This window comes from Rutidosis leptorrhynchoides, chromosome 3, assembly GCF_046630445.1.
Source record: "Rutidosis leptorrhynchoides isolate AG116_Rl617_1_P2 chromosome 3, CSIRO_AGI_Rlap_v1, whole genome shotgun sequence".
NCBI lineage: Eukaryota > Viridiplantae > Streptophyta > Magnoliopsida > Asterales > Asteraceae > Rutidosis > Rutidosis leptorrhynchoides.
In genome coordinates this window covers 528,594,670-528,666,758 of record NC_092335.1, presented here as the reverse complement: position 1 = coordinate 528,666,758, position 72,089 = coordinate 528,594,670, and the positions used below count along the sequence as shown (strand labels likewise).

The 72,089-nt window shown below is 35.0% G+C and overlaps 1 protein-coding gene across 1 annotated transcript; it reads right to left on the bottom strand.

Moving 5' to 3' along the window:
- Positions 1 to 39,034: 39,034 nt before the first annotated feature.
- Positions 39,035 to 40,837, bottom strand: LOC139898366 (berberine bridge enzyme-like 24). The gene has a single exon (XM_071881097.1). It carries the CDS (start codon positions 40,835 to 40,837, stop codon positions 39,185 to 39,187), a length of 1,653 nt encoding a protein of 550 aa, XP_071737198.1. The 3' UTR covers positions 39,035 to 39,184.
- Positions 40,838 to 72,089: the final 31,252 nt, after the last annotated feature.

Here is a 72,089-nt window from a genome sequence, read left to right as displayed (position 1 = left end):
AAATAGTCCATTAAGGTTCACGGGAGGGGGGTCGCCGAATATGGCCCACATGGGGTTCCCGGGCTCTTGTTGTCCAATTCCGTGTACTCGTAGTCCATTTCAAGTGTCGTTTAAATGCACCGAAGTCCCGGAACGCTAAACCGATCGTTAAAACGCAACCAAGTAATCTAATTTATTAAAATAATTAATAAATTAAATATTTTAGAACGTTAATAATTATTAAAATAAACCCGAGTGTTTCGTTACTAAAAAAAATAGATTTTGCAGTTATTCAAACAGTTTCGTTTTCTATCGTATTTTCTTATCCGAAATATGTTTTTCAATTAATATTAACCCATATTAATTGAAGTAGCCCACCAAGGATCAAGTATGCATTTAATACACTTAAACACATATAAAGCCAAGTAATCACCATTAAAATAATTAACAGACAGTTAACGGAAGTGACAAAAAAAGTAGGGTTGTTACAGCTGTGGTGTTTCCGAAACTGTTTTCAACATATGAATACCATGTTCCGCACAATAGACTTTAAAGTCTTTGCTGTTGTATTCTCCTCCATTGTCAGATTTCAAGCACTTAACTTTCAAGTTAGTCTCGTTTTCAACAGCAGCTCTCCACACTTTAAAAGTAGCAAATACATCAGATTTAACCTTAAGAAAGTAAATCCATACTTTCCTTGTGGAGTCATCAATGAAAGTGACATAGTAGCGGGAACCACCTTGTGACTCGACCGTTATAGGTCCATAAACATCGAAATGAAGAAGTTCAAGCTTTCCCTTCTTTGGCGCAATTCCCGATTTGACGAATGACACCTTCTTTTGCTTCCCCAAAGTACATGTCTCGCAAAAACTGATATTCACTTTCTTTAAATCCGGAATCTTTCCATTAGAAACTAGCAACTTCATTCCCTTCTCACTTATATGCCCTAAACGACGGTGCCATAGAGTAGAATCGGCCCCTACATTACTCGTCACATTAACCTCATCATCATCATCGAATACCTCGATCATGTATAAAGTTCCCTTTTTATGTCCCGGTGCCATAATACGACCATCCCTTTTAACTTTCCACTTGCGATCACCAAAGGTAGTCTAAAATTCTTCATCCAATTGACCAACTGTGATAAGCTTCCGTTTTAAATATGGAATGTACCTCACATCTTTCAACGTCCAATTGGATCCTTGGGATGTCTTTAATATCACGTCTCCAATGCCTCTTATGTCTTGCCGTTTGTCATTCGCCAATCTTACTTTCCCCTGATACTGTGACGACCCGGAAATTTCTGACCAAATTTAAACTTAATCTTTATATGTTTTCGACACGATAAGCAAAGTTTGTAATATTGATTCTCAAAATTTTTGAATTAATGTTATATATTCAGTTAACCTTTGACTATTGACCGACGATTCACGAACATCTATTTGTAAATAGATATATATATATATATATATATATATATATATATATATATATATATATATATATATATATATACAATAAGTTGGAATATTAAGTATTCATAAATAACTTGCAATGCGTATTTAAAAACTGATTTATGTATATTAAATAAAAATATATACATATATATAATTTCAAGTTATTTATTAAACGATAGTAACATTCCTTTATTGATTCGATTGATATTTAGATAAGTTAACTAAAACGTTTAAGATAAATAAGTAAAACACTATTTGTTACAGTAAAACACTATTTGCTACAGTAAAAATGACTTTGCAACAGTAAAACACTATTTACTACATTAAAAATGACTTTGCTACAGTAAATACTATTTGCTACAATAAAATACTATTTGCTACAGTAAACACCATTTGCTACATGATGATGTAGCGTGAGGGTACGAAATAGTATTATTTTTAATACAAAATACTACAAAATATGACACAAGTTTTATTAATTTACGGATGGGATATACCTAAACCTTGCTACAACACTATAGGCAGTGTACCTAATCGTAGAGTAGTGTAGTTTTTAGTAAGTCCGGTTCGTTCCACAGGGAGCTGGTGAAGTTAACGCTATATTATTAAGTTTATTTGTAAATATATATATATAAATAAGTAGTAGTATTATTATAAAATGGGGGTTTTACCGTTTAATGACCGGTTTGTCGATTTTAAGCGTAAAAATAAATGACAAAAATTAAAGTGCGTAAAATAAATTGCGATAAATAAAATGACAGAAAATAAAATTGCGAGTAATAAAATGACAGTAAATAAAGATACGATGAGAAATATAATAAAAGAATTATGCTTATTTAAACTTCCGTAATCATGATGTTTGACGTGTTGATTTTAATTTATTACCATGGGTTAATTGTCCTTTGTCCTGGTTTATTTGATACGTCTATCTGGTTTTTGTCCATAATAGTCCATCGGTCATAAAAATAAAGTGCGAGTATCCTTGTCAAATTACCCTTATACCCGAAGTCAAATATTCCAACTGATTAAGGATTTAAACTGTGACGCAGTTATCACTTCTGTCAACAATTACACCAGTTATCACTGTATGTAATCCACCCCTGTTTTAATTAGTTTATGAATATTAATTCATCCACTTGATCAGAATGAATAATCAATTATCCAACCCAATTGATTAATTAAATGATTATAACAGATTCCATATGAACATCACTAAATAGGACAACCATAATCATTATTAATTATTAGGTTAATTAATTTGAAGATAGGTTCGACAGACTCCAATGAGTTGTCACTCAATTAGACAATACCCCCCATCTATTAATAGTCAATAGTTCAATTTCCACAAGTGTCGGTCTTTTGCCCAAACCTTAATTATGGTACAAAGTCCAATTACCCAATTTTAGTAATTAGCCCAACATCATGATTACTTCGTTTTAAATAAGCATAAAAACGATTTAGCTACTAGACATTAAATTAAAAAGGAAAGACATAGCTTACAGTGGTGATTAATTTGGTAGCGTTACACGGACAGAGTTCTGACTTAAAACCCGTAAATCATTTGTACAATAACTAAATTATTATTATTATTAAACTTAAAATTAATATTAATTATAAATATAATATAAATACATATAGAAAGAGATTGAGATTGAATTGAAAAGGGATAAAAAGGGGTACTTAAAACATCGAATATGCATCGCCTTTTATAGGCAAATATGAATTGAAATTTTCATTTACGACCCCTGAACTATGCTCAATTAACAACTTTTTATTATTTAATATTATTCTTATTATGAATTATTTAAATATTATATTTTATTCTTGTGCATAGTTGACTCGTAATTTTTACACCGTTGCGTCGAGCGTTGAGAGTTGACTCATGTACCGGTTCCGGATTTTCGAACGTCCTTTCGTACAATTTTATATCGTGTACTTTGCGTTTTGTAACTTGTACTCTTGTCATTTTTAGACGTTCCTCATCAATAATTTGAACCTTTTTAATTGTATCTTGTACATTTGAGCTTTTTGGACCTTTTTGTCTTCAAATCTTCGTTTTCGCCTTTTGTCTTCGCACTTATTAAATATAAACGAATATTACTTGAAAATGGAACAATTGCAACTAAAATCTTGTCTTTCTTGGGGGATAATGTTATGAAATATATGTTCCTTTTTAGCCTTATCAATATCCCCACACTTGAGCGTTGCTTGTCCTCAAGCAATACAGTCTTGAAAAACACTTGAATCACTTATTTATTCTTCACACTTTGTACATCAGTGACTTCAATACGGCGGTATAAACAATGATAGTAATGATAGAACTATGGTTAAAGGTGGGTGTGTCATCCACAGTTGCCTCGGGTTTAGGTCAACGACACTTGCAATCAAATAGCCGATTTACTTTCGGTTTCCAAAGCAAAGTGCACATTTGAAAGGCGGTTTACAGTCCCACATGACTATGAAAATGTAGATCCTTAAGGAAATTGGATCTTTATGAAAACATTTGATCTTTTGAAAATTCAAGCTAGATTTTACCCTAGACAAGTTTTCTGATTTGACCCATCATCGGTGTTTGCAAAATATATTTGTGGATCAATATTTTGGCTAAAAACTTTTAGGTTCGTGTAATCCACTGCTATCCCAAATATCGAATAGCACACATCCAGTTTACTTGTTCCGTATATTACCTTTTGGTAAACTACCGTCCGGTTGTAAAGGAAAGCGATGAACAAGAAACTGTTAAGGCAATGTCTAATGACATGCATATGATTATGGTTTTTTTAACGTGTCGGATGCTAGAACTATCCTTGGTAGGAGCGATAGTAAAGATCATCCTATAATTTTTCGGTCTGGCACAAGGTCCTGTCTCCGACCATGCTATGCAACCACCGTTCTTACGGTTGACACCCGATTTGGTTCAGGTGACCTAATGAATTCCAGGTGAATTCCTAGGATTTTACGTTCAATGGTAATGAACGCATTGAAAATGGGTTTTCAGAAAACAAATTGGTTTGTAATTTTGATCAAAAAATTTTCTCGTTCAAGCTCGAGTTTAGATATCATCGAATTCCATGAGTTTGAATTCTCAATCTTTAAGGTCAATCTCAAGGATTGAGTAATATCAGTCTTAAAAGCTGATTTTTAATCTTTAAGGAGATTATCCTATCTGGGGATCTGATTCATTAGTCTTATCAAGCTAATTTGCACGGTGCCTCCCCATTGTACGAGATAAATCCTTCTCATGGTTAGGATAAATCTGACCACTTGGCGACCCTGTTTGATGCTGAGGTCCGTGGATTTCCTGCTGATTTTAGAGATGACTTTTCTAGATTTTTCGTCAACCTACAGCTGGTCTGGACGACAACTTCATGACCTAAATCAAGAAGCGCGTGTCTTTTTCGGAAGACTTTACTTCCTTTTAAATGATGGAATTGATTCATCGTGTAGATCCATCTTTCATTCAAAAGTATTACAATAAATCGGGTAAAACTGATTAGTATCGTCCAAAACAAAAGTACCTGCAATAACTTTACAGAAACATGTGATATATAGTTTTTAATTGAATAACTTGGTACATTCTCCCCACACTTAGTTTCTTTCTTTGCCTTTTTATTCTCTTCTATTCCATTTTAAATGATTTCAAGCATTTTAAGTTGTTTCTCAATTTATGTCCTTTTTGAGGTAACGATAATTTCAGTATTAACACCTAATTTTCATCGTTCATAAATATGTATAAACATGATTTTGACTTCATTTAATTGAAAATTTTTTAAATTTTCACAAAATTTGGCAATTCAAACCAAGTGTAAACCCGAGAGAATTTATAACCCTTCCCCACACTTGAGATCATGCAATGCCCTCATTTGCATGAAATCAGACTATAATTATAAATTCATGAGGGTGATTAGCGTAGAAAAGTGATTAAAAATACCGAGTTTGTAATTACAAAGCTCGTCGAATGATAGATGGCGCGCCTCATCGTTCATTCCTTTTGTTTTTTTATCACACATGTTTTTCTTCAAAAATGGTTGCTTTTCTGAACTTAATGCCCGTCTTTGAAAGTGCGTTGTTTTACCCTGTTCTACACATAAGATAAACTACAAACATATATACATATTTTTAAAGTTGGGTATATCTCCCTACGTTCATATAATATTTTTTTGGCATACTTTAAATCAATAAAATTAAAAATAATGATAACAAAATTTGTCGCCCCTTCATTGGGTAAAGCAATTTCGGCTCAACGACCTAGTCTTTAACTCACGACGAATTTTAGAAATCATTTTTTTAAACTTAATGAATTAAAGTAAATTTTGTTTTTAAAATCACACAAAATTTAAATTTTTAAAAAGCATATTAATTTTTATATAAAACCTAAAAAAAAAAAATTCAGAATGGAGGGAGGAAACTAGTTCTTTAGTGTCTGCTAGCGGAAAAGACCAATCGGATTCCATTCTCGGAACTACACGAGAACAGAACAAATAACTTTAGACAGCATTATCTTTTTAGAACATTCGAATCTCCCCACACTTAGGTAGCTGTGGTGTTGAAATTGTGATTAACTTCATTGTCAATTTCTCTTGGTCCATAATCAACTTGCGTATCTGTGACTTTTTCTTTAAGCCATTGACCAGCTTTTCCAGTAATATCCACAATTTCAACTAGTTTCGCCTTTTCTTTAGGTGACAGATTGGATACTAACCGGTTACATAACTTAAAGTTCCCTTTATTTTTAGCATCAATAGCCCGTTTATAAAGTTTCTTCATTGAACTATTAATAACGGGGTTATTTAATTTCGTATCAACAACGGGGTTCTTTGTTATCAAGTCATCATTAGGTGTTACTTCATTTTCCCCACACTTAGGCGTTTCATTATTATTAAGCACTACCGTTGGAGTTGGTAAAACCACATGGTTATTACCAATCGTTTTTACTGGTTCAACGGTTTTGGTTGGTGGAGATTTAGACTTTCGAATCATAAAGGTGATTGATTTGTCACCACTTTTAAGTGTCATTCTTCCATTTCCTACATCAAATAACGCCCCAGTGGACGCTAAGAATGGTCGTCCTAAAATTAGAGGAATGTTTGGGTCCTCTTCTATGTCAATGACAATGAATTCGACTAGAAAGGTTAAATTGCCTACTTGAATGGGTAGGTTGTCAATAATTCCAACTGGGTGCTTAATGGTCTGATCAAAGAGTCGAACACTCATATCCGTTGGACTTAACTTACCTACACCTAATCTCTTATATAAGGACAGAGGCATAACACTCACACTTGCACCTAAATCTGCTAGTGCATCATACATGACACAATCACTAAGTAGACAAGGAACAATAAATTCACCCGGATCACCTACCCTAGGTTGAGGTTTTGGTGGAACTGTCTTTACCGGGTTTACTTCTACGGTTTTTGTTTCTTGTATTTTCTTTTTCTTCTTCTTCTTTTTCTTTCCAGAGGTATCACAATCTTTATTACCTATTACTTGCTCATACTCAACTCCTTTTCTTGGAAACGGGATGGGTGGTTTGTATGGTGCCACCATTGGCTTTACATACTCGGGTGGTGGTGATGGTGGTGTAACTTCTTCATTGTTACTCACATCTAAAACCTTCCCATCTTCTGGAGCTAGTTTTTCAGAATTTGTTGACACCATGTTAACATTCTCATTCCGAGGATTTACTTCAGTATCACTCGGTAGCTTTCCTTGTTCTCTTTCACTTATTAATCTAACAACAGTACCTACTTGTTTTTCTAGATTCAAAATGGAAGCTTGTTGAGTTCTAAGTGACTGATCAAACCTCTCATTCGTTTGGGTTTGAGATGTAATAAATTGTGTTTGAAATTCAACTAGCTTTGCTATCATTTCTTCTAGATTTGACTTTTTCTCTTCGGTTTGTTGTGGTGGTTTATACAAGCTAGGTCTTGGTTGATTGAAAGTGTTGTTTTGAATTGGTTGGTTATTCGGACCTTGTTGGTTATACGAATTATTTTCGGGTCCTTTTGGATTGTAAAGAATGTTTTGATTTCGATTGAAGTTTGGCCTTGGCGGTTGATAATTATTCTGATAACTATTTTCCAGCCTTTGGTTCATGTAGACAACATTCTCACGTTGTTCCATCGTTTGTTCAATGTGACAGTCTTTCATTAAGTGTGGTCCACCGCATTGCTCACAACTGATTCGTATTGCGTGAATATCTTTATTCATCTTTTCCATTCGTCTTTCGAAAGCATCTATTTTTGCGGAAACGGAATCAAAGTCATGGCTAGAATCGGCTCTAGCCGCTTTAGATGATCGAAAGATATCTTTTTCTTGGTGCCACTCATGCGAGTGGGAGGCTGTGTTATCAATAATTTTGTAAGCTTCAGTTGCGGTTTTCTTCATAATGGATCCACCAGCGGTTATGTCGATGTCTTTTCGTGTGGCGATGTCTACGCCTTTATAGAAGATTTGTACTATTTGAAAAGTATCTAATCCGTGTTGAGGACATCCTCTCAACATCCTTCCGAATCTTGTCCACGCCTCATATAATGTTTCATTTGGCTTTTGCGCGAACGTAACAATTTCTCCTTGAAGTCTCACGGCTTTAGATGCCGGAAAGAATTGTTTAAGAAATTTTTCAACTAAAACATCCCATGTGTCAATCGCCCCTTCAGGTAACGATTCTAACCAATCTTTGGCTTCTCCCTTTAAAGTCCAGGGAAACAACATGAGATAGATATGCTCATCTTCCACTTCTCGGATTTTGAATAGTGTACAAATTCTTTTAAACGTACGAAGGTGTTCGTTAGGATCTTCATTCGGTGCACCACTGAATTGGCATTGGTTAGTTACCATGTGTAGAATTTGTCCTTTGATTTCATAATCTGACGCATTAACTTCTGGCTTAATAATGGCGTGACCTTGGCCCGTGCGTGTGGCTCTCATTCGATCTTCCATACTTAGAGGTTCCGTTACTTCCATAATTGAATTTGTTGAATACGAATCACTAGAGGATTCTGATTTAACGGTTTGTGGTTCAGGAGGAATAATTAGTGGTTCAGGATCTTGGAATTGTCCTTGAATATGCTCCGGGTTCTTAATTGTGAAGTCGGGTTCAAAAGATGGATTATCGGAAATTTGAGTTGGAGTTCTTGTTCGACTAGATGACGATTCTAAAGAAAAATCAACGGCGACAATATTTGCTAGATGTCTTGATCGAGTTACAGGTGGTGAACGTATGAAAGGTGGTGAACGTTTTGCTCGGTGCATTCACTGAATATCCTATTAGTTTTTAAAAAGGAAAGAAAAATTATAATAAGTTATCCAATTAATAGACTTTTCTGATTTTGCCCACGTTTCGAATAGCCAAAAGATGCAGCAGAGGGGCAGGATTCGTTTGGTCTCAATATAATTGAGGACTGTTTGGCTCCAATAACCCGGTCCACGTACAAATCCAACTATTACTACGAACCAGAAAATTTTGATGTCTATCAATTTAACCACTTAAAATAAATTTTCGTAATTTTAAGAAATTTAGAGAAGAAGTAGAAAAAATTCTAAGTCCTAAAAACTAGAATGGCGAGAAATAAGAGAGAAAAAGATTGCGCGTCGAAAAGTGTCGAAAAATGAAAAAGATTGAAAAATAGGCGTCGAAAAATAAAAATAAGAAAGTAGCGCGAAAAATGGCGTCGCAAAATTCCAAAGCACCTAAATCTTAGTCTAAGGAATAAGCACTTAAGGGATTTTACGGCAAACCTAAAAATCTAGAAATAAAAATAAACTACGACAAAATACTAACTCAAAACTACGAACGACAAAAAAAAAAAAAAAAAAAAAAAAAAAACGATTTTAAATGATTAAAAAGGTACAAAAAAAAAATATAAAGTAAAAATGATAAAAATAAGATTCTTTTTTTTTTTTTTTTTACAATCAAATAATTCACTTTCTCTTCCCTTCTTTTCTTGGTTTGTCGCCTAATATCCCAAGATGGAGTCCCACGCTGAGCAAGCAACACAATCAATTTATTTTCATTCTTGTCTATTTGCTCTTGACTTGCCACTAACAAAAAGCAAAAGATGGCTAATTTATTTGTCCCAACTGTAACCCAAGGCCCACAGCTGTTTATTTTATTATTGATAAGGTTAGGTACACTGCAGGGACATGATTTAGCACATCAACCCCCTGTACGAACGATTATTTAATACGAACGATTCTAATAATAAGTGTAGCCAAAAACTTTTTTCAAACAAAAGAAATATAGGCACAAACACTTGAAGAAATATAGACACAAACACACCTAGGTACAAGAGTTTGGATGGCACGTTGACTAAAATGCTAAACTAATTATGAATGTACGAAATGGGGCCCAAGGGTTTTTAGAAGTCTAGTTGATGTTCACTGCAAGCATAACTCAAAAGATATTTAATGGAAAGATTTGAAGTTTAAATAGCTTAGACATAATCAGATAGACAGAACATTAATGAAAACAAGACAAAGATTAGATAGAACTTCCAACAAAACCAAATTGGATCATGCACAGCAACAGATATGCCATTGTAGAAATAAGTGCATTAGATGTCAATCCGATATCAATGTGATCATAACATTGAATATGCAAAAGTAAATAATCTGAAACCTACTTGTTCAACATTCAACATAAGACACCAAAAAATGTGTGTGCAGGGACCACATTTATAAAAGGGGGGTATTTTTCAAATAATTTAGACGTAGCTTATTAATTATTAGATAAAGGATGAAATTTTTTTTTTTTTTTTTTTTTTTTTATTTTAGAAAGAGATTAGGTGCATGAATTATTGATGGACCAAAAAAACTTTTAAATCAACGTGCAAATCAACTTTTCAAAAAGTTGATACAAATCAACTTTTGATTATGGAGAATTATATTATTATTATTATTATTATTATTATATTATATTAGTATTATGAAATATATATATATATATATATATATATATATATATATATATATATATATATATATATATATATATATATATATATTATTTTTTTTTCTTTTTAAGTTTTTAACACTTATGATTAATATAAAATATTTTTACAAAATAAGAAATTACAAAATATAGTTTTAACAAAATATAGCGTTTTTCACCGAGTCCCCGGCAGCGGCGCCAAAAACTTGATGATGTAGCGTGAGGGTACGAAATAGTATTATTTTTAATACAAAATACTACAAAATATGACACAAGTTTTATTAATTTACGGATGGGATATACCTAAACCTTGCTACAACACTATAGGCAGTGTACCTAATCGTAGAGTAGTGTAGTTTTTAGTAAGTCCGGTTCGTTCCACAGGGAGCTGGTGAAGTTAACGCTATATTATTAAGTTTATTTGTAAAAATATATATATAAATAAGTAGTAGTATTATTATAAAATGGGGGTTTTACCGTTTAATGACCGGTTTGTCGATTTTAAGCGTAAAAATAAATGACAAAAATTAAAGTGCGTAAAATAAATTGCGATAAATAAAATGACAGAAAATAAAATTGCGAGTAATAAAATGACAGTAAATAAAGATACGATGAGAAATATAATAAAAGAATTATGCTTATTTAAACTTCCGTAATCATGATGTTTGACGTGTTGATTTTAATTTATTACCATGGGTTAATTGTCCTTTGTCCTGGTTTATTTGATACGTCTATCTGGTTTTTGTCCATAATAGTCCATCGGTCATAAAAATAAAGTGCGAGTATCCTTGTCAAATTACCCTTATACCCGAAGTCAAATATTCCAACTGATTAAGGATTTAAACTGTGACGCAGTTATCACTTCTGTCAACAATTACACCAGTTATCACTGTATGTAATCCACCCCTGTTTTAATTAGTTTATGAATATTAATTCATCCACTTGATCAGAATGAATAATCAATTATCCAACCCAATTGATTAATTAAATGATTATAACAGATTCCATATGAACATCACTAAATAGGACAACCATAATCATTATTAATTATTAGGTTAATTAATTTGAAGATATGTTCGACAGACTCCAATGAGTTGTCACTCAATTAGACAATACCCCCCATCTATTAATAGTCAATAGTTCAATTTCCACAAGTGTCGGTCTTTTGCCCAAACCTTAATTATGGTACAAAGTCCAATTACCCAATTTTAGTAATTAGCCCAACATCATGATTACTTCGTTTTAAATAAGCATAAAAACGATTTAGCTACTAGACATTAAATTAAAAAGGAAAGACATAGCTTACAGTGGTGATTAATTTGGTAGCGTTACACGGACAGAGTTCTGACTTAAAACCCGTAAATCATTTGTACAATAACTAAATTATTATTATTATTAAACTTAAAATTAATATTAATTATAAATATAATATAAATACATATAGAAAGAGATTGAGATTGAATTGAAAAGGGATAAAAAGGGGTACTTAAAACATCGAATATGCATCGCCTTTTATAGGCAAATATGAATTGAAATTTTCATTTACGACCCCTGAACTATGCTCAATTAACAACTTTTTATTATTTAATATTATTCTTATTATGAATTATTTAAATATTATATTTTATTCTTGTGCATAGTTGACTCGTAATTTTTACACCGTTGCGTCGAGCGTTGAGAGTTGACTCATGTACCGGTTCCGGATTTTCGAACGTCCTTTCGTACAATTTTATATCGTGTACTTTGCGTTTTGTAACTTGTACTCTTGTCATTTTTAGACGTTCCTCATCAATAATTTGAACCTTTTTAATTGTATCTTGTACATTTGAGCTTTTTGGACCTTTTTGTCTTCAAATCTTCGTTTTCGCCTTTTGTCTTCGCACTTATTAAATATAAACGAATATTACTTGAAAATGGAACAATTGCAACTAAAATCTTGTCTTTCTTGGGGGATAATGTTATGAAATATATGTTCCTTTTTAGCCTTATCACTACAGTAAACACTATTTGCTACATTGAATAATATGTCGACAAACAAGAAAGCAAACCATATTGGGTGCGTACCAGCTGGCCATGCGATCGCATGGCAAATGGGCATGAAACCCATGCGATCGCATGGGGATCAATCTCAGCAAACATCTATAAAGCTCGCACATTTCTGCTTCGACACACACACATAAATTACACTGTATTATATTTACATTTATATTATTATTATTATTATTATTATTATTATTATTATTATTATTATTATTATTATTATTATTATTATTATTATTATTGTTGTTGTTATTATTAAGATTAATATTATTATTAATCTTATTATTATTATTATCAGTAGTATTAATATTATTATTATTAGTATTATACATAAAATACTACAATGAAGTACTGCTCAAATGATTTCAAACGGAGTTCTCAAATGAGTCAAAGCTAAGGAAACTATGGGTTATAGTTATGGAGGTTATGGGTAATGTTCATGGGTACTGTTCGCAAGTCAAACCTAGTGTTTATCATCTCCTTGCGTTTACGTACTTTCCTACAATATTGAATCACAATATTGATACGTGAGCATTCATATCTTATCTTTTATATATTAATAGTGTATCCATGTCTAGTGCTCGAGTATATATGTTTATACATGCTTGTATGCTAAATTTCATCGTTAGATAGTTTTACGATTAATCACGAATTTAATACATATACTACTAATATAAGGTATATGATATGCATGTTATTGGAAAGCTGGCGAAAAATTAATAACTTTTCATTTAGAAATCGCGTGATTTCGATGAACGGATTAAAAGATATGGTCAACTGAATTATGGTTAACGTTAATTAAAATTGTGTTTGAAACTGTAAATTAATATTTAAACAACTTGTCTATGAGATTGTTAATGGGATTTTTATATATTACTAATCGAGTAAATGAATTTCTATATAAGGCACGTTTTGTTTTGTTGATCAATTGTCAAAGTTAACTGTCTTATCATGTTTTAAAGCTTTATAAATACTATAATCTGATTTTACAAGTATTGGAAAGCTATGTGAAATAATAAAATATGTTCGATTGCCATGATAATTCAAATATAATATAGCTCCTGAAATAAATAATATTTTGAGTTTGATAAACTATAAATTCGTTCAATTATCAAGACTTTGTAAGACTCAAATATTTATTGTACATAATGTATTTATGGTGTACGATGCGTGTATGAAGTGTACGTGTTGCTTGCTCGAACGCCGAAGGAAACTGGACGTTGTCTAAAGTGACAAGGTGTGTACGTATCTTTTCAACCCCAAATAAAGTTTGTATTGATGTTTCAAAGCCTTACCATTGGAAAGAAAATCTTATTACGTTTCCAACGATATTTGATTCATCGAAAACGGAGCTACGGTCAAAAAGTTATGGCCAAAACAAGTTTCTGAAAACTGACCTGCAGTTTGGAGCGGCGCTCCACCATTTGGCGCGGCGCTCCGATTGCTGCTGATGTAATTTTCAGCCTTTTTAAAAGGTTTAAATGAGGGGCACTTTGTTCTTTTCATTTAGGGTCGGTTTAGGGTCATCAAGATTGATCTAGAACTCCATTGGAGCTCATTTCTCACCCACACAAATACTCTCATCCACATCTAGAGAGAGAGGAAGAGTTCAAGAGTGAGAGAGCTTGATTTGGAGAAGAAGGAGTCGAATTCTAGCCAAAGCTCGAGTTTTAAAGTTGTTCATCTCGCTCCTAGCTATGTTTTGGTAGTATTGGTAAGTTCTAACTCTGAAATTCATTTGTTAGATTTGATATTCAAGTTAGGGTTTGAGATTGTTAGTTGTAAAACCCATTTGGTTGATGAAGAGGGTTTATGGAAACTTGCAATTTTGATATTTAGCGGGTTTTGGGTTGGTTAATGATTTAACCATGTTTAAGACTTGTAAATGGTGTATAATCAATAGTGTTAGTGATTATTGGTGTTTTGGAAACCATTAGGGTTCTTATGGTTGACTAATTTTGACTAGAGTCAAAATTAGGGTTTGTTGATGATTATGACTCAATTGCCGATTTAATAAGGTTTATAAACTTAAAATGGATTAAGTTGAAGCATAGAACCGAGTTAAATATGTTTTGGTGTCAAAACTTGCTAATGGTGTGATATTGACTTCTTATGGGTCAAATTAGGGTTTAAGTGTCATTTTGGGCAAGATAGGTGTTTAACACCTATGATTGGGTTTGATTGGCATATTAGGACCATTCTCACTTGTGTTAGTGATTATTGGTTAGTTTGGGCGCGGTTTGTGCTTGGAAGTGCATTTGGGTCGAAATTGCACTAGTTGTCAATTTGGGTTGATTTGTATATCCACCCTAATTGTGTTACTTGTTATGTGATAAATAGATTAGGTACATTCCATCGGCGATTGCGGATTATTCGGTAGCATTCTTCAAGGCGACAAGGTGAGTGTTAATATCTTATATGCATATGTATGTGTAGGATGGGTGCGGGTCGGGTGAAGGGGTTCTCGCTTATAGAGCTTGCTTCTCGTATATGTGGAATTGTTGGACTTGTGTATAGGTCCAATTGGCACGGTTGTGCATTTTAGTTGACCACTTTGGCGAGGTGCACACTTTTTGTGTACGTTATCACATGGGCGTGTGATGTGGACTTATATAACCCCAATGACGAAGGGTTAATATAGTGCGTGGAATAATTATATGCGTAGGTATATAATGTATTTATTTTTTGTAGCGTGAGATGTGAAGTGTCGATGTGCTAAGACACCACATTTCATGTAACGAGAGAAGTGTCGATGTGCTAAGACACAACTCAAAGCAATGTGACGGGTGAAGTGTCGATGTGTTAAGACACCACCTAGGGTGAAGTGTCGATGTGTTAAGACACCACCCGGAGTGAAGTATCGATGTGCTAAGATGCCACTCCAAGAGAATAACGGGTGAAGTGCCGATGTGTTAAGGCGCCACTCGAGGTGAAGTATCGACGTGTTAAGATGCCACCTCAAGTAAAATGAAGAGTGAAGTGTCGAAGTGTTAAGACACCACTCGGGGTGAAGTGTCGACGTGTTAAGACGCCACCCGGGGTGAAGTATCGAAGTGTTAAGATGCCACCCGTGGGGTTAGTGTACAAAGTGTTAAGTGCACTAATGGTTGTTATGAACATCGAGGACTTGTTTCGCGAAGTCATTCCCTTGCGAAGATTTGGTTAACCATGGTTATTGTGTTGTAAGCGTAAGCAAATTATTTTATTCGAGATATATATACATATATATATATATATATATATATATATTGTATACATATAATGTTGTATTGTCGTGATGTAGCTAACCCTCCGGGTGTAGCTTATTGGCATTGTTCACATCGTTGTTGGTGAACTTATATTTTGTTGATGTATCTTTAGCTCGTTGCTTAGTGATCTTACGGTATGCTTAGACTAGCTTGCCTTTATGCTTGGATGCTCCGGTATGCGGTATTTGGTTTTGTGTGGCGTGTACATTTTATGCATATATATGTATGTAGTATATTCTCACTCACTAAGCATTAGCTTACCCTCTCGTTGTTTACCTTTTTATAGATTTGCATAGATACGGTGGCTCGGGTAAGCGTGGGACTAGTGGACTCGCGTAGTTGCTTTAGAAGGCTTGCTTTTGGATTGATTAGGATTGGGTAGCGTATCCCCAATCGCCATGCTCTGCTTTATTTGGTGTTACAAATCATGTGATTGAAAACTTGTATTTTCGTATGAAAGTCGTAAAACGGCCGATGTGGGCCCGGCCTCGTAAAACTTATTTTATGAATGGAACGTGTTAGTTTTTCATATATGAATAGGTTGTGAAAAGCGTTTTGTCTAAATACGTCGGGAAGTGGTAAAACATTTTCGCATTTCATGACTTTTTGGACAGGCCAGTTTGGCGCGCCGCGCGGCCATTTTGCGCGCCGCGCCACATGCTGTTCCAGCAAAAAAAAAATTATTTGATATTTCCGCGTGATCGTTTGTATTACGGGTTGGGTTGTTACAAGTGGTATCAGAGCATGGTCTAAGGGATTTAAGTGACTTGAGATAGGTGCCTAGACTTACACTTTTGTGTGTGCTTAATTGTTGCGGGACTTATAGGATTACGGGTCGGAATGGGTTCTAGCTAGTGCCTTGTTTATAGGTTGACTAACGTTTATATTAGTAATGCGAATATTATTAATATGCTATTGTGATAATAATTCTCACTTGTGTTTATATCGCGTAGAATTTTGTTTGTGTTTGTTTATATCATCGAGCGAGGCGGTCATTGTACTAACGAGTTGATACGGTGTGTGTGCGTAATAAGGACTTGTAAACCTTATTACGGGTGCAAATCGTGTCTAACAAGTGATGTACGACAAGTGTTTAGCAAGATGGGGTGGTGTTGTGTGTGTGGTTTTATACGTTCGTGATTTAATCGCTTTGCATTCCTTAGAATGGCGACGGGAAATGGGATCAAGACGAACGACGCGGAGTTTAACGCTAGAGTTGCGGCCGCCGTTGCGGAGCAAATGAGTGCGTTTCGAGAAGAAATGGATAGGAAGTATTCCGAACTTCAAAGTAGTGGTGAAATGGAGCGTTGTCTTAGGAGCTTCATGAGGACTAAACCCCCGATGTATGATGGGAAACCGGATCCTTTGATAAACACAACTTAGATCTCGGATGTCGAAGGGTGTTTTCGTACTATTGATTGCCCTCCTGAGAAGAGGATAAGACTCGCTACTAGTTTGTTGCGGGGTAGGGCGAGGGATTGGTTGGATGGTAAGATTGATCTTGTCGGTGGTGAAACGTTTATAGCTTTATCGTGGGACGAGTTTAAGAAGGAATTCTTCGAGGAGTTTCGAACTTCAGCCGATTTTTCAGAAATGCATAATGAGTTGCGAAATTTGCAACAAGGTTCTATGGATTTAAATACTCTCAAGACGACCTTTATGGCGAAGGCTCGTTTTTGCCCGGAGTAATTGGGGAATGATCATTTGTTGATGCAGGATTTCTATCGAACCTTGAATGATGACTTGAAGAGTAAGATTAGCAGAGTTCAGGCGAAATCGTTTGCGGAGTTATTCGCCGCGGCTACAGGTTTCGAGTCGTATTCGCGATCGAAGGTTGGTGAACCTTCAAGTGAGAGAAGGGTTGTTTCTTATGGTGCTCCAAGTAAGAGGACTAAGGGTCCGAGCGTGAGCACAGGTGGTACACGGACGGGTATATCGGATTCTAGTGCGTCTAGGTGTTACAATTGTGGCGTGAGGGGTCACAAGTCTTGGGAATGTTCGGTACCAAAGGGTGATGACATGGTGTGTTTCATTTGCCAAAAAGAAGGACATCGTAAGTCGGAATGTCCCAAGTTAGCGGGGACGGGTGCGACAAGGAGACGTTAAGTGTTAAGGGTGACGTTCCTAATGGAAGAACCCTATGGTGGCGTTTGATTGTGGAGCGAAGGGCGTAAGGCTTGGTGCAACCAAGCATTCCTTAGTATTTGGGAAATGTTTCTACCAAGCCATGGGAATGGGTTTTGGTGTTCGGTTGTTAAGCGCGTGTTCGCTTTTGTGTTGAAGTTGATGAACCATGAGGTTCGATGGGTGGGATGAAGCCCGAGAAATCGAGTGTTGATCTCGATGTATGTTGGTAAAGGAGTCTACGTGATGCGACATTAGGTGCCTCTGTTATACCTATTAGCGTGGTGTTCGACTCCGATTGTGTTGCGGTTACATTGTACCTAGGGTACCGAGGAGAAACCCTTAGGTACATGAGTGACTAGGTGGAATTTGACAAACTAAAGCAATTGGATGATTGCGGGGGTATGGTTTGTGTAATTGTGTTACACTTTTCGTTCGAAGTGTTTAAGGATTGATTGAAATCCTTCGGGTGCTCAAGATTAGAGCAAGATATGGTGATGGGTCGTGTGAACCCAATTGTTGGTAAAGTCTACTTTTGGTAGCATTGTACGAGTTGTGGATATGGAACGTAGTTCCAAGTGGGGGAGTTATACTCCCGCACGAGGGGACCTTAGGGTGAGAATTCGGATAATGCTTACGGTAGATCCGAAACTTGTGTTGGGACCTAGTTTTGGTCGATTTGTGGTAGAGTACAATTTTGGTTAAATTGTACTTATGATTTTGGATTTGGAAATTATCACCGAGGTGGTAATGTGGTAAATCTCGTTGAGAGATAATGGACGTGTTTGGCGAGCAAGGTGAAATTCCTCGGTTAAGGGATGTGTGTGTCGGATTCTCTTTTAGAGAATTTTTGTTTTGTGCCTATGTTCGATATAGGTGGTTCTTGCTCGATTGTGTGAATGGTTAGTGGTATCCGTTAGGATTCACTATGACGTAGCAGAGCGCGATGTTACGCTACTCGTTGTTCGAGGCCAAAATGGCGTTGATTGGTGAAGCATGACCTTCGGGGTCCGCTGACTTCATCATGGTATTGTTGATTGGTGAAGCATGACCTTCGGGGTCCGCTGACTTCATCATGGTATTGTTGATTGGTGAAGCATGACCTTCGGGGTCCGCTGACTTCATCATGGGTGTAGTGTTATATCAGTGAAGCATAACCGTTGACGGGGTCCGCTGACTTCATCCGGTGTTGAGTGATCTATTGGTTGGTTTATACACCGATGGTGGGTTCGTAAGGACCGTGTGGTGTGATCTATCGGTTGTTTTATACACCGATGGTGGGATCGTGAGGACCATGTTGTGTGATTGGTGATTGCGATAGCCTTGTTTCGCTCACATGTTGTTACGGGTGTGACAATAGTCGATTTTGTACACCTTAGGATTAGCGTTTCCATAGTCGTTTTGGGCGCTTTTGGTTTTAGCCGTTGCTTATGATGTTAGGATAGTGGCGTATTGGTTGTATTGCGCACTACAAAGGATGTTTAGTGGTAAGTGTAATCCGTAAGGATTCATGTGGTTCGATCTTCCACGTTTGGATTGTTGACTTAAGGTTGAGACTTGGTCGCTTTTAGCGTGGTCCTTGGTAAAGGTACGCTAAGGAATTGATATCTCGGTTCGAGATTGGTCGAGTTTTTCCCAATGTGAGGGATTGAGCAAGGTTTTAGTGCTCGGTTGGTGGATTTGATAAATCGCGGGTGACGATTTAGTTGTTAAAGGTGATTCATTGGGAAGAATTGTCTAGGAAAGTTCGGATTGGGACTTATGATTGAGGACCGTTGAGTAGGTTCGGATTGGTTAAGTGGAGAAGATCACGAGGACGTGATCGAGTTTAAGTGGGGGAGAATTGTAAGACCCAAATATTTATTGTACATAATGTATTTATGGTGTACGATGCGTGTATGAAGTGTACGTGTTGCTTGCTCGAACGCCGAAGGAAACTGGACGTTGTCCGAAGTGACAAGGTGTGTACGTATCTTTTCAACCCCAAATAAAGTTTGTGTTGATGTTTCAAAGCCTTACCATTGGAAAGGAAATCTTATTACGTTTCCAACGATATTTGATTCATCGAAAACGGAGCTACGGTCAAAAAGTTATGGCCAAAACAAGTTTCTGAAAACTGACCTGCAGGTTGGAGCGGCGCTCCACCATTTGGCGCGGTGCTCCGATTGCTGCTAATGCAATTTTGTAACAACCCTCACTTTTCGACTTCTAAATTTACTGAATTAACCCTAGGGTTATATGTCTGACTATATGTATTAAGGGTTGTTATATACAATTAAATATTGACCGAATAGTAATTTTTAGTCAACAATGTACGCTTAAATAAATAATATATTATTAATTTATATAATTTGACATAATTTAACTAAGTATATAAACTTTGTATCACTTTTATTATTTAGTTAATGTATTATATATTTAACTATATAATAAATCTAATTATATATAAATGTAATAATATTTACAAACTTACTAAAACTATAGTTTAATAATTAAAATCATAATTATTATTAAAAATACAAAATACCGAATTATTTAATATTTTTATGCAAAATTTGTATTTATTAATTAAATAAAAAAATAATAAAATAAAATATTATTGACAAATATTCTTGGAAAAGCATTAAATCAATTTGTTTATTTATATAAAAAAAAATTCTTAAAATAAATGAAAAAAAAAATAAATAAATAAATAAATTACTTTTTAATTAAAAATTTTAATGGAAAAACTACTTTTATTATTTTATTTTATGCATTATCCCATGAACTAACATTTAATACTTTTAATTTTAAAATCCCATTAAGAATTAAAATATTTCTTTTTCTTTTAATTATTTTATTCTTTTTACCTAATTTTTTCAAGTATAAATACCCCTCATTTCTCATTCAAACTCACACCAAAATTTCTCTCATTCTCTCTTTGAAAAATTACTACTAGTAAGTATTCTTTTCTTACTTTTTATTTTTTTTACTTTTTACTTTTTACTTTTTACTTTTTGCTTTTTACTTCGGTTATCATTTTTACCGAAACATGTAAATAATGTTATAAATTATATGCAATTAAAAATAAAATAAATAACATGTATACACTATTACTATTACTAGCACCTATAACCTACTACTTATATTGTAACATAAAAACATTTTGGGATATGTATTAGAGATGTATAGATCTTCGAACTTTCTTGACGAATGGTTTCTATGAGATTCTAGGCAGAGGGTTTGGATTTCCGATTTAAAGGGTCCTATGGCTCAAGCCCCTAGATCTAAATTAGCCATTCGAAGGGAAAGGGGTGATTGGAAGCTTATCTAATACGGCAAGTATCCTAAAATGGAAAACACTGATAAAAGTAGAAACTCTCTAGTCATAGAAACTTAGTAAAATAAGAAACTTTCTAAAAATGAAAACTTTATAAAAATAGTAACTTACTAGGAATAGAAACTTAGTAAAACAAACACATACTTAAACTTAAACATGGGCAAAACACTTAACTACTCTTAAATGTCAATAGGTTGACTTTCCTGCTCACTCGTTCAACTCTTTATTCCAAGGAATAACTCTCTCTCTACTTACTAAGGTGAATTCATAGCCCCTCTTTAATTGCTAGCAAACTTACTTACTTTTACTTGGGGTGAGACACATGCTGTTTTTACTTTTTACACTTTAGACACAAGTACCAAACTGTTAAACTATGCTATACCCGGCTATGTCCGACTAAGTCCCTACAGTGATATTTTTAATTGCTGCGGCACGCTTAATTATTGGGGGTAGGCCTATCGGGAGTAACGTCCCCGATACATTTGACCAAGTCATTGTATTACTTAATAATGAAATTAAACCGACAAGGACAGACACAACTTGTCATCGGGCAAACTTGAACGTTTAGTCTAAATATCACGCATTGGCATAACTTTTTGATCCTGCGGGAGATCAACTTTACAAACTAAATATTGTGGTCTAAAACAACGTCAAACTTTTTGTTAAACCTATGAACTTCACTCAACCTTTTTGGTTAACACTTTAGCATGTTTTGTCTCAGGTGCTGTTTGATTCAAGCTCTTATACTTACCGCTTATGTGATGCTACTTGGACATAGGATCAAGAGATATCGCATTTATTACTTCTGCATGTGAACATTTACGATATTGTTATTCCTGTCATTGTAACAACATTTCATTTTCCGCTGCGTACTCATTAAAGTTAAATTCATCATTTAGTATTGGTCTCGTTTATTATAATATGTTGGTATGTTTTGATATTAGTGACGTTCCTTCCAGAACCTATTGGGAGGACGTTACAGATTGGCATCAGAGCATAACCAGGCTGTTATAGAGAACCAGGATTGCATTTTTATGTGTGCCTTACTTGTTATCTAAGGTGCCTTAGCAATCTAGGAAACTATAACCTTTCCTGCCTTAGACTTTAAAGCACTTAGGATTGCCCTATAATCTTAACGTTTATACTTTCCTAAACTTGACTAAAAGATTCTAATCAAAGTCTCTTTCCTAATGATAGGATGTCAAGCCCAAGCGTTAACAAGCCTAACAAGGCAACTCACAACCCTACTACCGAAGTAGGTGTGGGACACTCTGAAACATTAAGACCTGTTCGAAGTCCTTCTTACAGTCCTGTTTCACCAAACTATAGTCCAGATACACTACCTGCTTATCCTGAACTTCACCCAACTCAAGGATCTGAAAGCGAAGGAGAAAGCCCTGCTGATTCTGCTAACTCTGGCTCTTTTCACTCATTGGTACATAAACCGATGAGTACTCCTGAATGGGATGCCCTTCAAAACCTCCCTAACTATAACAGCGACTTCTCCAATTATGAACCCGAAGAAGAGCCTATGGAAGAATCGTCTGAAAACCCAATTCTAAAGAGAAAGCAACCCGAACCCGCTACCAGTCCATTATTCTGTAATAACGAGAAGCATGTAAGGGTAAAGACTGATATCATCAACCTTCAGAATAGCTGTGAGAAGAATAGGGAGTTTAGTAGACGTCATGTTGCTCGAATAGAAGTGCGTCTAAACAACCTAGAAAAAGAAAACATAATCTTGAAGGAAATTATCCAAGAGTCCCTCGACTCTCAAACCGAAAGGCTAGAGAAACTTGTGAAGGATAACATGGAAAAAGTGATGAAGCAGTTTGAGGACGAGAAGAAGAAATATGAAGATTATTTCAATCTTAATATTCTTTAGTTATCTTTCCTATTTTTCCATCTATGTAAAGGCTATGCCTTAAAACTATTTCTATTTCCGAATCGTGCACTAAAAGGCTTATTTAATGCATCGTTCCTTAATAATATAAAGTGTTTTATATATATCATGTGTTACGATAAAACTGTTAATGTTCCATTGGGGAATGGAGATACTCTCATCATCCAAGGTGAAAAGAGTGGTTCTAATCTCAATATCATCTCCTTTATCAAAACCCTCAAATACCTTATGAAAGGTTATCCAGCCATTCTAGCCCACGTTAAGCTGATCGAATCGGAAGAGAAGCGTATTGAAGATGTACCAGTGGTTAGAGACTATCCCGATGTGTTTTCCGAAGATCTTCCTGGTCTTCCACCTCCTCGACAAGTTGAATTTCAAATTGATTTAGCTCCCGGTGCTGCTCCTGTTGCTAAAGCACCATACCGTTAAGCACCTTCCGAAATGAAGGAACTTTCCAACCAGCTCCAAGAACTATTGGATAAAGGTTTCATTCATCCAAGGTCGTCCCCATGGGGAGCTCCTATTCTATTTGTTAAAAAGAAGGATGGTACGTTAAGGATGTGCATTGATTACCGCGAACTTAACAAGCTTACTATCAAGAACCGTTATCCGTTGCCACGTATTGATGATCTATTCGACCAACATCAAGGGTCAAGTGTTTATTCAAAGATTGATTTGAGGTCCGGATATCACCAACTTAGAGTCAAGGATTCTGATATTCCTAAGACTGCTTTTTCGCACTCGTTATGGGCACTATAAATTCTGTGTCATGCCTTTTGGTTTGACCAATGCTCCTGCCGTTTTCATGGATCTCATGAACCGTGTCTGCAAACCTTATCTCGATAAATTCGTCATTGTTTTCATTGATGACATTTTGATCTACTCCAAGAGTGAGAAGGAACATGAGCAACATCTGCGCGTGATTCTTCAACTCTTACGAAAGGAACAACTCTACGCTAAGTTTTCTAAGTGCGAGTTTTGGCTCAAAACTGTACAATTCCTCGGACACGTTCTTGATAGTAATGGAATACATGTCGATCCAGCTAAGATTACCGCTATCCAGAACTGGGAGATACCAAAGATTGTGAAGCATATTCGTCAATTTTTGGGACTTGCCGGTTATTATCGGAGATTCATAAAGGATTTTTCCCTTCTTGCCAAACCTCTTACGAAGCTAACTCAAAAAGGGAAGAAGTTTGAGTGGTCCGAAGAACAGGAATCTGCTTTCAAGATTCTGAAAGAGAAGTTGACCACAGCCCCGATTCTATCTTTACCTGAAGGTACTGACGATTTTGTTGTTTACTGCGATGCCTCAAAGCAAGGCTTTGGTTGTGTTTTAATGCAACGTGAAAAGGTTATTGCCTACGCATCTAGACAGTTGAAGAAACACGAGGAGAACTATACCACACACGACCTTGAGTTAGGTGCCATGGTATTTGCATTAAAGATATGGAGACATTATCTATATGGTACCCAGTTTACGATGTACACTGACCATAAAAGTCTTCGACACATCTTTGATCAAAAACAGCTGAATATGAGGCAAAGCCGATGGCTCGAGTTATTGAACGATTATGACTGTAAGATGGAATATCATCCTGGCAAGGTAAATGTAGTTGCCGATGCCCTCAGTCGAAAAGATGATGTTAAACGTGTTCGTGCCTTAAACCTGAAAATAAAATCAAATCTTATATCACGAATCTGCGAAGCTCAAATGGAAGCTATTAAACCAACACTTATCGAAGGTGAAGGACCTATCGGTTTCGAGAACCAACTCCAAGTGAAAGCTAATGGTACACGGTACTTTGGCAACAGAATTTGGGTTCCTCGCTTCGGTAATCTCCGTGAACTAGTCTTGGATGAAGCGCATAAGACTAGGTATTCTATTCATTCGGGTTCCAGTAAGATGTACCACGATGTGAAGGAATTCTACTGGTGGCCTAATATGAAAGCTGACATTGCTACTTATGTTAGTAAGTGTCTCACTTGTTTGAAAGTCAAGGCTGAACATCAAAAGCCTTCTGGTCTGTTGACACAACCCGATATTCCGCAGTGGAAGTGGGAATGTATCGCTATGGACTTTATTACTAAATTGCCCAAGACTTCTAGTGGCAATGATACTATATGGGTCATAGTAGATCGTCTTACTAAATCTGCTCATTTCTTACCGATCAAGGAGACCGATAAGATGGAGAGATTGTCACAACTGTATATCAAAGAAATTGTCTCTCGTCATGGTGTTCCTATATCAATCATATCCGATCGCGACAGTAGATTCACTTCCAGATTCTGGAAATCCTTACAAACTGCTCTTGGAACTCAACTCGACATGAGTACTGCTTATCATCCGCAAACCGATGGTCAAAGTGAACGAACCATTCAAACATTGGAAGATATGCTTCGCGCTTGTGTTATCGACTTCGGCAAAGGCTGGGATAGACATTTGCCTTTAGTTGAATTCTCTTACAATAATAGTTACCACTCAAGTATTAAGGCTGCACCTTTTGAGGCCTTATACGGACAAAAATGTAGATCCCCACTGTGCTGGGATGAATTAGAGGACAGACAGTTAACTGGTCCTGAAATCATACACCAGACAACCGAAAAGATAGTTCAGATTAAGAAACGAATAGAAACTGCCCGCAGCCGACAGAAGAGCTATGCTAATAAAGGTCGGAAAGATTTGGAATTCCAAGTTGGTGACAAAGTCATGTTGAAAGTATCCCCTTGGAAAGGCGTCGTTCGTTTTGGTAAACGAAGCAAACTAAGTCCGCGTTTTGTTGGACCCTTCAAGATTACTGAAAGGATCGGACCCGTGGCTTATCGATTAGAATTACCTGCTGAACTTAGCAGCGTACACAATGTATTTCATGTCTCGAATCTTAAAAAGTGTCTCGCTGATGACACTCTCGTTATTCCTTTGGATGACATTGGCATTGATGATAAAATGCACTTCATAGAGGAACCCGTAGAAGTCATGTACCGATCTGCTAAACGCTTAAAACAAAGCACCATACCTATTGTTAAGATCCGTTGGAATTCACGATGTGGCCCCGAGTATACCTGGGAACGTGAAGACCAAATGAAACAGAAATATCCCCATCTCTTCTCAACCGCTGATGCATCCGAGAAGTCTATCTAAAACTTCGGGACGAAGTTTTTTATTAACGGGGAGGTACTGTAACAACCCTCACTTTTCGACTTCTAAATTTACTGAATTAACCCTAGGGTTATATGTCTGACTATATGTATTAAGGGTTGTTATATACAATTAAATATTGACCGAATAGTAATTTTTAGTCAACAATGTACGCTTAAATAAATAATATATTATTAATTTATATAATTTGACATAATTTAACTAAGTATATAAACTTTGTATCACTTTTATTATTTAGTTAATGTATTATATATTTAACTATATAATAAATCTAATTATATATAAATGTAATAATATTTACAAACTTACTAAAACTATAGTTTAATAATTAAAATCATAATTATTATTAAAAATACAAAATACTGAATTATTTATTATTTTTATGCAAAATTTATATTTATTAATTAAATAAAAATAATAATAAAATAAAATATTATTGACAAATATTCTTGGAAAATCATTAAATCAATTTGTTTATTTATATAAAAAAAATCCTTAAAATAAATGAAAAAAAAATAAATAAATAAATAAATTACTTTTTAATTAAAAATTTTAATGGAAAAACTACTTTTATTATTTTATTTTGTGCATTATCCCATGACCTAACATTTAATACTTTTAATTTTAAAATCCCATTAAGAATTAAAATATTTCTTTTTCTTTTAATTATTTTATTCTTTTTACCTAATTTTTTCAAGTATAAATACCCCTCATTTCTCATTCAAACTCACACCAAAATTTCTCTCATTCTCTCTTTGAAGAATTACTAATAGTAAGTATTCTTTTCTTACTTTTTATTTTTTTTACTTTTTACTTTTTACTTTTTACTTTTTGCTTTTTACTTCGGTTATCATTTTTACCGAAACATGTAAATAATGTTATAAATTATATGCAATTAAAAATAAAATAAATAACATGTATACACTATTACTATTACTAGCACCTATAACCTACTACTTATATTGTAACATAAAAACATTTTGGGATATGTATTAGAGATGTATAGATCTTCGAACTTTCTTGACGAATGGTTTCTATGAGATTCTAGGCAGAGGGTTTGGATTTCCGATTTAAAGGGTCCTATGGCTCAAGCCCCTAGATCTAAATTAGCCATTCGAAGGGAAAGGGGTGATTGGAAGCTTATCTAATACGGCAAGTATCCTAAAATGGAAAACACTGATAAAAGTAGAAACTCTCTAGTCATAGAAACTTAGTAAAATAAGAAACTTTCTAAAAATGAAAACTTTATAAAAATAGTAACTTACTAGGAATAGAAACTTAGTAAAACAAACACATACTTAAACTTAAACATGGGCAAAACACTTAACTACTCTTAAATGTCAATAGGTTGACTTTCCTGCTCACTCGTTCAACTCTTTATTCCAAGGAATAACTCTCTCTCTACTTACTAAGGTGAATTCATAGCCCCTCTTTAATTGCTAGCAAACTTACTTACTTTTACTTGGGGTGAGACACATGCTGTTTTTACTTTTTACACTTTAGACACAAGTACCAAACTGTTAAACTATGCTATACCCGGCTATGTCCGACTAAGTCCCTACAGTGATATTTTTAATTGCTGCGGCACGCTTAATTATTGGGGGTAGGCCTATCGGGAGTAACGTCCCTGATACATTTGACCAAGTCATTGTATTACTTAATAATGAAATTAAACCGACAAGGACAGACACAACTTGTCATGGGGCAAACTTGAACGTTTAGTCTAAATATCACGCATTGGCATAACTTTTTGATCCTGCGGGAGATCAACTTTACAAACTAAATATTGTGGTCTAAAACAACGACAAACTTTTTGTTAAACCTATGAACTTCACTCAACCTTTTTGGTTGACACTTTAGCATGTTTTGTCTCAGGTGCTGTTTGATTCAAGCTCTTATACTTACCGCTTATGTGATGCTACTTGGACATAGGATCAAGAGATATCGCATTTATTACTTCTGCATGTGAACATTTACGATATTGTTATTCCTGTCATTGTAACGACATTTCATTTTCCGCTGCGTACTCATTAAAGTTAAATTCATCATTTAGTATTGTTCTCGTTTATTATAATATGTTGGTTTGTTTTGATATTAGTGACGTTCATTCCAGAACCTATTGGGAGGACGTTACAAATTTTCAGCCTTTTTAAAAGGTTTAAATGAGGGGTACTTTGTTCTTTTCATTTAGGGTCGGTTTAGGGTCATCAAGACTGATCTAGAACTCCATTGGAGCTCATTTCTCACCCACACAAACACTCTCATCCACATCTAGATAGAGAGGAAGAGTTCTAGAGTGAGAGAGCTTGATTTGGAGAAGAAGGAGTCGAATTCTAGCCAAAGCTCGGGTTTTAAAGTTGTTCATCTCGCTCCTAGCTATGTTTTGGTAGTATTGGTAAGTTCTAACTCCGAATTTCATTTGTTAGATTTGATATTCAAGTTAGGGTTTGAGATTGTTAGTTGTAAAACCCATTTGGTTGATGAAAAGGGTTTATGGAAACTTGCTATTTTGATATTTGGCGGGTTTTGGGTTGGTTAATGATTTAACCATGTTTAAGACTTGTAAATGGTGTATAATCACTAGTGTTAGTGATTATTGGTGTTTTGGAAACCATTAGGGTTCTTATGGTTGACTAATTTTGACTAGAGTCAAAATTAGGGTTTGTTGATGATTATGACTCAATTGCCGATTTAATAAGGTTTATAAACTTAAAATGGATTAAGTTGAAGCATAGAACCGAGTTAAATATGTTTTGGTGTCACAACTTGCTAATGACGTGATATTGACTTCTTATGGGTCAAATTAGGGTTTAAGTGTCATTTTGGGCAAGATAGGTGTTTAACACCTATGATTGGGTTTGATTGACATATTAGGACCATTCTCACTTGTGTTAGTGATTATTGGTTAGTTTGGGCGCGGTTTGTGCTTGGAAGTGCATTTGGGTCGAAATTGCACTAGTTGTCAATTTGGGTTGATTTGTATATCCACCTTAATTGTGTTACTTGTTATGTGATAAATGGATTAGGTACATTCCATCGGCGATTGCGGATTATTCGGTAGCATTCTTCAAGGTGACAAGGTGAGTGTTAATATCCTATATGCATATGTATGTGTAGGATGGATGCGGGTCGGGTGAAGGGGTTCTCGCTTATAGAGCTCGCTTCTCGTATATGTGGAATTGTTGGACTTGTGTATAGGTCCAATTGGCACGGTTGTACGTTTTGGTTGACCACTTTGGCGAGGTGCACACTTTTTGTGTACGTTATCACATGGGCGTGTGATGTGGACTTATATAACCCCAATGACGAAGGGTTAATATAGTGAGTGGAATAATTATATGCATAGGTATATAATGTATTTATTTGTTGTAGCGTGAGATGTGAAGTGTCGATGTGCTAAGACACCACATTTCGTGTGACGAGTGAAGTGTCGATGTGCTAAGACACCACTCAAAGAAATGTGACGGGTGAAGTGTCGATGTGTTAAGACGCCACCCGGGTGAAGTGTCGATGTGTTAAGACACCACCTAGAGTGAAGTATCGATGTGCTAAGATGCCACTCCAAGAGAATAACGGGTGAAGTGCCGATGTGTTAAGGCGCCACTCGAGGTGAAGTATCGACGTGTTAAGATGCCACCTCAAGTAAAATGAAGAGTGAAGTGTCGAAGTGTTAAGACACCACTCGGGGTGAAGTGTCGATGTGTTAAGACGCCACCCGGGGTGAAGTATCGAAGTGTTAAGATGCCACCCGTGGGGTTAGTGTACGAAGTGTTAAGTGCACAATGGTTGTTATAAACATCGATGACTTGTTTCGCGAAGTCATTCCCTTGAGAAGATTTGCTTAACCATGGTTATTGTGTTGTAAGCGTAAGCAAATTATGTTATTCGAAATATATACATATAATGTTGTATTGTCGTGATGTAGCTAACCCTCCGGGTGTAGCTTATTGGCATTGTTCACATCGTTGTTGGTGAACTTATATTTTGTTGATGTATCTTTAGCTCGTTGCTTAGTGATCTTACGGTATGCTTAGACTAGCTTGCCTTTATGATTGGATGCTCCGGTATGCGGTATTTGGTTTTGTGTGGCGTGTCCATTTTATGCATATATATGTATGTAGTATATTCTCACTCACTAAGCGTTAGCTTACCCTCTCGTTGTTTACCTTTTTATAGATTTGCATGGATGCGGTGGCTCGGGTAAGCGTGGGACTAGTGGACTCGCGTAGTTGCTTTAGAAGGCTTGCTTTTGGATTGATTAGGATTGGGTAGCGTATCCCCAATCGCCATGCTCGGCTTTATTAGGTGTTACAAATCATGTGATTGAAAACTTGTATTTTCGTATGAAAGTCGTAAAACGGCCGATGTGGGCTCGGCCTCGTAAAGCTTATTTTATGAATGGAACGTGTTAGTTTTTCATATATGAATAGGTTGTGAAAAGCGTTTTGTCTAAATACGTCGGGAAGTGGTAAAACATTTTCGCATTTCATGACTTTTTGGACAGGCCAGTTTGGCGCGCCGCGCGGCCATATGGCGCGCCACGCCATATGCTGTTCCAGCAAAAAAAAAATTTATTTGATATTTCCGCGTGATCGTTTGTATTACGGGTTGGGTTGTTACAGACTTATATTATGTTAATAAACATGTATAGATTTAAAGATCATATTGGGTCAGGTTGACTTTTGAGATGACTTTTGTTAACTTTTGCATGTCGGTTTCGAGCATTAGGATTGTGAAACACTATGACCTGACCTAGCTTGTTAGACATGTATTGACCAACATATGTTCTCTAGGTTGAGATCTACGGTTATTTTGCATTCCGAGTTTCGGTCACATTTCGGTGAATGACCTTATGTGCTGCTAAGGTGAGTTTATAGATCCCTTTTTAATTGCTTTTGCAATCTATGTTTTTGGGCTGAGAATATATGCACTTTATTTTATATGCAATGGACACAAGTACATACTTAATTCTACACTGAGTTTGAACCGAAAATTCCTTAGCTTTGGTAACTAGTAACTGTCGGATATAAGAACTGGTGGGTGCGAGTAGTTATATATAGATCCATAGGGCTTGACATCCCCATCTGTTCCAGGTATAGAAACCCTAGCCTGAACTATAAAACAGACGTATACTATTTGAGTTTAATACACGTTGGATTGCGTGTATTGTACATGTTGGTTGCATGTATGTTAAAACAGGGGTACTTATAATAACGTTAAAGTTTAGTTACCAGGGTGCTCAATTTCGTAGAATATTTTGATAAACGTTTCTGGATGAAACAACTGAAATCTTATGATCCACCTTTATATACAGATTATGCGCAACATTAAAACTATGAACTCACCAACCTTTGTGTTGACACTTTTAAGCATGTTTATTCTCAAGTTCCTAAAAGTCTTCCGCTGTTTGCTTATACATTATACAAGCTATGTGCATAGAGTCATACATGTTTTATTCGAGAAAACTTTGCATTCACAAAATCATCACCATGTATCTTATTTTGACTGCATTGTCAACAGATGTAGTATTGTAAACTATTATTTACGGTGATTGTCTATATGTAGAAATCATCAGATGTCAAAGACCTTTGAATTAGATATTCATTTATGGTGTGCCTTTTCAAAAGAATGCAATGTTTATAAAACGCATTACATAGAAGTCAAAACCTCACTATGAAATCAATGAATGATGTATTCGTCCAAATGGATTTGGACGGGTCATCATAGATGCAGTTTAAAATTCTTCATCATCTCCTTACTAGGATTAGCGTAGAATGATGCACCCGAATCCATGATCCAAGCTTCAACCGAATTTTCAACACAACACACCAAAGCGTCATCCGTATCTCCGAAAGTAAAGTTCACCCTAGCGTTATCCGCTTTCGGATTCTTACATTGAGTGCTAAAGTGACCCTTTTGATTGCAAATCCAATAAACCGCCGATTCTCGATCCCTAGAGTTATACCTCTTCTTGAATTTCTTACCCTTCTTTGTACCCTTATTGTTCTTCCTGCCTCTTCAAGAGCGACCCTGACGATTCCACAGAATTCCTCCTACGAGTATCTTCTCAAAGAATCAAATCCCGAATTCCCTTAAACTTGAGTTTAGAAGTTCCCGTAGAACTACTAACCGCTGTAACGGTACCCGACCAACTTTCAGGCAAAGACGAAAGCAAGATCAGTACCTGAAGTTCAACATCAAATACAATCTCCACCGAAGCAAGTCTTGAGATGAAATTGTTAAAATCATTGATATGATCCGTAGCACTAGCAGCCTCCTTCATTTTTTGGTTAAACAATTGACGCATGAGAAAAACCTTATTGGCAGCATTAGGTCTCTCATACATGTTTGTAAGTGCGTGAATGCACCCAAATGTAGTCTTCTCGTTAATAACGTTATAAGCAGCGTTTTTGGCAAGAGATATCCTAACCGTCCCTAAAGCTTGGCAATCTAGTAGATCTCAATCCTCTGGTTTAACATCATAAGGTTTCTTCTCCTTTAAAGGTAAGTGCAGTTTTTCCTGATACAAATAATCCTCTATTTGCATCTTTTAAAACCCGAAATCCTTCCCATCGAACTGATCAATTCTAAACTTTCTTTCTTCCGCAATTGCGCCCTTTAATCAAACCTATGCTTTAGATACTAGTTGTTGGAAATTTATGGACCCAAACAACAATCACCAATTTAGATTTGGTGATCCCACAAACAAGAAATGAACGATAATAAAGAAAAGTGGAGAAAACGAAACAATAAAATTACGTGGTTATATGCAATCGGTTAGATTGCTTTAGTCCACGGTCAACTCGAGTGATTTTTATTGATATTTTCGTACATTCACTTTAGGGTTACAATATGATGTATTTATAGGCATAAAACAACAAAGAAACAACTTGGGGAGAAAAAAAACGTGTTTTCCTCGTCAGACTCCCGGACAGCCTTAAGCCGCGTCGTGGCTAGAGGAGCCGCGTCGTGGCTTAAATCATGATCTCAAAACAGAAAATTCCAAGTGTTAAGACACGTCGTGACTCGAGAAGCTGCGTCGTGGCTTAAAGCTGTAGCGAAATCTTCTTTGTTTTTTTTATATCCATCACACATCCAACATTCATAAGGTTTAAGATGCAGTTAATGAAGAGGAACATGAACTAGGGATGTTAAAAGAGAATAAAAATTAATGGATGAAAATGCTATGCATGTGAGACAACTTAACAAGATACTAACATCTGTCAGAGTCGGGTCAATCACGCAATATGTATAAACGTTAGGGACATTGCATGAAAAAGAAACTTTAGGGCTATCCATGTAGTTATCGACAAATTTTGGAGGCCAACCCTATAATTTTGTCTTTATTTAATACTTGAAGTTACAGAGTTGACAATCAGAAACCAAAGAATGGATCAGAAACCAAAGACTAGATCGACTACAACAATGGTGAGTCATGCATGCTTTGAATTTTCTTCGGTGGCTATTTAGTAAGGGTGCAAGTGTGCAACTACCCTCACTCATCCCCCTTAGCTGTTTATGGTAGCACCAACAATTTAATATCTTTATCCCACACACTATATAATATATAATATACTACTAATAAATATATAAATAAATATAAATATAATAAATAAAATAATAGAATAAAATAGAGTAGAATAATAATAATTAATAATAATTTTTTTTGAAAGCCAAGTAGTCGGCATCGAATACTCTCATTTGTTACGCACAGACGCGCTTTTGGGAGAGAACTCGAATCACATTGCAGGAACCCGATCCTTAAACCATCCCGAGGAACAGACGGACCGAGTTTGAATCCTGAATGTATCCGGAAGAAAATCCCTTGAAGTCAACGCTCCATCTCTCATGAAAATTTATTTATTATTATTATTATAGTAGTAATAGTAATATATTAAATAGAATAGTATTGCCTTTGTGGTTAACAACCAATTTCATGGCCTTTGAGGTTTCAGATGTCCATGCGTATGAGCCTCAACCGAGGAAGTTTTACCACACCCGATGTCCGTAGGGATTCACCGTGAAGGTTTTCTCGTGAGGGGCAGTAGGACTGCAATAATGAATCCAAAAGATGATCGGTGGGTGGGTTCCTATATCGCGTTCGGACCGCGTCAGTTACTAACCACCGTTAAAAAAGGTGAGAATCAATCAGCATTTGTTCCTGGGAGACGTATTAAAGATAATATCCAATTTACTCGATAAATTATCAAAAATTGTCATCTTGAGTATGGTCGAGCTCGTTATACGTTCATTGTTCAAAGTAGATATTCAAAAGGTATATGACACAGTTGACTAAAGGTTATTAACGATATTTTATACTATTTTGGGTTTCATAAAACTGTGATTGATTGGATTATAAAGTGCGTCGCATATACTTCCTTTTTTTATCAATATAAATGGAGAATTACATGGCTATTTTAAAGGTATATATGTGACCTTAAACAAGGAGACCAAATGTCTCCTTATTTGTTCACTTTCGTTATGGATAACTCTTTCAATTCGGCGTAATGTGGTTGATTCTGATGAGTTTCGTTATCACCAAAAGTGTGAAAATCTTGAGATCGTCAACCTTTAATTCGTTGATGACTTGTTCGTGTTTTCTGCTTAAAATAAAGGTTCGGTTAAACTCATTGCGGATGCGTTAGAGGAATTTAAGTTGTGCTCTGGTTTAATTCCTAGCTTGTCAAAGAATACGACTTTTTCTGTAGTTCCGAATGGTTTGAGGAATGAGATTTTATCGACATCCTCCGGTTAGATAACTTTCTGTTCCGCTTATCTTGTCCAGTTGATGTATAAAGACTATAAGATTCCGGTGGACCAAGTAAAACAAAATATTGATGGATGAAAGAATAAATTTTTGTCATTCGTCGGGCGTGTGCAACTGACTGTTTATGAGTTATCTTTAATGCATGCCTGTTGGTCTTGGGCTTATATCATTCCTGCTAAGGTTATCAAAGATAAAGAAAAAATTATCTGGTATTTCTTTTGGTGTTATCTCCTTCTATGTTCCGCTTATCCGTGATTATCAAAGAATGTTTCCTTCTGCGCGTTATCTCCTAAATCGTTGTTTAAATATTAGTGCAAAAATCAAAACACCGAAGCCTTCCTCAAGGCGAAGCAAAATGAAGAAAATCATCAGAATTTCTGAGACCCCTTACAAGGACAAGGGGCCAGATCAGTTAAAATTTAAGTTTGTTATTTTCTTTCATTTTTTTATTAATTTTTTATTTTTTTATTTTTTTATTTTTGAGTTTACCAATTCTTTGGATACAGTAAGTGGGTAGTTTTCTCCACTTCTTTCTCTAGTTGATTAGTGAAGTAGTTGGTTAACTTTTGTTGTGTTTTATTCCTATTTAAAGCATTGTTATACATTGATTCCATCAATACACACCTTTGGTGTAATTCGTATTGTTCATCTTTGTTTATCAAACACTACAACAATTTAGTTTTTGTCAAATGGCATCAAAGCCTAGATAATAGGTGAATTCTTTATGTTTAATAGTCAAAGGTTAAAAGCTTTTTTTGCTATCAACAATTGAGGTCTCAAATGCAAACAATAGAGGCTTGATCAATGAAATCAAGAAACTCGAAACAATTCTTATTTATTAAAACACGCGGAGAATTATGTCGTTTTAAGTTAATCATATTGTCGTTTCGTTCATGTTATATCAGACCACTCCCAACGGTGGTGTCCCCATCCGCCCTCAAAGCATTTAACTGAGGTCGTTGTTGGCATTCTAGCCGCCCTCCGATGCCACAAACCATTTCGCCCTGGATCATGTCATATTCACGCATATTTGAGGGCGAGAAAGCTGAGCTTTTTGTCCATTTAACGGCTCTTTGTTTAATTTATGATAATTATTACTTTTATGTTTTGAAAAATGTATGAAAATGGTGAGTTCTTTTCACTGAAAATAGAAGTACGAAAATGGAGTTTATGGTGATGTGGGTAAAGAAGAAAGAAGCGATAGAAGATAATGTTTAGGTGGGTTTTTTTTTATGTGTGGTAAGTTTTGAATATACAACAATAAATAAAGTAATAATACTCTGTAGTACCTACTGAATGTTAGGTGGAGTTTTACAAAGCAAAATAATAATAATAATAATAATAATAATAATAAAATGTGAGGAAGAATATTATGGTTGATAGTGGTGTATGTTATGAAAATGTAATGGGAGAAAGTTTGAAGAAATGAAAAAAGAATGATGATATTGCGCTCACGTTTGAACTTATTTAGTGGTGATGGGCTGATGAGGTTTTTTTTTTTAGGTTTTTGTGGGGTATAGTGCTGATGTGGTAAAGGTGATGGCGTGATGGAGTTTGTAGTAGGATGGGGTGATGGTTATGTGATGGGGTATTTGGTCCTACTTTTGTATAATAAATGGGGTATTTATAAAATAAAAAGAAAAAAAATCTGATTGGCCAAAATCCCCATCACCCCCATGTGATGGAGTCATCACGCCATCGATTTTTTTCCTCCATCACGTCCCATAATGGCGTGATGGGAGCGTGATAGGGGTGTTTTCTTTGTTGATCACGCCCACTAATAAGGGTCTGAAGATATCATGATTGGGATTTGTGTAATACTTTTATAATTATAACTTGTCACTTCTCTTGCTTAGTTGGCAATTTGTACATGTGGTTTACCGCATGGTCCCTGGTTCTAAAGCTTATTCTTATACTCCGTAATATTTTTTAGCATTCTAAGAGGACTCTTAATCATGACGTAACCAAAAACTAACTGCTAACTACTATGACGCACTCATCACACACTACCTCACACTCACTAAATTAATTAATTATTTACGGGTACAAGTAATAAGGCAAAATGTACAACAAATAAATGCATTTCATCTGTGATCAAATATGATGTGCAATGAAAATATGGAGCACGGGTGATCAACTACTAACCAACGGCTTGGTGCTAGTAATGGTGTCTTTGGATGACAGACTCAACCACGGTCCTAGCACGGAACCCTTACTAGTGCTCTAATATGATCCAAACACCTTCTCTAGTATGAGGAGCATTAACACTTTGTTAAACCTATATAAAATATTATTATCACAAAACAATACCGTTGTCACAGCGAAGCGCGGCCGCTCCTCTATCTAGTTACAACTATTCGAGGATGTGTATAGAACTCTACCAACTACAATAGTTTGAACATAGGTAGGTTCAAAAAATTTAATATTCATTTGAAAATGGCAGGTTCCAATCAAAACAACAACGAACAAAAAATGATTCAATCGTTGAAATGCAAAGTCAAAAGTCAGACGAATTATTGAGGATAAGACTTGGTGTGCTTCACCCACATGTAGTGGTTGAAGTTTTGGCTCATTTTTCTAACAGTTTGCAGTGTTTTTTAACATTAAAATATTCAAATGATACGTTTTGCGAGCAACCAAGCACAATCCCAAAAAAGTCATTGCTCTGTGTAATATTTTCTTTTTTTTATTATTCCTTAATTTTTTTTTCAAAAAACACAAATTTAAATAAAGACAAAATTTCATTCCTCGTCCATGAACTTTACACCAAATTTGACTCCATGTTCTTTTTCTTTTTTTTGTACATTCCTCGTCCCTAATATATCAAAAATCTACATCTCTCGTCCTCCCGTCTAGATTTTGTCAATTTCAGCCGTTTGTTCAGTCATGTGCAAAGCATGTGAGGGTACTTTGGTCTTTTTATTTTATTTATGTTCTTTATTATTTAATTTATCTTTTCATCCTCGTCATCTCATGTTCATATTTCCCAAATTAAAAACCCTAATTTTATACCACCTTATTGATGCCCAGTAATTAAATGGCAATCATCTTTAACAACTACATATAATCACACTCAACGCCATCAATTAGTACAAAACACAATTTTTACCTGCCAACCAAGAAACCTACAATTATAAAAAGCACATCGATCCGTCGTTACTCTGATAGCTACCGCCTGTCCAGAACTCTAATTGAAAAGTTATACCACTCTCAATACTCAGTTTTAAGTTGCTTAATCCACTTCAATTCAATTTAATTTAATTTAATTTAATTAATCTAAATTAAAAAACCTCATGAGAAGAATTCTCAAATGTGATATTTTCACTGATGAAATCTTCCCCCTCAACAATAGGAGTCCCACACCCAAACGTTCCTGATCCAATCACTCGTTGTGCCTGTATCATAAATCAAAGCTCAAAATTGGTGATACAATAAGAAATAGTTAAACGTTTCCTAACAAAAATCAATTGCGTTAAAGAAATAAAAATAAAAAATAAAAATCGAGCTTCATGAACATGATTCTGTAGGGGACTTTTGGAATCGAGCTTCATTGAAGTGTTTGCTTTGATATAAATTGAACCTGCTTAAGTACTTGATGAAGAAATTGATGAAATGATGGGTTTCTTGAGCAACAAAAGGAATTGTTGAAGAAATTGATGAACCTGTTTAATTTTAATTAGAAGAAGGGTGAAGAAATTAATAATAATACTTGTTGGCTTTTTTTTAGAAGAAGTGTGTAGGATAGATTTGCAAAAAGAAATGGTGATGTTATTTTTATTGAATTAAGAAATTAGGATTTACGTTTTGAGTTGAATGAGGGAGAAGACAAAATGAAAAAAATAAAAAAAAAATAAAAATAAAAATAAAGAAGAAAATTATACATCGACTAAAATACCCTCACATGTTCTGCACGTGATGGAGTTGACGGTCAAAATTGACAGAATCTAGACGGGAGGGCGAGAGATGTAGAATTGTGATATATTAGGGACGAGAGTTGCAAAAAAAAAAAATTTTGTCTTAAATAAAATTAGATCGTAAGATCTAAAAGTGACGAATTGAATTAAACCAAAATTATATTGTTCTGTACAACAGAGACTGAAACGTGAACTAATTCCATAAAGAGGCTTATTCCATTTATTTATACACTTGTAGATAGGATAGAAAAACCAACATTATTTATTTGATTACTTACTTACAAAAGTAATTAATCAGCAAATAAAAAATCGCAAAAACATTATTGATCAACACTCGAGCTTCACATATCAGCCAAAGATTTTGAGAAAACCGGTATACTTTGTGGGTGCCTAAAAAAATTTCCCGGATCAACTCTAGCTTTAATTCGAATCAACTTCTTAAAATTACTTCTTCCCCAATACCTCTCTCCCCAAACACTCGCTTCCGCATAAGTGTCACTTTCAACACCCAAATCCAAATCATTGTAATTTATATAGGCCTCCCTCGGGTTCTTCGACACATACGATGCTATAAACTCAAAAAAACCTCTTATCCAGCTTATACGCTGAAGCGAAACTGGCGTTGTATCCGACGCTTCACCGGCAAAACTCATAATCTGATGCAAATGATACAACACTCCAGCTCTATGCGGAAACGGAATCACCGTTTCTGAGAAGTCATCCATTATTCCACCATAAGGGTGCAAAAATATACTAAATGTTCCGTTCGTTTCGAACATTTTTCTCCATATCTTTTCCAGTCCACTTATGGGTATTGGTGTTCGTACGTAGTCTAATTTTTGTTTACCATACACCCTAATAATGTCGGGTCGGGTCAAAAGAATATCCGGTGTGGTGTTACTTGGAAACCCTCCAAGTATTATGCTCGCTTGCACCATCGGTACTTCTTGACAAACTTCTCGTGTGACATTAAGTTCCGGGAACTTTTCGTCTAGCAATTCAAGCAACGTGTCACTTGAACCCAAATACAACCCGAAAAAAAATACTCGTATGGTTTGTTGAGTTGTATTTCCTATAAATTCGGTCGTAAGTTGAGACCTAATTACCAAATTACGATCAATTTTCGGTACAACATATTGATATTTATATACAATTTCGGTCGCATTTTGTTCTAATGTTTTGTTTACGTTAAAAACGGTTACTATTTCCGGAACCGGAAGCAACCGCAGTTTCCATTCAAGAACGATTCCAAAACTCGAAGCCATACCACCACGAATCGCCCAAAATAAATCTTCACCCATTGTTGTCCTATTAAGAATGTTTCCATTAACATCCATAAACCGAACATCAATAACATTATCCGCACCAAGACCATATTTCCTCAATAGGTAACCGTACCCACCACCGGTTACGAACCCACTAATTCCGACCGTGGCACAAAGGCCCCCGGTGAAATACAATGTATTATTACTCGCTTGAGATATACCATAGTACACTTCACCAAGTACAGCGCCAGGCTGGACCCACGCGGTGCGATTTGCAACGTCCACGTCAACAGACCTCATAATGTTGAGATCAAGCATAACAAAAGGGACATTCGCGGTGTACGATAGCCCCTCGAAGTCATGACCACCGTCCCGGATCCTTAACTCGTACCCGACTTGTTTGGCGCATAAAAGAACGGTTCGGATTTGAAATTCGTCGATAGGCGTCACGATGACGGATGGTTTAGGCGTTGATGATTTATTGAACCTGAGCATGTGCACACCAACTTGCCAAGTGGGTAAGAAAGAAGAGTTTGCAGGGGTTAAAATGAGTTGATTAATTGAGGTTTCATTAGTGGTGATATTGGATTGTATGCAGGTTATGAACTCATCAGCAGTTTGTGTAAATGGTGTAAATGTATCATAATCATAAATGGAGGATAAAGCACCCCATGAAATTGAAAAACAAAGAGCTAGAGAAAACAAGAGCATAAGCCAAGAGTTCATCATGTTGATTTGGTAAGTTTGAACTATGGTAATGTCGAAATTTATAAAGCATTTTTCTAATTTTTTTTTTTCTCTAATTTTTGTAATTTTACATTGTCCACTTGGTCATGACGTGTCGGTATTTTAGTAATAACAATGTGGTACTAAGTTCATTGAATACTTTATTGATTTGAGTAGTAGTTCAACTAACACGGTTCATTAAGAATTCACCGAAGAAAAATCAATGCATGCATGATTGCACCATTATATGCTGTTTAATCAAGTCTTTGGTTGAATGATTTCTAATTGTCAACTGTGTAATTTCATTATTAAATAAGGACAAAATTACATGGATTGTCCCCGTGGTTTACTATTTTACACTTGTAGTCCCTAAAGGTTTATTTTTGTGATGATAGTTCTTTAAATTTGTATTTTCACAATTATAGTCCCTCCATTAGTTGACTGATAAATTTCTCCGTTATGTATAGGCATGTGCCGCACATGAAGGTATTCTCATCTTATTATAATATTTCCTTTGACCCGTAACACATCACCTGCTACACCTTTCCCCCAATTTTTTTTTTCGATTTCTTCGTTCCCTAATTTGATTCCCAAAACCCATAGATCCAACCTATAAAATATTCACTTTCATTTCTAATCGTTGATTCCACAATTAAAAGTCTTTTTTAAAAATTCTCATTTTCAAATCCAACATACATAAAAAAAATTGCAATCACAAAAGAATTTATAAACTCAAAGCAAAACACATTCAGATGTCAAAAAATTCAATCTAAACATTAAACCCTAAAATCTAGACCTTAAACATTATTTTTCATCAGTCATTCGTCATTATTTCATTAGTTTTGGTTATCATACATTAGATATATGATAACATCCTATCATACATCAGATGTATGATAACAAGTTGTTAAAAAATCATTTTTTTCGAAATCTACACAATAAATACTTATCTCTGAATTAATTTTTTTTTTTTTTTAAATTTGAACACCAATTTTAAAAATATATAAAATTAAATCAAATTTTCTTATCCCCGTATCTCCAACGGAGTACTTAGATCTTGATATATATATATATATATATATATATATATATATATATATATATATATATATATATATATATATATATATATATATATATATATATGATGTTTTTAAACGTAGTCATTATTTATTTATTTTTTTTTGAAAGGCAAAAAATTTTTATATATAACACAAAGAGTACTTTAAAGAGTACTTTGCAATGGACAATTCCCCATCACAAAAAAGATACACGATTACAATTATTAACAGATTTGCCGAGATTGCAAGCATACTAAACATGATAGTGTACATCTCAACAATTTACATAGAAGTCAGATAATGACTAGGATTACTCAACTAAATTAACCAATCAAATTTTCTTCCTCTCGATCTTTGTGAAATCCACTCGAACGATTTAACTTGAATTTCATTGAAAGCCACCGAAGGACACCACGACTTGTTTTTGAAGATAACATTGTTACGGTTCTTCCAAATGTAGTAAGCGCTAACCCACACGACCGCTTGCCAAATTTTCATACCGAATGATGACATGCTGACTGAATTGATAGTGTTACCACGCAAAATTTCACTCGAACTAAAGTTGGTAACATTACCGAGATTCCACCAATTATAGACACGAGACCAAATTTCCAATGAGAATTTGCAGAAAATTAAACAATGATCCACACTTACCAAACCATCATCACACACTGAACATCTGATGGAGGGCAAATCAATTCCACGTTTGTCAAGTTAAGTTCTTGCCAGTGTTGTTTGAACATGTATTCAAGATAATTACCATTAATCTCAAATTGTGATGTAAAACTATTAATTTATTATGACAAAATATAGGAACTGGTATGCTAATGTTGGAGATCAAGTTTATTTGAACTTGGCCATTTCTTAGTTGTTTTTGGTTTGTATACTTCTGAAAGGTTTTATAGCTATTATCTTATATTTTATTATATCCTTTGTATAAAAATTGTCTACTTTAATATTTTTGTTTATTAAAAAGTTATTGTCCTAATAAAAATAAAAAAAATTAAAGTTTCAATTATAATACTTTTTATTATTGAAAATTTAGCATTTAATATAGAAAATAATATATTAATTACTTTTAATAAAGTTATTAAATAAAAATAAATTAGACAATTCATTAATATATATATATATATATATATATATATATATATATATATATATATATATATATATATATATATATAGTCATAATCAAGAGGGAAACACTTTTTTTAGATTAAGGGTAGTAACATTTATTTTTATTTTTTTCATTTTTTTCGAAATCAAATTTCAACATTAAGAGCACACGAAAATATGAACATTTAAAAAACACACTTTGTGATAAATGTTATTATTTTTGGGGAAAACGCTCGAAGAAAAAACTGATAATGTGCAGCATGCGTAATGTTATTCTCGAATGTTATTCTTCGATCATTTTTTTCATCATAAGTGAAGTTTTTTTCAAGATCTAGCCCGATTTAGAGTTTAAGGTTTAGGATTTAGGGTTTAGGGTTTTTTTTTCATTTTTTGAAAAAACTTTATTCACGAACATTATAGATTGGACGAAAATATGAACATTTAAAAAGGACATTTTGTGATAAATATTTTTATTTTGATGGGAAAACGGCAAAACGCTCGAAGAAATAATATATAATAATTATTGTTATTTTCGAGTGTATTTTGAGGGTTTAGACATTAGGGTTTAGATACAAAAGTTTAGATATTATGGTTTAGAAATTTAGGGTTTAGATTTAAGGTTTAGATTTAGGATTTAGATTGAGTTTTTAACACGAACAGTTTAGAGTTTAAAGTTTAGGATTTAGGATTTTGAGTTTTGAGTTTAGGGACTAAACCCAAAACACTAAACCCTAAACCCTAAACTTTAAATTGGGCTAAATTTTGACAAAAAGTACTTCACAAAACATGAAGAAAAAAAAACGTTCGAAGATTAACATTCTTCACGATCAATATTATCTTGAATGTTATTTTTATTGATCGTTTTCCCGCCTAAATAATAACATTCATCACGAAGTGTCTTTTTTAAATGTTCATATTTTCATGTGATCTTAATGCCTGAAAAAAGAAATTCGAAAAAACCAAAATTTTTTGAAAAAATTTTTTACTTCACTCGCTTCCCCCGCTTTCCCCCAATTGATTATTTCCCCATTGATCCTATATATATATATATATATATATATATATATATATATATATATATATATATATATATATATATATATATATATATATATATATATATGGGCAGGATCAATGGGGAAGTAACCAATCGAGGGGAAGCGGGGGGAAGCAAAATATATATATTTTTTAGTTTTTTTTGAATTTTTTTTTTCCGGCATCAAGATCACACGAAAATATGAACATTTAGAAGAGACACTTCGTGACGAATGTTATTATTTAGGCGGGAAAACGATCGACAAAAATAACATTCAAGATAATATTGTTCGTGAAGAATATGAACGTTTTTTTTCATGTTTTGTTAAGTAAAATTTAGCCCGATTTAGAGTTTAGGGTTTAGGGTTTGGTGTTTTGGATTTATTCCATAAACCCAAAACACCAAACCCTAAACCCTAAACTCTAAACCGTTCGTGTTAAAAACTCAATCTAAATCCTAAATCTAAACCCTAAATCTAAACCCTAAACCCTAAATTTCTAAACCCTAATATCTAAACCCTATAAACCCTAATATCTAAACCCTAATATCTAAACCCCAACAGCTAAAACCTCAAAATACGCTCGAAAAACATGATAATTGTTATATATTACTTCTTCGAGCGTTTTCCCGCCAAAATAAAAACATTTATCACAAAGTGTCTCTACTAAATGTTCATATTTTCATCTCATCTATAATGTTCGTGAACAAAGTTTTTTCAAAAAACGAAAAAAAAAAAAAAGTTTTTGCTTCCCCCCGCTTCTCCCCGAATGGTTACTTTCCTCTTGATCCTACCACTATATATATATATATATATATATATATATATATATATATATATATATATATATATATATATATATATATTATACTTTTTATATATTATCTTAAATTTAATAAAAAGTCACATATAATTTTTTTATATGAGGCGGATGAAGTATTAACTTAGATCCGTTAAATCTTACAGTACAATTTTATTTATTTGTTTCCGTTTTATGAAGTAGACAACGGTCCTTTTCAAACGCGTAGTGGTTTGTTGCTATGTCATTATCACCAAACTCCTAAGCCGCCTTCAATACAATAATTTATTCAGTCTTCCAAAGTTATTCGATCACACTTGCTATTAAATGAATAAAAAACTTTTATCAAAGAAATTCAAAGATAGTACGTATCATTTTTTATATCTATCTATTATCTTACAAAATAAATAATGCTAACGTCTTAAAATACATGTGTCAGCTTCTAAAGTTTTTCGATCACACTTGTTAGTATTAAATAATTTAAAATCTTTTGTCAACAAAACGAACCGAGTATCTATTTTTATACGGAGTATTTCATTTCGCAACTGATCACACCCTCCCAAGTTCCCCTATCTCCACGTCGCATCATATTCTTTTTTATATATTAACATACTAACTATTAGACAAAACATATTAATAGTACCAGGGGTACTTTCATCTTTTCACCTCTTTTTTCCCTCCTTTTTTTCAGGTAACACCACAAAAACCCTCCACACTTTGTTCCAAAATTAAAATCGACCCCTAACACAGGGGGTTAAAGCGTCAAATCAAAATTTTCATAAAATATCTTAAATAAACTCCACTCAAATATTCAACAGATCATATCTTCTCGCTCGCAACGAGTTAAATTTTTTCGACACCATCCTTAAACTCGAAATAATTTTATGAACACAATGTCACTAACTATACGCAAAACGGACACTTTTAAAAAAACGCTAAATATTTAGGGTACTATTCATATATGTTGATTTTTCACTCGCAGGCTACGTAACTAATCACATACATTAAAAATCGAACCCCCAGCGCGAAGCGAGGGTTCGAAAACTAGTTTATTCTATTTTTTCCTTCATTTCATTCTTATTTTATTTTATTTTATTTATCCTTTTCTTTTATTTAAAAATAAATAGCTTAATTAATATTTCATAGAAAGCTTAATTAATATTCCATTCGTTCCATATTAATAATTCTTATACAAAAAACACAGAATTTAAGAAAAAATATACTTTTATTCCTTACTTTTTATCTATTTTTTATTTTATATATAAAAGTTAAGGACATAAAGAAAATCTACCTTGTTATTTTTATATATTAAAACAAAATTACTACTCAATTTCTAAAAATAACCACCACTAAGTCAACACATGTACCACCATTCATGCATAAATTTTTTCTTAAAGACAACCATAAGGGTTGTCATTATAAAATTTCTAATAAAAATCTTTTGTCAACAAAATAAAACAAAGTATTCATTTTTATATGTTGGTTGCGAAAATTTTTTAGCTATTAGAGGGAAGTGGGTGAAATCGGGTAGGGAATCAATCATTGTCAATGTTTATGGTCCCCATAATGATCGTGAGAAAAGAGTGTTTTGGGATTCGCTTGAAAATCTTATGAATAGTGTCCAATCTTCATGGCTTCTAATGGGTGACTTCAATGAGGTTAGAGTCTCGGATGATCGTCTTAATTCTCAATTTCACCAAAGTAGGGTGGATAGGTTTAACGATTTCATCACAAGAAATGGTTTAATCGAGATCGACATTAGTGGTAGAAAGTATACTCGTATTAGTGATGATGGGTCGAAATTTAGTAAGATTGATAGGTTCTTGGTTAACAATAGCTTTCTTAGTCTATCGGATGATCTCTCGGTAATTGCTTTAGACCAACATCTTTCGGACCATTGCCCTTTAGTGTTAAGAGACAAAGTGATTGACTACGGCCCAAAACCTTTCAAAGTCTTCGATGAGTGGTTCAATAATGTCGGGGGTGGATAAAATCATAATAGAGGCTTGGGGACAACCAATACGGGGTTCGAGAAAAGATTGCATTTTTAGGGATAAGCTTAAAAATGTAAAGTTCACTTTAAAAGAATGGAGCTCTAAGGAATTTGGAGGATTAGATAAAGAAATTGATGCACTTAAGAAGGAAGCTTTGGAATGGGAATTAAAAGCCGAATCAATTAGTCTCTCGGATTCGGATCGGGAAAGATGGTTAGAATGTAGGCGTCGTTGGGTTGAAAAAGAAAACGTCAAAGCTAACATGTTAAAACAAAAAGCAAGAGTGAAGTGGACTATGGAAGGTGATGAAAACTCAAAGTTTTTCCACGCCTCGATTCGTAGAAAAAATAATAAGTGTAATGTAAGACCCGAATAATTATTGTACAGAGTGTAAATATGTAACAACCCTCAATTTTCGACTTCTAAATTTACTGAATTAACCCTAGGGTTATCTGCCTGACTATATGTATTTAGGGTTGTTATATACAATTAAATATTGACCGAATAGTAATTTTTAGTCAACAATGTACGCTTAAATAAATAATATATTATTAATTTATATAATTTGACATAATTTAACTAAGTATATAAACTTTGTATCACTTTTATTATTTAGTTAATGTATTATATATTTAACTATATAATAAATCCAATTATATATAAATGTAATAATATTTACAAACTTACTAAAACTATAGTTTAATAATTAAAATCATAATTATTATTAAAAATACAAAATACCGAATTATTTATTATTTTTATGCAAAATTTGTATTTATTAATTAAATAAAAAAAATATGGACAAATATTCTTGGAAAAGCACTAAATCAATTTATTTATTTATATAAAAAAAATCCTTAAAATAAATGAATTTTAAAAAAATACTTTTTAATTAAAAATTATAATAGAAAAACTATTTTTATTATTTTATTTTGTACATTATCCCATGACTTAACATTTAATACTTTTGAATTTTAAAATCTCATTAAAAATTAAAATATTTCTTTTTCTTTTAATTATTTTATTCTTTTTACCTAATTTTTTCAAGTATAAATACCCCTCATTTCTCATTCAAACTCACACCAAAATTTCTCTCATTCTCTCTTTGAAGAATTACTACTAGAAAGTATTCCTTTCTTACTTTTTACTTTTTATTTTTTACTTTTTACTTTTTTACTTTTTACTTCAGTTTACTATTTTATTTTTTTACCAAAACATGTAAATAATGTTATAAATTATATGCAATTAAAAATAAAATAAATAACATGTTATAATTAGTAATATATGTTACTAAAAATTATAAAAGTATTTTTATGAATTAATATATAGGAATTATAATTAAAATCGAATTAATGAATATATATGTATATACGCACCTAACGTGAAGGTTATAATTAAAGATAGCGTACAAAGACTACAAACATCACCGCTACTTGTGGCCTAGGGTGATCCTTGTTACCATTATGGGACGCGTGTGGATCTCGAATGCCAAGACTTAGATTCTGGTCAAGAGATCCTGGGCCACTCGGTAACAATAGATCATTCGAGTGACTTGCATGTTAGCAACGAAGTTTGGGCGAGATTGTATAACATCTTTATTAAGAATTATAACCCGAACATTTTTAAACTAGAAGCTTACTATAAGTGGAAGCTTTCCATAAATAGTAAGTTTCCAAAAATAGAAACTTTTGAGAAATAGGAACTTTTCTCGAAAACCGTCACTGTCAATATAGTTGCTATATTAATAAACATACTTTATGTCAGTTAGACATTAACTAATCAAACGTTATACCTCTAGGTTGATATCCAGATCACTTACTTGCTTTACTTTCCTTCTTGCGTGGAATACTTCAACTGCTATTTAAGGTGAATTCATAGCCCCTCTTTATTGCTAGCAAACTTACTTACTTTACTTGGGGTGAGACACATGCTGTTTTTACTTTTTACAATTTAGACACAAGTACCAAACTATTAAACTATGCTATACCCGGCTATGTCCGACTAAGTCCCTACAGTGATATTTTTAATTGTTGCTGCATGCTTAATTATTGGGGGTAGGCCTATCGGGAGTAACGTCCCCGATACATTTGACTAAGTCTTTGTATTACTTGATAATGAAATTAAACCGACAAGGACAGACACAACTTGTCATGGGGCAAACTTGAACGTTTAGTCTAAATATCACGCTTTGGCATAACTTTTTGATCTTGCGGGAGATCAACTTTACAAACTAAATCTTGTGATCTAAAACAACGGTCAAACTTTTGTTAAACCTATGAACTTCACTCAACCTTTTGGTTGACACTTTAGCATGTTTTGTCTCAGGTGCTGTTTGATTCAAGCTTACTTATCTACTGCTTATGTGATGCTACTTGGACATAGGATCAAGAGATTATCGCATTTATTACTATTGCATTTAAACATTTACTTTACTCCTTTGTAACGACATTTTATTTTCCGCTGCGTACTCCATAAAGTTTAACTTTCTCATTTAGTATTGTTCTCGTTATTATAATATGTTGGTATATTTTGATATTAAGTCACATTTCGCCCAGGCCCTAACTGGGGGTGTGATAGATTGGTATCAGAGCATAACCAGGTTGTTATAGAGAACCAGTATTGCATTTTTGTGTGTGCCTTATGTGTTAGCTAGGGTGCATTAGCAATCTAGGAAACTATAACCTTTCATGCCTTAGACTTAAAGCACTTAGGATTACCTTATAATCTTAACAACCTTGCTTTGATAATCTTGGCTTAAAATGCTAATAAAAGTCTCTATCCTAATGTTAGAATGTCTAATTTTCATCAAGCGAACAAAATGACTCTTTTCAAGTCGACCGAAGAAGATACTAAAGGGTCTTCCACTGAAAGACCAGCCCAAAGTCCACCTTATGGATTTGGTGGTCCTCGTTCACCAAATTATAGTCCAGATACACTACCTGCATATCCTGAACTTCACCCAACTCAAGGATCTGAAAGCGAAGGAGAAAGCCCTGCTGATTCTGCTAACTCTGGATCTTTTCACTCATTGGTACATAAACCGATGAGTACTCCTGAATGGGATGCTCTTCAAAACCTCGCTAACTACAACAGCGACTTCTCCAATTATGAACCCGAAGAAGAGCCTATGGAAGAATCGTCTGAAAATCCAATTCTAAAGAGAAAGCAACCCGAACCCGCTACCAGTCCATTATTTTGTAATAACGAGAAGCATGTAGGGGTGAAGACTGATATCATCAACCTTCAGAGTAGCTGTGAGAAGAATAAGGAGTTTAGTAGACGTCACGTTGCTCTAATAGAAGTGCGTCTAAACAACCTAGAAAAAGAAAACAAAATCTTGAAGGAAATTATCCAAGAGTCCCTCGACTCTCAAACCGAAAGGCTAGAGAAACTTGTGAAGGATAACATGGAAAAAGTGATGAAGCAGTTTGAGGACGAGAAGAAGAAATATGAAGATTATTTCAATCTTAATATTCTTTAGTTATCTTTCCTATTTTTCCATCTATGTAAAGGCTATGCCTTAAACTATTTCTATTTCCGAATCGCGTAATAAAGGCTTATTTAATGCCTCGTTCCTTAATAATATAAAGTGTCTTATATATATCATGTGTTACGACAAAACTGTTAATGTTCCATTGGGAAATGGAGAGACTCTCATCATTCAAGGTGAAAAGAGTGTTTCCAATCTCAATATCATCTCCTGTATTAAAACTCACAAATACCTTATGAAAGGTTATCCAGCTATTCTAGCTCATGTTAAGATGATTGAATCGAAAGAGAAGCGTATTGAAGATGTACCTGTGGTTAAAGACTTTCCCGATGTGTTTCCCGAAGATCTTCCTGGTCTTTCACCTCCTCGACAAGTTGAATTTCAAATTGATTTAACTCCCGGTGCTGCTCCTATTGCTAAAGCGCCGTATCGTTTAGCACCCTCCGAGATGAAGGAATTATCCAACCAGCTCCAAGAACTATTGGATAAAGGTTTCATTCGTCCTAGCTCGTCCCCATGGGGAGCTCCTATTATGTTTGTTAAGAAGAAGGATGGTACGTTAAGGATGTGTATTGATTATCGCGAACTTAACAAGCTTACTATCAAGAACCGTTACCCGTTGCCGCGTATTGATGATCTATTCGATCAACTTCAAGGGTCAAGCATTTATTCAAAGATTGAATTAAGATCTGGTTATCACCAACTCCAAGTCAAGGAATCTGATATTCCTAAGACTGCTTTTTGTACTCGATATGGACATTATGAATTCTGTGTCATGCCTTTTGGTTTAACCAATGCTCCTACTGTATTCATGGATCTTATTAATCGTGTCTGCAAGCCTTACCTCAATAAATTCGTCATTGTATTCATTGATGACATCTTGATCTATTTCAAGAGTGAGAAAGAACATGAGCAACATTTGCGTATGATTCTTAAACTCTTAAGAAAGGAACAACTCTATGCTAAATTTTCTAAATGCGAGTTTTGACTCAAGACCGTACAATTCCTTGGACATGTTGTTGATAGAGACGGAATACATGTCGATCCAGCTAAGATTACTGCTATTCGGAACAGGGAGATACTAAAGACTGCGAAACATATTCGCCAATTTTTGGGACTTGCCGGTTACTATCGAAGGTTCATAAAAGATTTTTCTCTCATTGCTAAACCTCTTACGAAGCTAACACAAAAAGGGAAGAAATTTGAGTGGTGCGAAGAACAGGAATCTGCTTTCAAGATTCTGAAGGAGAAGTTGACCACAGCCCCGATTCTATCTTTACCTGTAGGTACTGACGATTTTGTTGTTTACTGCGATGCCTCAAAGCAAGGCTTTGGTTGCGTTTTAATGCAACGTGAAAAGGTTATTGCCTACGCATCTAGACAGTTGAAGAAACACGAGGAGAATTATACCACACATGACCTTGAGTTAGGTTCCGTGGTATTTGCATTAAAGATATGGAGACATTATCTATATGGTACCCAGTTTACGGTGTACACTGACCATAAAAGTATTCGACACATCTTTGATCAAAAACAGCTGAATATCAGGCAAAGCCGATGGCTCGAGTTATTGAACGATTATCACTGTGAACTGAAATATCATCCTGGCAAGGCGAATGTAGTTGCCGATGCCCTTAGTCAAAAAGACGATGTTAAACGTGTTCGTGCTCTGAATCTGAAAATCAAATCGAATCTTATCTCACGAATCTGTGAAGCTCAATTAGAAGCTATTAAACCAACAATTATCGAAGGTGAAGGACCTATTGGTTTTGAAAACCAACTCCAAGTGAAAGCTAATGGTACACGACTACACGGTACTTTGGCAACAGAATTTGGGTTCCTCGCTTCGGTAATCTCCGTGAACAAGTCTTGGATGAAGCGCATAAGACTAGGTATTCTATTCATCCGGGTTCCAGTAAGATGTACCACGATGTGAAGGAATTCTACTGGTGGCCTAACATGAAAACCGACATTGCTACTTATGTTAATAAGTGTCTCACTTGTTTGAAAGTCAAGGCTGAACATCAAAAGCCTTCTGGTCTGTTGACACAACCCGATATTCCGCAGTGGAAGTGGGAATGTATCGCTATGGACTTTATTACTAAATTGCCCAAGACTTCTAGTGGAAATGATACTATATGGGTCATAGTAGATCGTCTTACTAAGTCTGCTCATTTCTTACCGATCAAGGAGACCTATAAGATGGAGAGATTGTCACAACTGTATATCAAAGAAATTGTCTCTCGTCATGGTGTTCCTATATCAATCATATCCGATCGCGACAGTAGATTCACTTCCAGATTCTGGAAATCCTTACAAACTGCTCTTGGAACTCAACTCGACATGAGTACTGCTTATCATCCGCAAACTGATGGTCAAGGTGAACGAACCATTCAAACATTGGAAGATATGCTTCGCGCTTGTGTTATCGACTTCGGCAAAGGCTGGGATAGACATCTGCCTTTGGTTGAATTTTCTTATAACAACAGTTATCACTCTAGCATTAAAGCTGCACCTTTTGAAGCTCTATATGGACGGAAGTGTAGATCCCCTCTGTGTTGGGATGAACTTGAGGACAGACATTTAACTGGTCCTGAAATTATTCACGAAACTACCGAAAAGATCGTTCAAATCAAGCAACGTTTAGAAACTGCCCGTAGCCGACAGAAGAGTTATGCCGTTAAGAAACGAAAGGACACCGAATACCAAGTTGGAGATAAAGTCATGTTGAAAGTATCCCCTTGGAAAGGTGTTGTCCGTTTCGGTAAATGAAGTAAACTCAGTCCACGATATGTTGGACCTTTCACAATCACTGAAAGAATTGGTCCCGTGGCATATCGATTAGAACTACCAACCAAACTCAGTCAAGTAAATGATGTGTTTCATGTCTCAAATCTTAAACGGTGTATTGCTGATGACACTCTCGTTATTCCATTGGATGACATTCGCATTGATGATAAAATGCACTTCATAGAGGAACCCGTAGAAGTCATGGACCGATCTGCTAAACGCTTAAAATAAAGCACCATACCTATTGTTAAGATCCGTTGGAATTCACGACGTGGCCCCGAGTATACCTGGGAACGTGAAGACCAAATGAAACAGAAATATCCCCATCTCTTCTCAACCGCTGATGCATCCGAGAAGTCTACCTAAAACTTCGGGACGAAGTTTTTATTAACGGGGAGGTACTGTAACAACCCTCAATTTTCGACTTCTAAATTTACTGAATTAACCCTAGGGTTATCTGCCTGACTATATGTATTAAGGGTTTTTATATACAATTAAATATTGACTGAATAGTAATTTTTAGTCAACAATGTACGCTTAAATAAATAATATATTATTAATTTATATAATTTGACATAATTTAACTAAGTATATAAACTTTGTATCACTTTTATTATTTAGTTAATGTATTATATATTTAACTATATAATAAATCCAATTATATATAAATGTAATAATATTTACAAACTTACTAAAACTATAGTTTAATAATTAAAATCATAATTATTATTAAAAATATAAAATACCGAATTATTTATTATTTTTATGCAAAATTTATATTTATTAATTAAATAAAAAAAATATTGACAAATATTTTTGGAAAAGCACTAAATCAATTTGTTTATTTATATAAAAAAAATCCTTAAAATAAATGAATTTAAAAAAAAAATAAATAAATAAAATACTTTTTAATTAAAAATTATAATGGAAAAACTACTTTTATTATTTTATTTTGTGCATTATCCCATGACCTAACATTTAATACTTTTGAATTTTAAAATCTCATTAAAAATTAAAATATTTCTTTTTCTTTTAATTATTTTATTCTTTTTACCTAATTTTTTCAAGTATAAATACCCCTCATTTCTCATTCAAACTCACACCAAAATTTCTCTCATTCTCTCTTTGAAGAATTACTACTAGTAAGTATTCCTTTCTTACTTTTTACTTTTTATTTTTTACTTTTTACTTTTTACTTCGGTTTATTATTTTATTTTTTTTACCAAAACATGTAAATAATGTTATAAATTATATGCAATTAAAAATAAAATAAATAACATGTTATAATTAGTAATATATGTTACTAAAAATTATAAAAGTATTTTTATGAATTAATATATAGGAATTATAATTAAAATCGAATTAATGAATATATATGTATATACGCACCTAACGTGAAGGTTATAATTAAAGATAGCGTAGGGTGATCCTTGTTACCATTATGGGACGCTTGTGGATCTCGAATGCCAAGACTTAGATTCTGGTCAAGAGATCCTGGGCCACTCGGTAACAATAGATCATTCGAGTGACTTGCATGTTAGCAACGAAGTTTGGGCGAGATTGTACAACATCTTTGTTAAGAATTATAACCCGAACATTTTTAAACTAGAAGCTTACTATAAGTGGAAGCTTTCCATAAATAGTAAGTTTCCAAAAATAGAAACTTTTGAGAAATAGGAACTTTTCTTGAAAACCGTCACTGTCAATATAGTTGCTATATTAATAAACATACTTTATGTCAGTTAGACATTAACTAATCAAACGTTATACCTCTGGGTTGATATCCAGATCACTTACTTGCTTTACTTTCCTTCTTGCGTGGAATACTTCAACTGCTATTTAAGGTGAATTCATAGCCCCTCTTTATTGCTAGCAAACTTACTTACTTTACTTGGGGTGAGACACATGCTGTTTTTACTTTTTACAATTTAGACACAAGTACCAAACTATTAAACTATGCTATACCCGACTATGTCCGACTAAGTCCCTACAGTGATATTTTTAATTGCTGCTGCATGCTTAATTATTGGGGGTAGGCCTATCGGGATTAACGTCCCCGATATATTTGACTAAGTCTTTGTATTACTTGATAATGAAATTAAACCGACAAGGACAGACACAACTTGTCATGGGGCAAACTTGAACGTTTAGTCTAAATATCACGCTTTGGCATAACTTTTTGATCCTGCGGGAGATCAACTTTACAAACTAAATCTTGTGGGCTAAAACAAACGGTCAAACTTTTGTTAAACCTATGAACTTCACTCAACCTTTTGGTTGACACTTTAGCATGTTTTGTCTCAGGTGCTGTTTGATTCAAGCTTACTTATCTACTGCTTATGTGATGCTACTTGGACATAGAATCAAGAGATTATCGCATTTATTACTATTGCATTTAAACATTTACTTTACTCCTTTGTAACGACATTTCATTTTCCGCTGAGTACTCCATAAAGTTTAACTTTCTCATTTAGTATTGTTCTCGTTATTATAATATGTTGGTATATTTTGATATTAAGTCACATTTTGCCCAGGCCCTAACTGGGGGTGTGATAAAATAGGGTACATAAAGTGTGGGCTGCTTTATGTATTTAACAGAAGTCAAAACCTGCTCAGACACCATGTGCGCGCCGCGGAGGAGTAGGTGTGCGCGCCGCGCACTGCTCCTGTGCACGGATTTCTGCTTTTTAAATTAAAGTTTAATGAGGGGCATTGTTGTCTTTTCACTTGAGAACGAGTTTGAGGCTTTAGTGGCCAGTTGGGTGGTGGTTGAAACACATTCAATCTTATCACCAACCACATCATCTCTCCCAAATTAATGTTCTAGAGTGAGAAACCCATTTGAGAGAGAGAAAGCTTAAATCAAGGAAGAAGAAGTTGATTTCGGGCCAAAGTGTGTGTATTAAAGTTGTTCATCTATCCACTAGCTATGTTTTGATTGTAGTGGTATGTCTTAACATTTATTTCCTTATTTTAATTTGTCTAAGGGTTAGGGTTTGGGTTAGTGATGAACATAAAACCCATTATTGGCAATTTTAAGAGTTCTTGGGTAAGATTGAGTCATGAAGACTCAATAATAACTAACCTAGGGTTTCAAAGTGTTAATTGGAGTTTATGAGTCTTAATTGGTTAGTTAATTACTAGCACACCTAGATATTAAGTAAATGGGTGTTATTTGGGTTAGTGGATGACCCGAAATGGGTGTGTTGACCTTAAAATGGTCAAATGGGTAATGATTGACCTAGTTGGGAAAGATGGGTATGAAATACCCCAATTATGTGTTAGTTAGTGTTGTTGGACCTTAATTACTAGCTTTTAGTGGTTATTGATGGTCTTGACCTTAAATGGACGGTTTTGGCATAAATGGGTCATTTAATGCATTTAAGTCATTAAATGCACAAGAGTGTATTGTTGGTGTTTAGTCCAACTAGTTTGTGTGTTGATTGAGTACTTAATGTATTAGGTACTTTGCTTTGAAGCTTACTGAAGTATAAAACCTTCACCGAAACGTTAAGGTGGGTGGAATAATTATATATGTATGTATATAATTTATTTGCTTGTGGGGTATGAATTTAAAGTTCGATGTTGATGATGCCATACTACTATTTGTTTGTTGGTTGAGGGTTTAAAGTTTGATGTTGACGATACCTCATATGTATGGAATTAAAGTTCGATGTTGACGAAGCCATACCACTATTGTAATGATGTTTGATGAGGGTTTAAAGTTCGATGTTGACGATACCTCATATGTGGGTTTAAAGTTCGATGTTGACGATACCACATTAATTGGGATGGATGGGACTTAAGTTCGATGTTGACGATACCATTCGTAGGGCTAGCCTTGGAATTTGAATACTAATGGATGTTGCGAACATCAATGTTGTGTTTTGTGGTGTAGCATAATATATTGCTTGTGTTTTATGCTATTGTTATACAAGCTTGTGTATTGGAGATTTAGCGTTATACGTTATGATGGTATGCTAATTATATTGCTAGTATGTATGCGGAAATGTTGTAGGTGATTGCAAGTAAGTAAGTTATATATGTATATGTATAATTATTGCATTCACTAAGCTATTTGCTTACCCTCTCGTTGTTTACCTTTTTATAGGCTCCGGTGTGGACAAGGGTAAGGGTGTCCGTTTGGATTAGTGATCCCGCTTGTTTTTGATAGGAGACGCTTTTTGGAAGTTTAGCTTTTGGAAATTTGACCAAGTTATGGGTAGTTTAACCCCAAACACCATGCTTGAAGTGTCGTTTGGAAATTAAAATTTTGTGGTCGAAACATATATTTGTACGAAACTCGTAATTCGGGACGATGTGGGCCCAGTGACGTACAACTAGTTTTATTATTCGAACGTGTTAGTTTTAACTATATTAATGTGTTGTAGAAAGCGTTTCGTCTAAAGGTGTCTGGAAGTGGGAGATCATTAAATGAAAATTTACAAAATCGGACAGAAGCTGAAACTGTATGTGCGCGCCGCGCACCAAAGGGTCTGCACGCCGCGCACCCTTACTGTGTAAAAAAAAAAATTTGTGGTCTATTTTCAGTTGGTTAACGGGTTGGGTTGTTACAATTGGTATCAGAGCATGGTCTAAGGGATTTATGCGACTTGAGATAGGTGCCTAGACTTAGACTTTATTGTGTATGCGTTTTATGCGGAACTTGTAGGAGACGGGTTGGACCGGGAATTGGTTAGTGCTTAAGTTTATGTTAACTAACCTTGCACTAATTGTTTTGTGTTGTGTTTGCAATCATCAAGCGAGATAGACGTTGTACTAGCAAGATTAATGCGATGTGCTAGCGTAACAATGATTAGCTACCATTGTTACGAGTCCAAGTCGTGTCAAGCAAGCGATGTACGACGATTGTTGAGCAAGATGGGGCGGTGTGGTATGTATGTGTCATGTGTTATCGTTTCGTTGTTTAACCTATTTCGTTTTATAGAATGAAGATGAGAAACGGACACGACACCAATGACGGAGGCCCGAGCGAGGACTCCGAATTCACGGCCAAGGTTGAGGCCATCATTAAAAAGCAAAGAGCGGAATTTCTTGAGGATATCCGAAAGATTTTCCAAGAATCGGTTGATGGGCAAGTAACCGAGTTAATCAATGAGCGAATGAATGCCGCAATCGAAGAGGCATTAGAAGCTAGAAACATTTATCCTCGGGGCGAAGGGGGTGATGGTAGTGGTGGACATGGGAGGCGAGGCGTCCATTACAAAAATTTCAAGGATGCTCAACCCCCTATGTTTAATGGGGTAAGGGATCCATTGAAGAGTACATGTTGGATCTCCGACATCGAGGGGGATTTCCGTATCGCGGAATGTCCTCCCAAAAAGAAGATGAGGTACGATTCTAGCATGTTGTGTGAAGAGGCTAAGTTGTAGTGGGAGGATAAAATTCAATAATATGGTGAAGAGCAATGTATGAGCTTGTCGTGGGAAGAGTTTAAAAGGGAATTCTTCAAGGAATACCGAACTCCTTCCGACCTTAATAGAATCCGGGACGAGTTGCACAATTTGCGACAACGTTCGATGGACTTGGTTACTCTCAAGTCTACCTTCTTGGCAAAGACTCATTTTTGCCCGGAGTATGTTGATGATGATCAAAAGTTGATGCAAGATTTCTATCGTACCATGAGCGATGAGTTGAAGAGTAAGATTAGCCGGGGGATGGCTAAGTCTTTTGATGAGTAATTTGAATTGGCTCGGGATTTCGAGCCGGAGGTTCCAAAAAGAAGCGACTTCTCTTTCTCAAAGAGAAAATTCAAAGGCTCGAGTCATTCAAACTTTTCCAACAAGAAAAACAAGAAGGGTTCCGAGAGTGTGAATAGTGTGAAGAAGGGTAGTTTCGGGAGTTTTATCCCTACTTGCTACAATTGTGGGGTACGGGGTCATTTGTCTCGAGATTGTACAAAGCCTTCTTCGACAAACAAGCTCACTTGCTTTAATTGCAACAAAAAAGGACACCGAAAGTCGGAGTGTCCCGATTTGAACATCGATCATATTAAACGGCTAGAGAAGGCGGCGGGTACGGCTTGGGGGCGAAACTATTTGATGACTAATGACGAAGCCAAGCAATCCAATGAAGTTGTCTCAGGTACTTTCATGGTTAACTCTAATCCTGCAAGGATATTATTTGATAGCGGTGCAAGTTTGTCATTTGTGTCACCTCAATTTGTGTTTAAGCTTAACAAACTGCTAGCTAAGTTAAGTCATCCGGTAGAGGTTAAAAGAGCGGATGGTAAGACGGTGCTAGGGGTTGATGTGTGTAATGATTGTAATATTGTGTTCAGTACCGAAGCGTTTAAAATCGATCTTATCCCGATGACCTTGGGTGAATTTGATATTGTTGTGGGTATGGAGTGGCTCGATCCTTATAGAGCTGATATCGCATGCCATGAAAATTCTATTCGTGTAAAGACCCCAAGTGGGGGAGAGTTAATTATTCATGGCGAAAAACGAAGAAGACTTGTGCCATTATACACTATTGCACGGGCACGTCGTTTTCTTACTAGTGGTGGCATGGCTTTTCTTGCCCATGTGGTTGATACTCGTGAAGTGCCACCACTCATTCGTGAAATTCCGGTGGTTAATGAATTTGAAGACGTTATTCCGATTGAATTACCGGGTGTTACGGCGGAAATATAAGTTGAGTTTCGCATCGAGTTGGTTCCGGGGGCTACTCCCATTGCTAAAACTCCTTATCGTTTAGCACCAACGAAAATGCAAGAGTTGTTAAATCAAACTCAAGAGTTGCTTGAAAAGGGTTTTATTCGACCGAGTGCTTCGCCATGGGGCGCTCCGGTTTTATTCGTGAAGAAGAAGGATGGTAGTATGCGGATGTGCATCGATTATCTGGAGTTGAACAAGGTGACAATCAAAAATCGTTATCCGTTGCCTCGGATTGACGATTTGTTTGACCAACTCCAAGGTGCGACGTATTTTTCTAAAATTGACTTACGGTCCGGCTATCATCAAATGCGGGTCCGTGAGGAAGATATTGAGAAAACGGCCTTTCGAACGCGTTACGGGCATTTTGAGTTTATAGTTATGCCTTTTGGTCTTACGAATGCACCGGAGGCATTCATGGACCTTATAAACCGAGTGTGCCAACCTATGTTGGACAAGTCGATAATTGTGTTCATTGACGACATACTCGTTTATTCCAAGAATATGAAGGAACATGAACTCCATTTGCATGAAGTGTTGAAGACGTTGCGGAAGGAGAAGTTGTATGCTAAACTCTCCAAGTGTGAATTTTGTCTAAGGGAGGTTCAATTCCTTAGCCATATTGTGAACAAAGAAGGTATTCAAGTAGATCCGGGGAAGATAGAGACGGTAAAAAGTTGGGAGCAACCGACTACACCTACGAAAATTCGAAGTTTTCTCGGATTGGCCGGTTATTATTATCGGTTTATCCAATACTTTTCTAAGATCGCTTCTCCGTTAACGAAGTTGACAAGAAAGAACGCGAGATTTAATTGGGAAAACGAGCAAGAAATTGCTTTTCAATTGTTAAAAGAAAAGTTGTGTTAAGCTTCGGTGTTAGTGTTGTCGGAAGGTATAGAAGAAATGACGGTTTATTGTGATGCATCTTTAAATGGGATCGGTTGTGTTCTAATGCAAAGAGGTAAGGTCATCGCTTACGCCTTTCGACAATTAAAGGAACACGTAAAGAGATATCCGACTCATGATCTTAAATTGGCGGTGGTGATTCATGCGTTGAAAATTTGGCGCCACTGTTTGTATGGTGTCAAGTGTACAATTTATTCGGATCATAAAAGTTTGAAACATCTTTTTGACCAACAAGATTTGAATTATCGAGAACGTAGGTGGATGGATGTGGTGAAAGACTACGATTGTGAGATACTTTACCATCCGGGTAAGGCGAATGTTGTCGCGGATGCATTGATTCGAAAGAGTCGACATTCGGCAATACGAGTAGGATCGTTACGCATGATTATTACTAACGATTTTCTTGTAAAGCTTGGTGAGATTCAAATTGAAGCTTTTGTTAACAACAAGCATGAAGAACGAACCGTGGGGCAAACAGAGTCCATTACCTTAGGCCCGCATGGTTTGTTGTCTTTTCAAGGAAGAGTGTGGGTGCCTAGAATGGGGGATTTCTGACGTGTGCTACTTGATGAAGCACATAAGTTAAAGTATTCCATTCATCCGGGCGTGATAATAATGTATCTTGATTTGAAGAAGGAGTATTGGTGGTCGGGCATGAAACGTGATGTTGTTAAGTATGTTGAGCAATGCGTCACGTGTTTGCAAGTTAAGGCCGAGCATCAAAAGCCGTATGGTATGCTACAACCGTTAGAAATTTCGAAATGGAAATGGGAGCACATTACCATGGATTTCATCACGAAATTACCTAAGACGGCGAGAACCCAATTTGATACGATTTGGGTGATAGTTGATCGACTGATGAAAAGTGCCTTGTTTCTTTCCATTTGGGAAGCGACATCCTCGGAGACTTTGTCTAAGTTGTTTATCAAGGAGGTGATATCGAGACACGGGGTTCCTATATCTATTATTTCGGATCGGGATACTCGTTTCACATCTCGGTTTTGGGAAAAGTTTCATGAAGATATGGGTACACAATTGAGATTGAGCACGGCGTACCATCTTCAAACGGACGATCAAACCGAACATACAAATAAAACATTGGAGGATATGTTACGGGCGTGTATTATCGATTTTGGTGGTAGTTGGGATGAGCACTTGCCTTTGGTAGAATTCTCGTACAACAATAGTTATCATACTAGTATTGGAATGCCACCTTATGAGATGCTTTATGGGAGAAGGTGTCGAACTCCGATTTGTTGGGGTGAAGTGGGACGAAAGGAAATCGGGAGTACCGATTTGGTGTTAGAGACTGATAGTTAAAGCTAAGGGGTATAAAATACTATTAAATTTTAGCAGGAAATACTATTAAATACGATACAATTTTACACAAGATATTTATTTATTTATTTATAGAAAGGATATACTTAAACCTTGCTACAACACTTATAGGCAGTGTACCTAATCGTACAGTAGTGTAGTTTTTAGTAAGTCCAGTTCGTTCCACAGGGAATCTTTTAATCAAAGCTTAACGCTATATTAGTTTAATTTATAAAAATACGAATATATATATAAGTAATATTATTATTTTAAAGGGGGGTTTTTACCGTTTAATGACCGGTTTGTCGATTTTAAAACTTTAGTCGCAGTTAAAACCAAATGTAAAATATTAAATAAATAAAAGACTTAATTTAAAGCGTAAAGTAAATAACGATAATGAAATTGTGATAAATAAAAGTGCGATAAAATAAACTTGCGATAATTAAAACGTACGATAATTAAAAGTGCAATTAAATACAATAACAAAAAAATAAAAGTGCGATAATTAGAAGTGCAATTAAATATAAAATAAAGGAAATTAAATATGAAATAAAAGAATTATGCTTATTTAAACTTCCGTAATCATGATGTTTGACATGTTGATTTTAGTTTTATGCTCATGGGTTAATTGTCCTTTGTCCTGGATTATTTAATATGTCCGTCTCGTTTTTGTCCATAACAGTCCATCAGTCATAAATATAAAGTGCGAGTGTCCTCGTCAAATTATCCTTATACCCGAAGTTAAATATTCCAACTAATTGGGGACTTAAACTGTAACAAGATTTTAATACTTTGTTTAATAATTACACCAGGATGTCGACTGAGTGTAACCCAAGGTTTTAATACTTTGTTATCAATTATGCCAAGTGTCCTTGTACATAATTTCACCCCTGTTTTAATAATTCTAGTGGCTATTAATCCATTCCCGTGTCCGGTTAAATGAACGATTATTCGTACATATAAATACCCCGCCCATCGTGTCCGATCGAGTGTAAATGGTTATTTATAGGGACGTCCAATTGTAAATCTTTATATTAACATTAACAAACTATCATTTAGTTAAACAAATATAAAGCCCATTAATAGCCCATAGTCTAATTTCCACAAGTGTCGTTCTTTTGTCCAAACCTCAATTATGGTACAAAGCCCAATTACCCAATTTTAATAATTAGCCCAACATCATGATTACTTCGTTTTAAATAAGCATAATAATAACTTAGCTACGAGACATTAATGTAAAAAGGTTGAACATAACTTACAATGATTAAAAATAGCGTAGCGTTACACGGACAGAATTTCGACTTACACCCTTACAACATTCGCTAACATACCCTTATTATTAGAATTAAAGTTAAAATTAAAATTAAAATATAAATATAAATATATACTACGTATGAATGAGGAGAAGAAAAAGATGTGTGTTTTTGCGTCCAAAACTCGCGAACTTTATAGGACAGGCCTGGAAAAAGGGCTCATGCGATCGCATGGGCTTTGCCCTTCAAGGCCATGCGATCGCATGGCCAGCTGGGGAGGCTCAAAAGTCTTTGTTTTTTTATGCCGACGGTTTTATAATATAATATAATATATATATTAATTTTAAGAATTAATTATATATTATATTATATTCATGTGCATAGTTGACTTGTAATTTTTAGTCCGTTGCGTCGAGCGTTGAGAGTTGACTCTGGTCCCAGTTCCGGATTTTCAAACGTCCTTGCGTACAATTTAATATCTTGTACTTTGCGTTTTGAATCTTGTACTCTTGTAATTTTGAGACGTTTCTTATCAATAATTGGAACCTCTTTGATTGTCTTTTGTACTTTTGAGCATTTTGGTCGTTTGCGTCTTCAATTCGTCGAATCTGTCTTTTGTCTTCACCTTTTATTATTTAAACGAATATCACTTGTAAATAAAACAATCGCAACTAAAAGCTTGTCTTTCTTGAGGAATAATGCTATGAAATATATGTTCGTTTTTAGCATTATCAAAGACGAATAGTAAGATTGAGATGATTCGGACTCATCTGAAAGCGGCTCCAGATAGGCAAAAATCTTATGCCGATAAACGTAGGCGACCGATTAAGTTCCAAGAAGGTGACATGGTGATGCTTAAGGTTTCGCCATGGAAGGGTATTATTCGTTTTCGAAAACGGGGAAAGTTAGCTCCTCGGTTTATTGGGCCATTTAAAATTTTAGCTCGTGTGGGTGAAGTTGCGTATCGTTTGGAATTACCTGAAGAGCTTGCGGGGATTCATAATACATTTCATGTTTCCCATCTCTGTAAGTGTCTTGCGGATGATTCTTCATGGGTACCATTAGACGAGATTGAGCTAAACAATAAGTTAAAATATATTGAGGAGCCGATTGCTATACTTGATGAAAAGGTCAAAAGGTTGAGAAATAGAGAGGTGAGAACTTTTAAAGTTCAATGGCGTCGTAGTAAATGTTCCGAGTTTACGTGGGAGCCCGAAGAGTTTGTGTTGGTGTATCTTCCCTCTTGTCATGCGGCTTGGATCGCGAGGACGCGCTACCATTCAAGTGAGGGAGAGTTGTAAGACCTGAATAATTATTGTACAGAGTGTAAATAGGGTACATAAAGTGTGGGCTGCATTTTGTATTTAAACAGAAGTCAGAACCTGCTCAGACACCATGTGTGCGCCATGCAGGAATAGGTGTGCGCGCCGCGCACTGCTCCTGTGCACAGATTTCTGCTTTTTAAATTAAAGTTTAATGAGGGGTATTGTTGTCTTTTCAATTGAGAACGAGTTTGGGGCTTTAGTGGCCAGTTGGGTGGTGGTTGAAACACATTCAATCTTATCACCAACCACATCATCTCTCCCAAATTAACGTTCTAGAGTGAGAAACCCATTTGAGAGAGAGAAAGCTTAAATCAAGGAAGAAGGAGTTGATTTCGGGCCAAAGTACGTGTATTAAAGTTGTTCATCTATCCACTAGCTACGCTTTGATTGTAGTGGTATATTTTAACTTTGATTTCCTTATTTTAATTTGTCTAAGGGTTAGGGTTTGGGTTAGTGATGAACATAAAACCCATTATTGGCAATTTTAAGAGTTCTTGGGTAAGATTGAGTAATGAGGACTCAATGATAACTAACCTAGGGTTTCAAAGTGTTAATTGGAGTTTATGAGTCTTAATTGGTTAGTTAATTACTAGCACACCTAGATATTAAGTAAATGGGTGTTATTTGGGTTAGTGGATGACCCGAAATAGGTGTGTTGACCTTAAAATAGTCAAATGGGTAATGATTGACCAAGTTGGGAAAGATGGGTATGAAATACCCCAATTATGTGTTAGTTAGTGTTGTTGGACCTTAATCACTAGCTTTTAGTGGTTATTGATGGTCTTGACCTTAAATGGACGGTTTTGGCATAAATGGGTCATTTAATGCATTTAAGTCATTAAATGCACAAGAGTGTATTGTTGGTGTTTAGTCCAACTAGTTTGTGTGTTGATTGAGTACTTAATGTATTAGGTACTTTGCTTTGAAGCTTGCGGAAGTATAAAACCGTCACCGAAACGTTAAGGTGAGTGGAATAATTATATATGTATGTATATGATTTATTTGCTTGTGGGGTATGGATTTAAAGTTCGATGTTGACGATGCCATACCACTATTTGTTTGTTGGTTGAGGGTTTAAAGTTCGATGTTGACGATACCTCATATGTATGGAATTAAAGTTCGATGTTGACGAAGCCATACCACTATTGTAGTGATGTTTGATGAGGGTTTAAAGTTCGATGTTGACGATACCTCATATGTGGGTTTAAAGTTCGATGTTGACGATACCACATTAATTGGGACGGATGGGACTTAAGTTCGATGTTGACGATACCATTCGCAGGGCTAGCCTTGGAATTTGAATACTAATGCATGTTGCGAACATCAATGTTGTGTTTTGTGGTGTAGCATAACATATTGCTTGTGTTTTATGCTATTGTTATACTAGCTTGTGTATTGGAGATTTAGCGTTATACGTTATGATGGTATGCTAATTATATTGCTAGTATGTATGCGGAAATGTTGTAGGTGATTGCAAGTAAGTAAGTTATATATGTATATGTATAATTATTGCATTCACTAAGCTATTTGCTTACCCTCTCGTTGTTTACCTTTTTATAGGCTCCGGTGTGGACAAGGGTAAGGGCGTTCGTTTGGATTAGTGATCCCGCTTGTTTTTGATAGGAGACGCTTTTTGGAAGTTTAGCTTTTGGAAATTCGACCAAGTTATGGGTAGTTTAACCCCAAACACCATGCTCGAAGTGTCGTTTGGAAATTAAAATTTTGTGGTCGAAACATATATTTGTACGAAACTCGTAATTCAGGACGATGTGGGCCCGGTGACGTAAAACTAGTTTTATTATTCGAACGTGTTAGTTTTAACTATATTAATGTGTTGTAGAAAACGTTTCGTCTAAAGGTGTCTGGAAGTGGGAGATCATTAAATGAAAATTTACAAAATCGGACAGAAGCTGAAAGTGTATGTGCGCGCCGCGCACCAAAGGGTCTGCGCGCCGCGCACCCTTGCTGTGTAAAAAAAAAAAAAAAAAATATTTGTGGTCTGTTTTCGGTTGGTTAATGGGTTGAGTTGTTACATGTAATATTCGAGGTATCAATATCAATGGCACTTGGATTGAAGACCCAAACGTTGTCAAGAATGCGGTTTTGGAGCACTTCAAAAAAAAATTAAGTTCAAAAGATTCTCGAAGGCCTCGTTTCAGGTATTCTGTCGTCAGGCAGCATGGAACATTTTCTTCTGGCCCAGTTACATAGATCCAATCCACAAATTATGCTGGGCCATACTGTTTTGGTTCTATGAACCCCGGTACCAGGCCACCCTCTGATGGGCTGCCAGCGTCTGATCCAGTTGCTGGTTCAGTTGGGCCGTCTGCCCCTTCATCAAACAGCCCGCTAGAATTTTCTGTGAACACAGGTGGGGTAAAGTTGTCCAGGGATCAAGTAAATGATCTTGAATTACGTTTTAGAGAAGAAGAAATTTGGGAGGCTCTAAAAGGTTGTGCAAGTAACAAAGCCCCAGGTCCGGACGATTTTAATATGCGATTTTTTAAAAGATTTTGGTCAATTATCCGTGAGAACTTAGTGGAAGCAATTAGTAGCTTTTGGCAAATGGGTGTGATCTCTCCGGGTTGCAATTCTTCTTTCATCACGTTAATTCCAAAGATTGCTAACCCGATAAGTTTAAACGAATATAGACCAATTAGCCTTATCGGGAGCTTTTATAAAATTATCGCGAAACTACTTTCCAACCGAATTAAGAAGGTAATACCGAATCATGTTGGATTTGAACAAAGCGCGTTTTAAAGGGGAGGAACATTATCGATGGCATTTTAGTGGCAAATGAATCCCTTGATTTTTTGAAGTCTAATCATAGTAAGAGTATGGTGTTCAAAGTTGATTTCGAGAAGGCTTTCGATAGTATTAGTTGGGAGTTTTTGGATGAAATGATGGTCTTGATGGGTTTTGTCTCTAAGTGGAGGAGTTGGATTGCTTCTTGTCTCAAATCCGCCTCCATCTCGATCTTTATGAACGGTTCACCGACAAAAGAATTCAAGCTTGGGAGGGGGTTAGACAAGGTGATCCTCTTTCGCCTTTTCTTTTCATTATTGCGGCGGAAGGTCTCAATTGGTTAGCGAAGTTGGCGGTCTCTAATAATCTTTCGAAGGGGTTGAAATTGGTATGGATAGGATTCCCATCTCCCACTTGCAATACGCGGATGATACCATTTTCTTTGGCAAGTGGAGTTTTGAAAATACAGAGAATCTAATGAAACTTTTAAGATGCTTCGAGATAACTTTCGGATTATAGGTGAATTATAACAAAAGTTATCTTTTCGGGGTATGTGTTGATAAGAAAGAAGTTGAAGATATGGCAAGTGTTTTTGGATGCAAAACAAGATCCTTTCCAATGACTTATCTCGGGTTACCTATTGGTGCAAATATGAAAAAATTATCTAATTGGAAACCGGTAATAAATAAATTTGAGAAGAGGTTGTCGGATTGGAAAGCTCGTGCGATTTCTTTTGATGGACGTTTGACTCTCGTGAATGCGGTTCTAAATAGCTTACCTTTGTATTACTTTTCGCTCTTTCGTGTCCCGCCTTCCGTGCTTAAAAAATTTGAGAGTGTAAGACGTAATTTTTTTTGGGACGGGTCGGGTGATATTACCAAAATTTCATGGGTAAAGTGGGATGATGTCATTCGTCCTTGGGCGGATGGCGGTCTAAATCTAGGTTCCCTTAATTGTAAAAACTTGGCCTTAATCGGCTAGTGGTGGTGGTGGTTTCTAACCGACACCACTTCCTTGTGGGTTAAGGTTATTAAAAGCATTTATGGAGTTTCGGAGCTTCCTTACTTGGGTGGGAACTTATCTTCTAATAATTCTACTTGGAGTAATATTGTGAAAGCAGGGCTCGAGATAAACAACGTAGGTGTTGACTTCTCAAATTCATTCGCGAGGGTGATTGGCAACGGTTGCCACACAAAATTTTAGGAAGACATTTGGATTTCGCACAAACCACTTAAAGAGGTTTTCAAGAGATTAGTCCGACTTGAATCAAACCCCAATGTCTCGGTCTCTAATCGTCTCCATCAGATTGATGGATCAGTGGTGTTTTCGTGGGAATGGACACGTGCGGTTACGGGGCGTACAAAAAATGAGTTGGAACATTTAGAAAAATTACTATCCTCTTTGATAATGGATCTAGAAAAAGAAGACTCATTTTCTTGGAAGCTATGCGGGTCAGGGATTTTCACTACAAAAAAGCTAACAAAGCACATTATGTCAAAAGTATATCCTTCAAGAAGTACATCGTTAGTGACTATGAGAAATAATTTTATTCCAAAAAAGGTTGAAGTTTTTGTATGGAGAGCAAAGCGAGAAAGATTGCCCGTTTTAAGTGAACTTGACAGACGGGGTGTTGATATTCACTCCATGATTTGTCCTCTTTGCGATGGTGATATAGAATCGGTGAGACATTCACTTTTTTATGTACACACGTTCGAGAGATTTTGGAAAATGTCCGAGATTGATGGGGTTTTGATTCGGTCAACCTATCTTTTGATAATCATTTTTGTGGTCTTGTCCCCTCAAGTTGTTCAGAATTGGGTAGCAAGTTATGGCAATCGGTTGAATGGATTTGTGGCTATCTAATTTGAAAAAATAGGAATCAGAAAGTTTTCAAGAAGACTTCATGGACCACTCCGAATGCGCTTAGTGAAATACAAGTCAAGAGTTACGAATGGGTTGCGAAGCGTTGTAAAAAGCAAAGGATCGAATGACATGATTGGCTTCATAATCCACGATCTTTACTTTTGTAATTGTTTGTTTTTATATTATGGTGTGCATTACTTATGTAATTATTTAGGTGTAGGATTCTAACTCAGTATTTCTACGCTTGTGAGTTGTGATTTTGTTGTACCTGCGATTAGCAATAATTTTTTTTTTTCTTGCTGTTCAATAATAATAAAAAAAAGGTCTAGTGATCACATCTCGCATCATATTATCTTTTTATTATTTTATTTTTTTCTCTTTCCTTCATTTCATTCTTATTTTATTTATCGTTTACTTTTACTGAATACGGAGTAATACATACATAATTTAATCAATATAAATAAAATATAATGTAATAATTAATATAGCAAATAATTTATAATACATATGACGGAACTATAATTTTAAAAACTATTTAACTGGAAAATTATGAATTGTTAGCTATGTATGAATGTGAACACTTATTTTAAGATAAATTTAAATGATAAAGTGAGCTATTATTTTGGGATATGATAAAAAGAAGAAATTATTCTACGTGAAAAAACAAAAGCTTATTTTATTACTTATGTTATTGTTGATTGTTTCAATAGATATATATATTTTTTTATCTATTCGGGATATTTGAGAAGAAAATATATTTACTCTTATGTACTCGGCTTAGCTTAATTAATTTGCTTGTGTTCTTATTTTTTTTTATTGTTAATTACAATTGTTTTACATTGTTGAGATTAAAATTTATAAAAAAGGGAAAATTTAACTTGTACCCTAAGGGTAATATTACCTTATTTGAAGATAAATGTAATTAAAGTAATACTTCCTCCGTCCGAAGTAGTGTACACCTGTCCAAAAACAGTGTACTATCTGACTTGAACGATTGCTCGAAAGATAACCGAAACGAGGAGACCATATTTCCTAAATGCTTTATTTATAATGGAGACCAAGGCCTTAACTTTGTTCTCACTTTCGATGTGAGACAACTTCCACTTCTTTACTTATTCTTTCAAGTTAATTACAAAACTAACAACTTAGAGAAACGATATCTCATTCACCAATTATCCGTGTTGTACACACTTTAATTCGTTGTAAAGTCCTCGTCAAAGACTACAAAACCCGCTACATAGTTATCAACATGTCACTCGATCATATAATTATTTGTGTTCAAATTTGATGAGAACACACATTTTTTCATCAATTTTTTCTCACATATATTTATATATTTTTTATATATATTAAATGTAGAAACTAAAAGATATACAAGTGGATGATATGTAATATACATGTCAAATTAATAATCTTGTCAACAACTAAATTATTCTTTTTAAGTAAATTATTATGTGATGACCCGGAAATTTCTGACCAAATTTAAACTTAATCTTTAACGTTTTCGACAAGATAAGCAAAACCTATGAAATTGAATCTCAAAATTTTGAACTATTCAATTACCCTTCGGTTGTTCTCAACGATTCGCGAACCATTATATGTAAATATATACATATATATACTATAACTTGAAAACGTAACAAAGTTTTAATTGCATGATACCGTACATTAAACTTATTGGTTTATATATCTATTTGAATATATATGATTTCAAGTTATTTATTAAACAATAATAACATTCGATTATTGATTCGATTGATATTTAGATAAGTTAACTAAAACGTTTAAGATGAACCAGTAAAACACTAATTTGTTACAGTATTTTCAAATTGCTACAGTACCCAAAATGCTACAATGTTTTCAAAAATCACTATTTGCTACAGTAAAAATTGACTTTGCTACAGTAACTTTGCTACAGTAAAACACTATTTCAAAATAAATAAATAAAATATATATATGTATATGTATATACTGCGAGACGATGATTTATAAAAGCAAATGACCACGATACTTAAATGTATAAGTTATATTTCATAGAATATAATTTAGTGAAGAATAAGCCTAATTATTGACAAAGGTATAGGTGGTAAAACGTAAAATGCTAGTTTTCTCAGTGTACGAAATCACGTTTGAAAAATCGGAACCGGGACTTAAACCGGACGTCAACGTACAAAATAACGGAATTAAATTTACGAGTCAACTATGCACGTAAATATAATATAATATTTATTTAATTAATTTAAATTATATATATTAATTATAATTAATTAATCATGTCGACAAGCTTGTGGACAAAAAGTTTATGAGCTGTTTTTATAGGCCATGCGATCGCATGGATAAGAGGAACAAACCCCATGCGATCGCATGGGGTGCAATTCCAGCTGACACCCTATAAATTGCTTGTTTGCTTGACAGTTTTCACACACACATATGCAGATATATACTCCGTAATTATTTATATATTTTATTTTATTACTATTATTATTATTATTATTAATATTAAGATTATTATTATTATTATTAATCTTATTATTATTAATATTAGTGTTATTATTTTTGCAATACAAAAATAATAATGTACATAAAATATTACGACGGAGTGCTGTCCAAGTAATTTTCAAAATGGGTTTTCAAGCGGGATAGAGCTAAGGAAATTATGGGTTATTGCCAAGGAGGTTATGGGTAATGTTCGGGGATATTTTTTTGTGAATCAAAACTCGTGTTTATCATCTCCGATGCGTCTACGTGCTTTCCTACAATATTGTATATCAATATTAAACAGTGAGTTTCATATGATCCCTTTTTACTCTCTACATTTTTGGGCTGAGAATACATGCAAATGCTTTATTAACTGATTTACAATATTTATATGCGTGAGTTTC

What these genes read in the sequence shown, in the direction of transcription:
- LOC139898366 (XM_071881097.1), bottom strand. Translation starts at nt 40,837, where the DNA reads ATGATGAACTCTTGGCTTATGCTCTTGTTTTCTCTAGCTCTTTGTTTT.